At 34.9% G+C, this 72,089-nt stretch overlaps 1 protein-coding gene across 1 annotated transcript; it reads right to left on the bottom strand.

Annotated features, from left to right (window-relative positions):
- Positions 1-23,057: 23,057 nt before the first annotated feature.
- On the bottom strand, positions 23,058-59,136 carry GPM6A (glycoprotein M6A; the record flags this gene model as incomplete). The annotated part of the gene is made up of 6 exons (XM_035557916.1): positions 23,058-23,615; positions 30,064-30,129; positions 31,365-31,441; positions 32,912-33,065; positions 43,548-43,704; positions 58,934-59,136. Coding segments are annotated over 6 exons (810 nt in total), but the record flags the coding sequence as incomplete, so codon positions are not given.
- Positions 59,137-72,089: the final 12,953 nt, after the last annotated feature.

Raw genomic sequence — 72,089 nt, 5'->3', positions numbered from 1 at the left:
TCCTTGTACAATACATCTAACATTCCCAGGCACTGTTCCTTGGAATTTTTCCAACTGATAAAATGGCTAATAATTGAATTTAAATATTGCATCACCTAACTTATATTATGACCTATTCAATATCCATCAAACTGCCTAAGCTTCTCTGTAAGTCTTCTAGCTCATAATTATCTTGATCTTGGGAATTCAACTAGGCCAGGTCTGAAAATTTTAGCTTATAGTACCAGAAAATAATTTTGGTAATATACAGTAAATTCCTAATCTTCATATATTGGAGAATAAATAAATAAATATAAAAAAAAATCATGTACCAGTCATAAAAAAATGTCTTTATTACATCCTCATATTCATGAGGGATGTAAATGTCTGTTTTCAAGAACTGTGTACAATATAAAAAAAAAAAAAATCTTATTTTTCTAAGTGCAGGATTCCTTCTGGAAGGGATAATTAAGACTCAAGACCATATTGAAAGAATGATTTAACACTCCTAAGCATTTGTAGAATTTCATTAATCTCCTTAGTCTTTTCTTTGAATGTTTTTTTTTTAGTTGTTGGTTTTCCTCATATAAACATTTGTTTCATCTCATCCAAAACTTTTTACTCTAGCCATGGATGCCTTACAGAAGGCTAACAGTCTTGAAATGCTGATATTCAGCACTTGTGTACTTAGATTTTCTGTATTCCAAAGTGGTTAGAAAAAAAATAAATATATTAAAGTGTTCCAAAGTATGTTTTTAAATACATGATAACATAAGTCTTTATACATATATACATATATATATTATTTTAGATGAGTTTATGGAAGAGCAAACTAGCTTTGTTTTCTAACTTTTGTTAAGATATATGATTTTTACAGCCCTAACAGTGGTTATCTCAGCAGAACCACAATGACATCTTGTGGCTACTTTGAGCCAATCTTTCAGTGATTTATATGGTGAAAATTTCTACTGAATTTCCTAGAAATCTTTCTTGCATAAAAAAAAAAAAAAAAAAAAAAAAAAACACTTGGCAAAGGGTCTGTACAAACCATCTGCCTATGACAGCAGGTCCTGGTCCTTCTAACTCATGAGCAACCATTCCAGCTCTCCAATTTTTCTAACAGTGGAAGACTAATTAAGTTTTCACATAAGCCACCTTCTATGAAAGTGGCCCTACACTGAGTGAGTGATGGCTGACTGCGATAGCTGATAGATGAGTTTAAACCTGCAACATTTTTAAAAGAACTGTAGATAAATGGAAACTGAACATAAGATAGTGAATTACAAACTTGGGACCAAAATAACCCCTTGCACAATTTTTGGAAAGTTCCTCCATTTTATTCTTTCTGTGTTTTGAGATGTACGGCTGCTATGCTCTTCAGCTGGTTGCACTTTTTTGTTTTCTGTCAGTCCTCAGATATTTGATCAGGTATCCATTCTCATTCACTTTCCTTTCTGCACATATGAATTGCAATAAATATGTTGGGTTATGATTTAACCTAGAGATATAGACTGAATGTTGACATTTGTATGACTATGTTTTCTAATGAGAAGTTTATCTGACTCCTCATACATATTTCACTCAATTTCTATATCTTCAGTGGCTTCTAACTTTCAAGTGAACAATTTCAGTGACAGTTGCATTTTTTTTTCCTTAAAATTCACTTGCTAATAATTTGAGAAAAGCATAGTGGCCATTCCCTTGCAGTTAACTTAGTTTTCTCAATTTACTCTATTTCTGCTAAAATATGGTAGCCCATAAGTCAAGAAATGAGAAGGCACACACAGATCTTTTTACAGCAGATTACAATTACAGTATTGCTTGTTCATTTATGTAAACTAACATCCAAAACAGAATGAGGGTAGAGCAATTTTGTCTAACTCTACATTGGGAGATGCCTTAGACATCCACTGGCACCCTTCACCAAGGTACCTGAAATTCTGCTACTGTATATACCAGAAGGTCCCACTTCCTTGGCAGAGGTAGGAATCCAGTTGCCTCAGGCACTTTGAAATTCAGGAAATGAACAGTGTCACACCTCAGTTCCCTAAGGAAACTGATCCAATATGCATGCTTGGTACACTGACATATAGCAAGAAATTCATTTCAAATTGCCTGATTAGGCAGAAAAAGGCCACCTTTTGCAGAAGAGCCTAATGCAAATTTTGCAAACTAGCCATATGCAACCAGCCTCTAGACATACTCTAACAATCACAGGCAGGTCTTGACAATAATTGTACATATGTTGTTTTGGTTTGCTGCACAATAGATTGTTACCGGCTGTAGACTGTCAGGTAACATCAATCAACTCATCAGAAGCTCCTGTCTCTCCCAGACATGCTACTCACAAGGTCTGGCCAAAAAACTCAGACAGTCCTGCACTTAGGTCCCCCCTCAGGACACCAGAACAGGACCAAGGGAGCCAGTACTGTGATGGTGAGGTGGTAAAAGTTAGAAGAGATATTTAGATGAAGGCATGGTTTGGGATCCAGTGCAGTCAAGAATAACAGGAGTGAGGAGCCAGGAAAGAGCATGGAATTGGATTATTGTCACTGTGAGAGAGGGTGACTAGCATCATGTACACAAACCGCAAGACAAATTGCGTTTCACTATGCCTTATCAACCTTTTCCTCACTAAGAAGTGAGTAAAAGGTTCAGGCTCAATCCCACACCTAAGAATTAAAAAAAAAAAAAAAAAAGAGGGAGAGAAAAAAAGAAAAGGAAAAAAAGATTAAAAAAAAAAAAAAGATAAAGCAATGGGATTTTCCTAGCCACCAAGTCATTTCTTCAGTGGAAAGCATTCTTTCTGTGCTTACTGTTGAATCTAGACAGAAGTGCGGTCAGGAATATGAGAGTCATAGGCCTAAGCATGATGACCTTAGACACCTCTACAGCACTTACCTGAGAAGACAGAAAGACAGAGCCCATTTCTGCATTTCTAACATTTGTTCACATTGGATTTTTTGTTTTGTTTTTAATTTTAGTTAGATAGAATCAGGTATAATCCTAAAATCATATACAGAACACAGCTTCAACCCACCTCTGTTTCTTCCCCAACCCTTGAGAAGATTTGTTACAAAACACAAATTTCTGTTTTTTTCAAAATCATTACATCCTCCCCAGGAGGCCTCCCTGTGTTCTAGAATTCAGGTCCTCCCTCCAGCCTTAAAACAGGCAAGTCCTTTTAAAGCAGTCTTGTATCTATTCATTGTAATGGATGTCCTATTCAAGTCCTACCAACTCATTTCAATATTTCATTGATGGGACAATCTAGGCTTCTGCAGAGGTTCAAAATATCACCACCACAGAACCACATCTACATCACCTATGGGAAACTGTTTATTTTCTATATGTTCCTTCTAATCTTTTGAGAGCAAACTATAAATGCCATACTAGGACAGAATGACCCCTCTCTTACCTGCTTCACTACCCAGATGTTTGATATCATAATCTAAAGTGAACCTTTAAAAGAAAAAATGAATAACAGAATTCATTAAACTTTATTGCTTTTGTAAATTGTCCTGTGGTGCACAAACTATCCCTTTATTACTTTCTTGTTTACAACTAAATTGCACTTTTCTGTTGTATCAAAGTTAATGAACCAATAGAGTTAATGGAACTGCTACGAGCTAATAAAAGTTTTATTAAGTTATGTGTGCAATTAAATAGCTTTAATTAATGTGTTTGTCTTACTGGCAATAAAAGTACTCTGCCATCTACACTGAAGGGTACGAATTGCTGAGATTGTATAATAATGCATCTTTTTAGTAATAGAAATTGTCCAATCTAGACTATGGTTCAGAGGATCAAGAGCAACACTTTCAAAAGTAAGCATGTAAGCTAAAAGAAGGCCTGAAAACTGTGTGTACTAGTTACTGGAGCCATGTTATTGATTCAGTCTTGAATATGTAATTTATAAACAGCTTCAGATAACACTAATTAGAAGGATATTTATTGGCCTCAAAACTTACAAAAGTATGCAATGGACACATGTAGTGTTACATGGAAAAGTATATAAAAACAAATGTAATATGTGTATCTATATGGCCTTAATTAAACATGGTGCTGGTTTTGACTGGAATTTGAGTATGTTCTTAGCATCCAGACAAGAAGCATAAAACCAGTAGAAATGGCACGATAGAGACATGATAATGCAGGATCATAATTAATAGATGTAGGAATAATAGATAAAATGTCATTGATTTAGGATCCATAGCTCAGATCCAGGATGCTGGGTGGCTGCTTAATTGGTCACCGGTACGCACACCAGTCAGTACACTTCTTACCTATTCTGTTATCCTACTGCAAAGTAGTGGATGGCAACAGTCAGGCAGAGTTTAGCTGTCAAAACACTCTGACCTTCTGAGAAGTCAAAATTAGAGCCAACTCAGGAGCAAATAAATTTAGCCAATGGGTTTATATTCTTCCCAAGGTAGTCCTCAACTTGAAGACTCTGAGTCTGAAGTCAAACTCGCATCTTATTTAAATTACTTTATTCCATTAATCAAGGTTTGGAAGCCTTAAGAATCCAGGTCTGCTTCAGTCGCCTTTTCTCTGTTAATTTCTTGCCCCCTCCATTACTTGGCTAAGTTACCACCATGTAGCAAGACAGGAAGAATTTTTTTTTATTTATTTTTTTTAGATTTTAGCTAGGTAGCTGAGATCTGTGAACAGAAACACAGCAGGTTAATAGCATCAAGAGCTGAAATAATGAACTCAGAACTGGGTTTAACAAATAGAAGAAGCCTCGAGTAAGTTGGCACCGGTGATGTGCTCATGAAGCTCATGGAAGAACACAGGGAGTGACCACAATTAGCAACCCTTAGCAAAAAGAGGACTAGTGTGTAGCCTTTGTTTTAGACAAACATCTGTACCAGTTGAATGGATCGACTGGGTGTGTAAATGGCCTTCCCTGAGATTAAAAAAAAAAAAAAAGAAAAAAAAAAAGAGGTGTGCGTGTCTTCATGAGCTAGACAGGCCAGCAAGGGGAAACATATAAGTGTCTCAGCCCAACAAAGTGAATAAGAACTGAGCAACCAAAAAAATTAACTTAGAAGAAGGCTAGGGGCTTGAGCTGTCTTCAACCTGTGTATTCCTCCCAGCTACTCAGGATGCCCAGTGTTGTGACAGTGAGCAAAGAGACTGGTAATAGAAAACAAGCTTTTATTGTGATACTATTTCCATATTGTGTTTGTACTGTGTTTTCAATACATTGCTGTATTCTGCTAAATCAAAATCCTTTGTGGAGTCAAACATCTTTGATTAAGTAAATTGAGTATTAAAGCATTAATCCCTCCATGTGTTGAAAATCTAACAGAATCCCAGCAGAGGGTATTGGGCCCTAATATAACCTGGCACGGTTATGTAGAAATAATTGAAATTGGATATTTGTGTGTTTAGCTTGCAAGCAGGCAAATGTATGCAAGCCTCTTCTTTACTTGATTGAGGCATATGCCTCTTCTTGATATGAGTCATATCCAGTATTTCTTCCATTTCTAGATGGTGTGTAAATACAGCGCATAGTTAAATTAACAAGATTTATTAGGGCTCTTGTCCTAATACCATGCATTTTCTACTTCCTGTATAATTACATCTCTCTCTTTATCAAGCCAATGCTTATCTTACTCTCTAATAAACAAAAGCTTTTAAAGTGTCTTTCAAACATGCAAGTGGACCTGCTCTGAAATCTTTTGTGTCCCTTTTGAAATAAGATTACTACACAAATATAAGAACTATGCACAACATTCTAGTAAGAGAATTCATTAAACCATGAATATGTAAAACCTTTCATTCCTATTACACTGAGTTCATAATTTCCTTAGTTCTGATTAACATGTATTATTCTTTTTTTTTTGCATTTAATTTTCTCTCATATTATTCTGTAACAGCCATTCTTATTTGGATTCAGCATTACAAGATGAATTTTTGCATTTATAAGGCAACATGTTCTTCCATAACTAGAAAACTAGGAAGTTAGAATTTACATCTAGGGTAATACAACATTAGACAAACAAAGTATAGGATCAGTTTTAAGTCTAACAAAGTAAAAAATACTGAACCATGCTTACTACCCTTAGGATTAAGCTATTCAAGTTATTAAAAGAAGTCTGTCCTATATCATACATCACTTTGAAAGGATAGTGTTTTCATGAATATTTTATTTGAATCCCTGATTTGTAAGTTGAAGTTGAAATATCTATTCCATAAATTTTTCAGAGTACAAACTATAATCTAAATCCTGTAAAAAGCAAACCTTGATATGAAACATCACTTCATCCCCATCTTGTGGGATGTTCTGCATACACTATTTTTTAGTATAAAAATGAATTTCTTGACATGATCTAGACCATTCCAGTAATGTATCTGTAATATTTAGTATATTCAGAGAAATTTGTCCTGTTATGGACTTTACAGTTCCAAAAGTGAATTCTCAGTTAGATGAGCCTAAGCTCATCACCAAAATCACCAAAAGAGGTGATAAGAGGTGAGGAGAGGAGATGACAGTACTGGAGCAGATCAAAATTCAGACTCAGGTTATTGAATGGAAAGCTGAATCTGAAAAACAGCTACTAAGAGTTGAAATGTAGTGAATAGATATTGTTGCAAAATACCACTATATTTCTGAGCATTAATCCTATCCATCCTCAAAACAATTCAGTGAAGCACTGAGTATCTCATTTAAGTGGAAAGAGACATGGATAAATTTTTAAAAAATAAAAAATAAAAATAAAAACCACCACCACCAACAAAAAAACTTACCTTGATCTCTGAAGATAAGAGAACAGTTGTGTAAAACTTGTTTAACTGACAGTTCCCCTCTGAAACCCTCTTCTCGTGCTTCTCTTCTGGCACTGAAAATATATTTTTCCTCTGGTATTTAATGGTTTGGAAATGAAGGCAGAAAAGCAGACCTAGAGAGATCCCTGCATCCCTAAACGGATCACTGCATTTGCTTCTTTGCTATCATTAAAAAACAAAAACAAACAAAGCAACCAGACTTTCAATGTGTAAATTCACCTTTCACCTCAATCAGAATGCAATCTTAAGTGCAAAACATATAAACTGGCTTCCTGCAAGATGTTGTAATTAATATTTTTGAATAAGGAAATTAAATTTTTCATTGATGTGTTTCAATGTGTCTCCAAGCTTCACAAATTGAGAGTGTTAGGTGCAGGCCTGATGACAAAAAGGACTTTAAGCTTGGGGCAGCAGTAATCCTGCATTGCATCAGAATGTCAGTAATCGACCTTGTTTGCTTTTTTGGTTTTTGTACTAAAACTCTTATGGATGTTTGTTTGTTTGTTTGTTTGTTTGTTTGTTGTAATAGATCTCTAAAAACATATCTGATAGTCTGCCTAAATCTACAGAAAATATGAGAGAAACTTTAAGAGGACTTCTTCAAACCATGTGTAACCCCCAGGACCAGTGATTTGGATCCACATTCCAGTCACCAAACAAATGCATCTTGGCAGACAGGGAAGTGTTGCTGCCATTCTTCTGTCTTACAGAAGCCTCTTGATACAGAAGACTCTTGTTCTCATTCCCCAGTTAGTAACTTTTCTTTCACACTGTGAGATATTTGCTGCCTTCTAAGACACTGCTAGAAAGAGGGAGTCATTCCTCTCTTTATTTTTTTTATCATTTTATTTTTATTTATTTTATTTTGTTTTGTTTTGTTTTATTATTTTATTTTATTTTATTTTATTTTTATTTTATTTTTATTTTTATTTAATTTTATTTATTATTTTATTTTATTTTTAATTTCACAGCTGTATGCATGCTTTTATGTGGATACGTAAGCAAGAAATTTGATGAGTGACAGATACGCAAGCATATTTAGGGCAGAGACCTGAATGGACCTCCAGCTGACATTCTGGCTTAGCATCTAACCCCATAAATTATTTCTCATGTAACTGTTTGCACAAGTAAAAGGTCAGAACAGTTAGCATATCATTGCCATTTTTATATCACTATCAAATAAATCAGAACATACGGTATGAAATACTCTTTTAATCCTGAAAACAAAATCTCCTGTACTTGTTTGAAAACTGTATACTTTCTCCCTGTTTAAAGACTGCTTAGAAAGTACATTACAACACAAATACAGCCCTGTAACTATTTGAGCCACTCGATGTGACAACACCAGATGGCAGCATGAGATCTGTTTGTAGCCTTCAATAAAAAACAGTGGTTATAAAGCATTAATACAGTTGGTAACCAGTTATTTTCCAATGGAGTGACACCTCTCATGAAACCAGTTTCCTTCAAGCGAAAATATTATTTGAGAAAATGTTCCCCAAACATTTTTGGTTGAAACTAAAATAAAATGTTTTGTTTTGGATTAGTCCACCCAACCCAAAGCTACCTGATGTTTTATTTCAGAATGATTTAAAACAAACAAACAAACAAAAAAACCAAACAAAACAAAAAAAAAACCTACAATGCTATACCATTTCCTTAGAGTTGCATTTTGGGGAGGAGGTAATGTGAGCCTTTGCAGTCTCCTCAGCTAAGCTTCCTAATACTCTGAAAGCTGTCTGAACCTCCCTGTTATGGTCCAAGCAGCTCTGCCAGCCAGGGTGGAATTGTACCATGGTTGTCCTGCAAAGAGATACCATCAGCCTGAATTCTCATTCATGTGAGGCACAGCAAAATAATTTTTTGAATAAACAAAACATTTCAGTTTCAGAAATAGAAGGTAATAAAAATACAAAAGGATGTGTTCACACAATAACAGAAGTCAATGCATTTTTAGAGTTTTTTCCTCTTTCTCAACCTATTCATTTCATTTACACACAACAAAACAGTAATATTTCTGCATTTTACTAAGTTCTGACTACCACTTCCCTCCACCTGTTTTAGTATCCTCCAACTAATTTGAGCAAACCATTAAAGGATAGGCCAGAAAAACCTGTATGACACTAAGCAATCTTTCATAACTTTGCTGTCGTACCATTCTCAGGCCAGCTTATTTTTGTGCTTATTGCTAGACAAATATAGGATAAGAAAAAGACATTCCTGAGAGCTGGAAACTTGTGTAAAAGAAGACGCAGCAAAAAGAAGGAAACTAGGAGATAAGACTAGCCAACAAGAAAAGCTGTTGACACATTACCACCTACATGTAGTCAGAGAACCCCACCCTTTGAATGAAATACTCCACAGACAGGGAACATACGATTCTTATCACCCCAAAATAATTATAAAAACATGAAATAGAGGGTCAGATTAGGACAACTAGAATGATTAGATAACAAAACAAGCAGATATTAGAACAAACATATTTGTGCTGCATTGTCTTTCACCTCTTATCAAAGAGATTTCTCAAGTGAATTTAGAAGGTTTTGACAATAGCGAAAAAATAATAATAATAATAATAATAATAAATAGACAAGCTTTTTGAAAGCTGGACAAGCTGTGTGTTTCCTGGGAGATCAGATTGTCCTGGCTGGGCAGCACTGTATACAAATTCATTTGCCATAAAGGATATATCTTGCTGGTAATATGAAAATATAACACTCTCTGAAACTGAAAGCAGGCATTTGCACTATATTTAATTTCCTTGGTATTGTTGGGCTTATTTTTTCCATTATGACCACTATTTTTATAAAGAAAAGTTATCAGCAAGTGGTACCAGCCTAATCAGACAGTCTGTATAGCCTTTAGTGTTCAGTGGTACATCAGTAGGTTTTGGAAATGTGAATACTCAGTCTCTATAAAGTAAGACTTTGTCCTTTTCTGAACTCTGTGGGGTAGAAATGCAAACTACAGGAGACTGAGTAAACAATAGTATCAAGTAAATTTACATTCTTATGGAAAGAAATTACCCAGATGACCTTTGGGAATGCTTGTTTTATTTACTGTAATTATAAGCTGTAAAAATTCTTAATACTCTTCTCAGCTTTTCTAGAACACAACAAAGAAATTTCACATATAAAACTTTTTTGCTGCTTGTTATAATTCTGGTCTTATAAATAAATTTGAAATTCTTATTTCATTCCATTCACCATTTCTATGTGATCCTCTTACATGGTGTCAATGACTGAGTCACTTTGCAGTGACTCACAGACTCATAGATCTTTCAGCTTTCTTTTAGCTTTGTATTTCTTTTAGATATTCCCAGACGTCGTATAGTCAAGGGATACTTATTATCACTAAAAATGAACTCTTTATTTCTTACTTGTAAATTGTCCACAGCTTTTTTCTCTCTGGACTTGTATCTGGGATCTACAAACACTGCTAAACAGTTTTACATCTCATCTAAACTTCTCCTTCCATGTGTTGTTGTGTTTTTTTTGTTTGTTTGTTTGTTTGTTTTGTTTCCCCTAATTTCCCACTCATTCAGCTCTGCCCTCCAGCCTCCCATCAGAATGCGATTATCACCCCCTTGGGTGGGTTATCACTCCGTCCCTTCTTCCAGCTATGACCTGTCCCTGCTCTGTGTTTATTCTCAAGGCTCCCTGCTACACTGCAACAATTTCTGATTCATTTTCATTCCTTCAAGGCTTTTAGTTTTTTTCACCCTGCGGTCTTTCATTTTGTCTTGTCTTTCCTGTTTTTTTTTTTTTTTAATCGCATCCTCTTTATCCTAGTAGCAATACCCATCTGCCATTTGCCTATTTTTCCCTCAATTAATTTGCACATCAATTCATCTACACTAATTCATCAGAATAGTTTGCTTTCCACCAGCTCCTGTCTCTCTCTGACAGGCCTACACAAATCAGCAAAACATCAACATCACATGTGGAAGCACTGGTGGTTATGTGGCAGCTAAGAAGAGACACTGTCACTATCAGCATAAGTATTAACATGTGGAAAATGCAATGAACCAAAAAAAAAAAAAAAAAAAAAGCTCAGATAAGTATATTTTAAAATTAAGTGCTGACAGTCCCTTTACCTGCATTTAAGCTCAGTTCCAGGTCTCTTTCCAGACTACAGAGATTGACAGAAGTAACATTGAGAGGAGGGCAGGAAGATATTTCACACATTTTTTATAACAGCAATATCAGGCTTTCACAGCTAGCATGCTTTAAACTCTGCCAACATTTCCACTTTAACTAGAAATCCAACTGGAGATATTTTGCCATTTAAGTTTATGTAGTCCTTTATTCTGGTGCCTTATCCTGGACATAGAAGGATGACTTTCTTTGCAGCCAGTTTTTAATTACTTTTAAGATAAAATGTTTGCCAAGAAGCCTATGTCTCAAAAAACTTCAGAAAGGAAATCCAGGGTTCGGGAACCCAGTGAGGATCCTTTCTTATCTCACATTCACTGATTTCTTTCCCTAGGCACCTTCTCTGCTTAAACTATACAGATCCAAATTCTGTACTGCAGTCCTACTGCTCTGCTTCATATGCTCGTGTTCCAATAACTTCTTTTCTCTAATATAAGGTACCTAAGCTTCAGCCTTTTTTCCTCTTTCTTTTTGCTTGTATGAATTGCCGCTTTGTCATGTGCTGCTCTCAGGAAACCTCCTCTTCCCTGTGCGCTGTGCTTGAAAATTATGTCATGGAGTTTATCTTTGGACTTTTGTTTATTTCATAGTGTAACCTTTCCTTTCAGTTCTGGCCTTTAGGCTTCGTTAGAAAATAAAAAAAATACAGCCCCATCATATTTGCTGGAAGAATGTATGCCTGAGTCTGCAGGAAGGTGAAATAAGACTTCTGAGAGGGAAAACAGCTCCAGGCGCATCGCTAAGATATTACCTCTGATATTTAGGATTTGTGTGCAAAAGGAAGCAAACAGTATAGCAGACCTGGTTCTGACATGCAGGCAGATGATGGGATAATGTGCTGTATATCAAACTCCGTCTAGATGGAGAGAGGAGACCTATATCTCAAGTTTTCTTGGTTACTGGGCTTGTGTTCTAGTTAAACTAGCTTGAATACATAAGGTTGTGTGCTTCTTGGCTTAGGCTGGGCTTATTATAAGAAAATACCTAACATCAGAGAAAAAAAAAAAAAGAAAAAAAAAGAAAAAAAAATTATTACTCCTGGCTCTCTAGTTTTTGATCAAGCATTTAGTTTCCAAATAATGCTCCTACCTCTGGAAAATTCTGAAGCATTAGAATGCTTAAACACCTAAATTTAAGTGTTTGTATATAAGCAAAATTTTAAGATCTCATTATAGCCAGTTAGATCTTAGGCTCGACTCAGCATCTAAACATATATACATGAGATGATGCCTTAGGATATGCATAGGACTGGCAGTTGTCTCAATAGGTTTGGCACAAGACCTGCAGAAAGCTTATGCCTTTCTGCACTGGCAACTGGAGGCCAAGTGGGATATCCTAGAACTCCTCAATAAATACCTATGGTTAGGCTACTGACTGGAGTAATATCAATAGCTGATGGAACTTGCAGTGTTACAGCTGGCAAACTCCTGGGCATTATCTTTCACTGTTCTGAACTGTTTAATAGACTCCACATGATAGATGGGAACTTAGGAACTAAATAGAGCACATCCAGACTCCCATGCTTAAGGATGCATGTAGTTGTCATATCGTGGATCTGAATCCCACTCTTATCTCACTTAATAGCAATATATTTGAATAATTTCAAACAATATTTTTGTTCCAGCCTAGAAGTTTCTTCTTGGAAGTAACTATTCACTGTTAAACTGAACTAAGGGAAAGCTAAGAAAATTGCATGTTTGGCAAAACATTCAGCTAAATTATTTTATTTCCAAAGGTTTTGCTCCTCTTTCCAAAATGTTATTCTGATAATGACTTAATTTCTGAATAGCTTCCCATTACTTGAAAATAACATAGCTTAACTGAATTCATGTTTTCTGTTGTGTTTTTTTTTTAATATTTTTATTGATATTAAATTTAATTAAAATTTTCCATTTCAGTCACTAAGTATGCCTTTACAAAGGTACCAGACCATGAAGGGTTAAGGTTCTCATCTGCCCTAAAGAGCAACCCTTTATTAATAACCCTTAATTATTATTTTAGTAATTTTGTCCATATTTGTAATATTCATAACCACTAATTAAAATTGTATTACTTTATATCTGTACTTTAATCATCTGTTAAGGGGAAATGTTCTATCAAGAGTAGTGTTATATGTGCAATGTATGTACACGCTGTTCCTCTGGCTGGGATCCTGTGAGAGCTGGAAGAGCCACAAATGGGTTTGCCTTTGTTGTCTTGCCAAGGAGCCCAGACTGGAGGGCTGAGCCAGAGACAGCAGCAGCAAGGCTGGCTCTACAGGCTTTCCTGTGCTGAGAAGCCAGAGCCAAAACACTGGGGATCAAAAGATGTAAGAGTCAATTACCTAAATCTAGTAACTTAGTGTCATTGCGCATGTTTTAGCATATCTGATACCCTTCACAGGGCTAGCAGATGGAAGACATAGCCTGTCTGAAACCCTATCTAGAGTGGCAGCTGAAGACCAGGAGAGAGAGCCTAAGGCATCCAAAATGACCATAGGCATCATCTGGTCTAGTCCCCTTAATGTTTAAGGTTCTAGTTATAACACAACTTGTTTTTGAACAACCAATTGACTAGCTAGCTGTCAAGGTAACATGTAATTAACTTCCATGTCTATGAAGGTAACACCACTTACTGCAACTCTTATGAAGCAGAGTTTTCTCACGGGATCTCACAATCCCATCACTTGTGAACCAACTACACCCACCACTGCTTCAAGTGAATCTAGATTTGTGATTGTTGTTTAATGCCAAATAGGGTTAGATAAAATAGTGGATTGTGCCACACATTAATTTAAATTAAATGTATGTTTATTCCAGAAAGTAATAAAAGATTTTTTCAAAAGCTAGCATCCTTGTTTCCCATCAGGTAATGTAAGTAATCATCATAAATATTATTTTTTTATAAATTTTACCTGAAATATTTAGAAAAAAAACAACATATAAATTAATATATTTTTTGATTCAGATAATTCCCCTGCAACAATAATTATTAACAATTGTTATTTTTCAAGTAGGTGGCGAAAACTGCTAAAAATTAAAAAATGCTTTCAGAATAATAAGAAATGACAAGAAGTGAAGTTCACCGGTGAAATTCTTTTATTATTCATTTCCTGAAAATTTACCAATTATGACTAAGATTTAAGGATAATTCTACCTATATACTTATAGAAAGAAAGAGTGTTTTGACACTTTTAAGGTGTGTTACAGAATATTTTCCAAATATACAGAACTAGAAAAGGAATAGACTAGAATAATCTAGTGAAAGTCATTATTTCAAGTCATACTCTGAAAGTGATTTCAACCAAACACAGCTTTCTGATTTAGGTGTTTTCTTCCACCAGATGTCAGTATTTTACAAATTTTATTGAGATTTAAGTCTCCCATTCAGCCTCCTCATTATCATTAAAAGTTGCAAAATAATACCTTGCATGGATAATCTCCTTGTGCTGCACTTTTTGTTTGTTTGTTTGTTTGTTTTTTCTGTAAATCATATGTAAATTTAGTAAGGAATAAGCATGAAGACCAAAGACTTTACCTACAATAGTGTCTTTTATTGCTTTTACTGGAACACTTATCTGTCATAAGGACAAAAAAAAAAAGAATTCCATCATATTTTTACTGCTTTTAGGGAATTAATTGATGGCTATTTAACTTACATCAAACAGAGTGGTCATCAAGAGAGAAACTGCCTGAATTTTATAGGAAGGTTGTTTAAACAGCATATTGTTCCACAGACCAGCTGCACCAAACACTGACATGTAGCTCAGAACTGACTTGTCTAGAATTGTCTGTCTAAAATATGTCTAGAATTTCTGTACCACCAATGTACTTTTACTTGATTGCATCCGCTTTTGTCTAAATCAAATCATTTAGGTGAAAGATTCACTTTGAACTTCAGACACCTTCTGAAAATTGTAATGCTTTAAAAGGAAATGGTAAACACATTTAGTTAGATTTCTCAGTCAGAACAAATTCCTTGAAAGAAATAGACCTGAGACTCTTGATTTTTCAAAAATTCATGTAGAAAAAAAATCTATTTCAAAAATAATCAAAAATTTTTTTAAATGATCAGAAACTTCAGTATCAAACAAGTGGAATCCCACTGAAAAAGTCTCCCTACAACCCAGAATAAATTAAATCAGGTCAGTTTATGAAATCAGAACTGCAGATGTCAAAATGAAGAAAAGCATGAAATAAGGGAAGATACCTTCTTGCAGGAAAATGAGATTTCTGACACCAGATTTTCAAGGCAATGTTGTCTTTTATTCTGGTTGACCATGGTCTTTGCTTCATAATGGAGAAGAATAATCTCCAAAACATTTAAACATACAAAATGAATTGTAACATGAGGTTATGTATTTTTTGTGGGTTTAAACAGATTTGTTTTCACTCAGAAGACCCTCTATAATTTATTTATTTATTTCTTATTTTTTAAGAAAGGGCATGACTACAAAGAGTGGAAGATTGTGGAGTTAACCTCCTGGGAAAATCTGTACTGCTGAGTTTAAAAATAATTTTACTGCAACTTTTTTATTTGCACACAGTCTCAAGTTCTGGACCATAAACAATCAAATTGTCTGCATGTCTATTCATAAATACATGTTCCACAGATCTGGCCCATATCCTAGTCCAGGAGCTGAGTGGATTTTTTTTTATCAAGAACTAAACCCAGTAGAGAGATTAATACAGATAATAACCTCTCCATGAAACACAAAGAAACCTTAGGTAAGAGGAGATGACTTTCACAAAATTTGATGGCTCCTTCAATGAACATGGTTCTCTAATCTATTTTAATGAAAGGAAACACAAATGGATGTATGAATCTGTGTATTTATTGTTAAAATGCAAAAATATCACTTCCTACACAATTTATCAAAACATTAAAATGTGTGTCATTTCTGAATACTATTATCCAGTTCTGTATTTTAAACAAGGAGATTTTCTTCCTTTTTTTTTTCTTTTTAGATAAACATTTTTTTGAGATAAAACAATGAATATCTACTACTATTCACTTAATTGTATCATATATTTATATATCATATATATATATCATATATACACATCACATATATCATATATTCACTTAATTGTATCATATATCACTATATTGTATCTTATATCTTGTGGTATAAACTCACATTGTTACTTTCAACTAGTTTTTTTTTTCATGAAAAAAAGTTTTGTTGTTTTGATTATCAGTTTTTTGTCCCAGTGTAACTCCCCACCCAGTTTTGTGAAAATATTCTATTTTCAAATCAAACAAAATCATGCCTAATAATGACCTAATAATGTTAGAAAGAAAAGCAACAATAAATCTTCAGTATTGTTTGAAAATTATTGCATAGCACAGATTAACGTAGTATCTAAGGTTTCCCTATTTCCCCCCTTCCTGACTTTCCCATGTTTTTACCTTAAGAATACTGAAGGACAATAGAAATTGCTTTAAGAGGCTCAGCTTTTTCTCCTTAGTTAACAGCTTCTCCATAGCATTCACAGGGTAACAACCTTACCATACTGAGCATATTCCCCAAATCTAAACAGTCAGGATGAGAATATTCAAGAAGAAATATGATGAATGATTATGGCAGGGTCTTAACTGGGCACAGCTTCACATTTGCTCAGTCAGGTAACATCAGTCCTGATACCATTCTCAGGCACCTGGAGCAGACCTTACTTGCACAAATGAAGGTGGCAGACAGGCACAGCAATGGTTTGCCTGGGGACAGTGATGGGTTGGTGAAGGCGCTACCAGGAAAAGGATTGGACGCAAGTAAGCATGAAGTTCCAGCACCCAGGGTTACCCCCCAGAGACTGTAAGGGAAGGGGAAGAACAGCATTTAGCTGGTTAAATTAAGACAGAAAAAAAATCTGCTCATACACATACACACATTAAATGCTGGGAGAAATCCTAAGTACTCTTATGCTTAACATAACTGTCAGGTAGTTTGGAAGAGCTAAAGGGAAAAAAAATAATAAAAAAAAACATGAAGGATGAAGGTCTAGAGGTCTGCTAGTAGCAGAAATCAAATCGAGCTGAATAGACCCATAAAGAGCCAAAGCTGCTATTATTTTTATAGATAATCATACCATTTGCACAAATATCTGGTGATTATAATAGAGTAAATGCTATTTTTAACAAGAAAAAAGTTCACCTTATCAGTGAATTTCCTATGGCAATAGAAACGGTGGGTCTTCAGTGATGAAACTGGTTGCTGCTCATCACCCATAACACAAAGAGATCAAGAATGATAAAGATAAGACAAATTCAAACTAGGAACTAGGAAAAGAGAACCACATTACCCAAAAGACTAAGAAGTACAAAACCACCATCCTTGTAAAACAGAAATGAACAAATACTCCTTCTGAGAGGGATGGATGTGTCCATGCAGCTGCAGCATTAACCATCCTCAATGATGAATCTAGAAACTGAAGTCCAAAAATGACCTTTCTCCCATTTAAGAACTGTCTTATTTATTACCTGTTAACTTTCTCTTTTTTTTTTTTTTTTAACATGTATGAGAACTTTCCTATGGCTAATTAATCTTAAAATACTTTTGACAAGAAACCATGTGAAAATGATGTTTAAATAAATTGGAAATTAATCAGACTGCTGATATCCACATGGTTGCTGACACCTTCAAGGAACTCCAATAGGTTTGTTAATAGACTTCAATTTATAAAAAACCATGCTGTGTTTCCTCAGGTGCATTTGATTTATTCAGGTACCCATTAATTGTACCCATTTTTGCTGTAATTTCAAAAAAAAAAAAAATCTGATAACTGACCACTGGTTAATTGCACATTAAAAAAAAAAAAAAAAGTTTTATCAGACCATGCACTGTGTGTCTATGTAAATGATATGAAAATGTAATCACTTAACTTTTAACTATTACATTGCAAAAATCCTAATATTTGTTTTTCAGCAAATGATATAAAAAACAGACTTCCCAGAGTGCTGACCCTGAAATTCTGACTTTATTCATTTCTGTTCATAAAATGGACCCTTGCCACAGTGGGACCAGGATTGTGTCTGTGCAGTAGTAGCCCTCTTCTGCATCATCCACTGATCTGCTTTAAATGACATAAGCTCTACCTGCTTGTTTCATGCTGCTGCACATGTAACACATCTGCTATGCCATCACATTATTCATGCTGGGAAGGGAAACCAAGAGCACACGGCCACACCACCAGCTACTTGGTCCTACTGTGACAATTAAAGGCAACTTGCAGATACAGGTTTCTCTCAGCCATCTGTTCTTTTAAGGATAAATATGTCTTGGAACTGCCCAAAATTAAGATTTTCCAGACATTATATGCCTTTTTTTTTTTTTTGTAGTATGATTGGGACCTAGTGGCAAAATTTCAGTTGTTGCTCTGTTATTGCTGAAGCTGTGGCAGCTGCTGCAAAAAGAGCTTTTCTTTGTCATCACCTCACCACTTCTAGAGGAGATACACCTACTCCCAGGTCATCCCTTCCAACCAGGGAAATTTCAGCAACACTGATTCAGATCAGAATCGCCAATTCAAACACCAACCAAGATTGTCTTTCCTGGGCCTCACATATATCTGGCCTGATATCTTGACATGAGAGGAAGGAGTCCACAACAGCTTGTACAATGTGGGCAGAACAATTTTCTCAGAACAAATTTCTCCTTGCAGAGTAGCTTCAGCATTCCTGGCTAATGGTCAAACTATTGCAAGCCAAAGATGATCCACTTCTCTACCAATCACCAACCAATCACCATACCAGCAGGTATCACTTACCTGTTGCCATCATTACTAATAACTGTTAAATCCAGGAATAACCCTCTGAAGCTTTGGAATCCTCTGCAGATATCTGAAACAATAAGAAACTATAGTTGATAACCTCAGAATTCAGAAACTGTTGGAGTTCCTCCCTTCTAAAGAATAAAAGTCAGAAAAAGTCAGAAAGAGCTGATAAATATATTAAGTGCTGACCTCTTCAATTGATAATCTATCTACCCAGAATGTTGGAAGTGCCAAAAGGGGATATCACCTGGAGACATAAATCAGATTGCCACCTAAATAGTGTTTATTTGCAGCATTTCTGTGCAACCCATTAGAAATAAAATGCTGCTTATAGCTAAGAGTGAGCTTGCATAAACAACACCACTCCTCTCCTGGGATGGAATGTATCATAGTCTGCTCTTTTATGGCTTAGTTGAATTGTGATGTGGTCTCTTCAGAAAACCAGCTATATTAATAGTTGTGGTAATTCAGAAATTAATTTGACAAATGCGTTGGAACTTAACAATGAACAGAACTATATAAACATTTGTCATTGATTATTATAGCAGGTACATTACAGAAATGTTCTGTCCTAAAATCTACCATACCAACTGTAGATGAATGCCACCATGAGTAGGTTCAACAAATACTTTTGATCAATGTCTGAAGTCAAATTATTTTCCCTTAAGACCTATCTAAATGAAGTTATTAATTTAACCCTATTACATTTTTAATTTATTAATTAATCCATTTTAGTAGTTTAAGAAATTATCTGGAACATGGTCAGCTGTGTTACATTGAAATCTATGGGATAAGACTAGAGTTGGTTTTTTGTTTGTTTGTTTCTTTTCGCTTTTTTTTTAGACGGGGTGGGGAGTCATTCACCATTTCTACTTTTGCTAACATGAAATTGGCAAATTTCAGTGTCTCTTGTTTTTAACTATATAGACAAACTACGTGATACATTGACTTCAGGTGTAAGGCTGGCTTAAAAATCACCCTTCTCTCCATGCCTGTTGTGGACATTCATCCCCACATCTGCGGTGTATTTCACCATTGCCAAAATCATGCTGATGTAGATTTCTGTGGCTTTGCTGAAAACAGAAACACTGATATGATCCTGTTGATATATAAAATACTTTGGGAAGGGAAGGGAAGGGAAGGGAAGTTGATAGGGATAGAGATAAACAGTTGGGAAGGTTTTGTAACTCAAGCACTTTTTGCATCTATTTTGTAACATGCTATTAGCACTATTGGTTACCCATCAGTAGTGCTAATAATCAATAGTGCTAGTATGCTAATAATTGATTAGCAATGGTGCTAATAACACTAATGGCAAACTATGAAGAAAATAAGAAACTGAGGGCCTAGGGTTGGGAAATTCTTAAACTGGAGTCTTCATTGAAGTACATCCTTTTCTGCAGCAAATAAAAATAAAATAAATCAAATAAAATAATACTGTACCAAACATTTATCTACAATTGATTTTCTCATTTCTGAAAAGCACAATAGTCACAGTTTGACTAAGCACAGAAGTGTCTATAGAAATCAAGATCCATGAAATCTACCTCAAGATAAGTTAGCCTTGGCTGCCAGGAAGCAGAACATTTGGAATGTACCAAATATGTGTATACTTTGAAGTGAACCAGTTATGACTGATGTGTTGTGTTATGGGAAGCTCTGCTGCTCCCTTGGCCTGTGCTACTGATGAAAAATTGCTATTGTGGAACACGCTCTCATCAAGAGCACAAAAAGAGCTAAATAACAGCTAGTTAAATGAGAAATAAACACATCTGGGATTTATATCATGATTATTTTTCCTTGTTATCATGTTAATTGGCACAGACACAGACAACATTTTCTTAACCATTTAAATTATGTTACATGCACGCAAGTAATGCAGAATTGTTGTCAAGGTTTTAAAGCATTAGTTACTGTAACTTCCAGGTACCAATATCTTCAGTAGTCTTCACGTTGATGCCAGACCAGCTTCTTGTAAGCTGTTCCAAATGAGACCTCAGTAATGCCAATCTTGTGCAGTTGTTCTCATGACTGACAGGTTAAAATTATAACAAGTATGTCCAGGCAAACTTGCTCTTCCTAGACTCTGGCATTCTGATCTTATATATATATATATATATATATGTTACTCTCTTATTCTTAGTATATATCATTTCTGATCCTAAATGTTCTCTAAGACATTTGAAGAAATCTACACATTAGGAATGGTCAGGAATTTTAATGAAGTACCCATATTACCTATAACTGAATTTCATATCATGGGAAAGCTGCATATTTTATTTTTACCTGTATGTGATTAGACAGAGGTACAGTCCAGAGAGAATTTAGAGTCATGAAAGGTATGAAAATATCACTCTTGGTTTTGGATTTTCTTTTACATCTTCCATTGAAATGATTTTTTTTTTTTTATCATAAATTTGACAGAGACATGTTCTATAATACATGCAACATCTCCAGATTATTTTTTCTAATTTTATTTTTTGCTCTCATAATTTCTGCCAGAGGATCTATATCCTACAACATCTGAAAGTGGACTGTACAAAAAAATATACGCAACTGAGAACACTGTTCCAGTAGCAAGGGCAACAGAAGGAACTAGCTTCTTCCACTTCTGGTTACAATGATTCGGTAAGTATAGGCAAAGAAAAAAATTACACAACACAAACAATTAATAAGTACACAAAGTACACAAGTGTCTTTATTACATTTTTGCAAGCACTTTGTTCTACATTTCAAAAACGCCACCATCAAGCTGTTGGCACATTTATGTACAAAACAGATTAATTGTAATGCCTGCTACAAAGCATTCTTTGTGAAAATACAAACTCTAATACCAGAGAAGAGCCAAAAGCATTAACATCATTACATGAGTTTAAAAGACATAGTTTTAAAAATCAGCACAAACGTTTTAAGACACAAAACAGAAACACTACAATATAGAATCCAAAAGAGAGGTTCCTAATACTTTTTGCAGAACTGTAATACTGGTACTGCACATTATCAGAAAACTGTTGACCCCATAGGACAGCCTAAGTGTTAAAAAAAATAATAATAAAAATAAAATAAAAATAAAAAAGAAAAAAAAAAGATAAAATCAAAAACACAATCAAAAAACAAAACAAAACAACCAAAAGAAAAAAAAATCAGTCAGCTAATACTATTTATTGCATTATCATGCCACAAATAACTATAGTATTACCCTCTACTTACTACAAGAATTGTTAAAAATTACTGATGATGCATGACTAATAATAGTACAAAGAAGAGTTTTACTCAAGATATTTTATTAGAAATGCACTTACACTGAGAGAGAATTCACAATGGTCCAATAAGTGCACAAAACTACCTAAGATTTTTAACACTGACAAAAATGTCTTGTCAGGCTACTTCACTTTAAAAGACATTTTACAGCATTCTTGTAGCATTAGAAATAGGCAAAAAAAAAAAAAATCCACCAAATTTGGTCCAATAATACAGATTTTGTTTAAATAGGGGTTTTTGTTTCATTTTTGATACAGGTAATTCTTTCAAATTAAGATGACCTATCTTTCTGATACCATTTTCCTATCAAAATAAATGTTCAAATATATTACTACACTTTCAAATAATAAGCTCTGTAGTGGTCTTTCACCTTACTTTAACATAATACAGGTAAACAAATATGTGTAGGAAAGCTAGAAGCCAAGCTATAACATTTATGGAAGTATTCTTTAATATATCTTGTACAGTTCAGACAGGTGCAATCCATTTAAATTTTTAAAGCAGGTAAAAAGACTTCTGACTCCTATGGTCACTGTATTTTTGATATATTACTTTCATAAATGTAGCTAAGCAGTAATTTCTCACATCATCACATGAACAGCTCCAATTTAGCATAACCATCATTGAATTAATTAAAGAGAGATCATTCTGTAAAAAACTATGGATAACTATATCACTTAATTAACAACTGTCTATATACCATAACTCTTTAACAGGTAACCGTGGTATTGAATTCCTTCAAAAGGCAAGTGGCCATGCATTGTTAGCACCACGGTCTGCATGCTCACAATACAAACAGGAATTATCACCCATGGAACTTGGAACAAGAGAATATTCTTTAAAAACATCAATAATAATACAATGTTAACAAAGATAAGAAGCACTTTTTTTCTTTTTTTTTCTTTTTCCTTTTTTTTTTTTCCATTTTTTACCCACTATTACAAATTTAGAAATTGCACCTTTGATTGTTTAAAACTTTCTTAGGACCTTCATTCAAGTTGATCAGGGTCCATCTGGCAAGATTTCCAAATATAAAGGAAAGTCATCAGTGTTTTCTTTATATATTGTACATCATGTACAATGGTCCCTTTGAAGTATACCTGTAGTTAAAGTAGTTATTGAACTCAAAACTAAAAAGTATAAAAAGCTATCTTTTTTTTCCAAAAACATATAAGAAACAATGCAAAAGGTGTTATGCATAACACATACAAAGTGATTAAAAAAATCAAACACATATTTGTATTTGACAGTAGTTTAGTATCCTTCATCTAGCAGAACTAATTAGCTTAACAGGATTCAGGAAAGGCTATTTAGGAGCTCTGTGGTAGAGAATGGTCACACAAAGTAAGAACTAATTAAAAAACCAAGTGCTAGACAACCAAGAATTGTATATGAGTGATATGTAAGTCACCCAAACTATCTTTTGTGAGAAGCACTTTCAATTGTTTTTAAAATGATTGGATGACCTTTAGTTAAACAACAAAGCATTCACATGTTAGAAAGTAAGAGAAGGATTCTTTTATGTGTAAGCATTGAGCCTCTCTTTAGAGCGAGTAGAATGAATATCATGAAGCTCTTGCTCTTCCTTTGACTTAATATCCTCATATTTTTGCATTCTGCAAGCATCTTTCACATAGGCCCAGTTGGCAGACAAGACCATGAGATAATGGACCTGTAAGAAAGGTAACATGGAGTTAGGCACCAACAGACCTAGTCAGAATACAGCATGTTCACGCTTCAAAAACTACAGGATCGAGTTTGGGATTTTATCAGAAGGGAGGCATTGCTAAGTCAAGAAGTAGTAGTACAGCAATATGACACAAAGTTCAACCCTGAGGTTTGTTAATCCTCAAATTACTTAGCTCATAGCTGAGTTACTGTTAGTGTGACTAGCAGTTGGTAGCAATGAGTGTAAAAAATTAAAAGAATTGAAATTCAACAAATTTCACCAATTAAGTAAGTCTGTAAATCTATGTGGAGAAATGCCTTCTGGTAATTTCTTTCAGAGTTTTACCTACTGAATCACTATTTATTAAAGCAGTTGCTTAAGACTGAAACTTGCCATAGATACTCTGCAGCCTTACGACTACGTATCCAATATAATTATGGAGAGATTTGCATTTTTCTTAAAGTTAGCATTGGCTTTCCATTTAGCCACAATTTCTTTCTTCTACCTACAGCTGTAGTTATTTCATCAACCTTTATTTATTTATTTATTTATTTTTAAAGGGAAAGAGAATTGAGAGTTTTCCAAGTGTTCCATCCAAAAACAAAATACAAAAAGATCTGAAAAGAAATGGAAAACGTCCCCTTCTTCTGGTGGGTATTGGAGATTGGATCTGACTTGCTTGCAGCCATCACAAATCACTAGATGAGCTACAATGATATATTCACAAAAAGCTTGGTTTATTTATACTAGCAAACAGGGAGGACAGGATGTCTATGAATACATTTCAGGATTAAACACCAGTTAAAGGATATTGGCAATTATGTCACATCAATAAATGTTTTCACTCAGCTTTGAGTAAATTTAATCTGAAAGTTAGTGAGAGGTATTTTAGCAGTAGAAAAACTACATTGTGCACTTGTTTTCCATTACAAATAGAGGATGTAAAATAGCCAATTCCTTTTGAGATGGAGCTTAGTTGTTTTAAAAATCACACAGTATGGATGTCAGAGCTTAATGACCTGATGATGTCCAGTCTTCTGAACGGTGGCAATTAATAAACAAATGAGTGAAAAATTCTAACACAAAGTCAGTAAAAAGGCTGAAGCTGTGGTCTCCAAGGAACTGCTTCCAAAAATACTTTTTTCAAAGTTTCTCCTTCAGAGGCTATCTGCATTCAGTCCCTTTTGTAGTTTGCTTAGTCTTCATAGCTGTGGCTGTCTACAGTTTAAATCTACAGTTTAAATCTATTCCAGCTATCTGTTTGAGCAGCAAGCTGCTCTCCTGTTCTTCATTTGACATGTGTCTGAGGAAAATGGTCTGAGTTGCAGAGTCATAAAATAGAAACAACTGTTCAGAGAAAAATTCCAAAATTCAAAGAAACAGGCTGGTAATCCTAATCATTTTGTCATCTCAGAGAATTACAATTTACAACCAATGAAAACACTGATGATATTTTTTTGAGGGCAAGATTTCAATTGAAAATAAAATATGAACCTCTCAAAAATAACATCTAAGTACACAGATGAGAATCCTAGAAGTGGAAGGTATCTGAGCAGTGTACTTACATCTTCCTGACATTTTAAAATATATAAACCAGAAAACTTTGCAGCTGAAGATTATGATGAAAATGGGATATAGGCCCCATGTGGGGAAAAATTCTTATAGACTCAAAATATTTGGTAATATTCCAGTATGAGTCAAATTTAAAACTAATGTCTTGTATTTTCATTTGGCATTTTTCTTGACTTTTCAAAAACTATAAAAAAGAAAAACTACTGTGAAAGTACATTGACCATTGATCAAAACTTCCATTTTGTTGGAGTTGTTGGAAACAACTATTTTAGCTTGTATAATGATTATAATCTCAAATACATATTTATGATATAATTACCTATATATTAAAGAACCCCACCACTTAAAAAAAAAAACAAACAAGTTCCTAGATAACATTATCACACAAAGGAGGTCATCTCTAAGTGGCTGTCTAATTGCATTTCACACTTCCCTGACCTGAGTAGCCTGAAGCCAGTGGGGCCCTGTCAACTCTTATTCAAATTGAAGCAGGGCAGCTTCCACAGTCTGCCTCAGGACGTTTCAATTACAGACATACAAAAGACAACGCAAGGTCCTTCCATACTCTGTGAAATGTTCCTGCCTGGATTTCTTCCAAAAGATAAAGTATGCTTCAACTTTTCAAATCTGTAGAATTTGTACCCAGTCTAGGAAGGGTTTGTTTGTTTGTTTCTTTCTTTCTTTCTTTGTTTTTTAGGGTTGCATTGGGTTGGGTTGGGTTTTTGTTTTGCTTTGTTTCTTTCATTTCCTCAGCTGGGCTAAAGTCTGAAGAACTTATTTTCCTCTTACCTGCATCTTATATCCTTCAAAAGAATACAGTTACACCTGGGGGAGAGGAACTAGCCCACTTATACATTTCCCTGCTTCTTTTTTCAGGATAATTGATCACCTCTTCAGAGAACCTCTAGAGGACATAACTAAACTCAGTTTATGTGGAATTTCAGGCAGAAGAATACTGCTCAGATAATACATTTCCCTTCCTTGAGAAGGGAAAAATGTATATATTATAATTCAGTTTTGGTGTAGTGGTGTAGTATATCACAGGTGGGATACTTAATAGCCAATCAACCCTTTGGGATGGCAGTGTTTACATTTAAACAACTTCATGTCATCTGGTTTCTATCTGGCACAACACTGAAAACAATAAAACTAATATGCATTACTTCAATGATCATTTGTGTATTCAGTTATTTCTATTCAGACACAAGTAAAAATATTAATGTTCAGAATCGTACATAACACAAATTTAGTATAGTTCAAAATCCTGGCTAACTTTTCTGTGCTCAAGACTCACATACAGTACCTACAACATAAAGAACACTTTTCAGGCTTTTTTTCATGTTCTGCTGAAGTCTAAGAATGATAATTTTTCAAAATAAACTATTTGACATTTTCCTTCTCTGCAAAATCAAGTTTCCCCTGCCATATAATCTTGAAAGTATGAGTTTTTCTATACTTCAACTAATTTATAGACCAATTCTCTTTTTGAACACAAAATAGCATTCTCTCTTGGAGACTAAACAGATATTTAATTAACTGTTTAAAAAAAAAAATCAACATTCCTATACAAACCTGAGACCAAAAGGGTATAAAGTAATAGCTATGGGAAAATTATTACTTATAACTAAATGTCTTTGCAAATTCTAACAATTTTTGGCTGGTTTTGCAAAAAACTTTTTCTAACATGTTGTATTTTAAAAATACGGACTAATGAAAAGTATCTTGCTGACAGATGGTCTTAATGTGTATGAGCAAACTGATTTCTTTGGTAAATTTGTCCATATCTCCAGAACTGATGATACAGTGAAGTATATCAATGTAATGACCAAATGTCATCTAAAAGACATAAAATGGTGATTTTACCATTTCAGTTATTCAGCAGTTTCATAGATGTTGCAGTATTACTCCTGGTTGGTAACAGATACAAAATGCTTACTATTTCAGTCAGATGGACTGTTCTTGTTTAAAGAAAATGTTTGTAAGAAATATTATCAAGTTGCAATAAATTCATGTGCTTTCCTTTTGTAAAGGACAGGTATTTTAATCTCATTTTTCTGTTAAGAAATCTCATTAAAATTCACAGACATGGAGACTTGCTACTCTTGTGAATATATACAAAGACACTAAACTAACTTCATCAACTTAATATATTTGTGTTTATTTTTGCAATAGCACATACAGGGAAGGACTTTGTTTCTCCAGTGACTTAAATGGCCTCTGCACACTTTGTTCTTTACCCTAGCCAACTGTTGACACCTTCTGCTGATTTGAGCACAGGATCTTTCTTCTTGCTATATGAGGCATTTAGGACACAAAATACATTCAACTGCTTGTGGTTTAGACTGGTGAGCAGCCATTTGCTCACTCCCCTCCAGATAGAGGGGGGAGAGAATTGGGTGGTGGTGGGGGATAATAACCATGGGTTGAGGTAAGAATAGCTTAAAGAAAAAGAAATAAAAGAAAGCAAACAAAAAACACAAGCAATTAATAATAAAATAATAATAATTTTAAAAAAGAAAGAAAATGATGCACAGTGCAATTTCTCACCACCTGCTGACCAATGCTCAGCCAGTCCACAAGCAAGAGCAGCCCCCCTGCTAACATCTCCAGCTGTTATTGCTGAGCATGCCACCACATGGTGCAGGACATCCCTTTGGGCAGCCTGGGCCAGCTGCCCTGGCTGCATCTCCTTCCAGCTCCTGGTGCACCCCCAACCCCCTCGCTGGCAGGGCAGCATGATGAGCTGGAAAGGCCTTGGCTCTGTGCAAGCACTGCTGTGCAATAACTAAAAACATTGGTGTGTCATCACCACTATTTTAATCAAAAATCCAAAACACAGCATCATATAAGCTACTAGGAAGGAAATTAATTCTGTCCCAGCTGAAACCAGGACACTCCCCTAAATTACTTCTCTCTTGAGAAATTAAACTTCCCTTAAAGAAAGGGAACCTGCTAATATCTGCTTGTCCAACTAAATTCTGAGCTTTCCCTCTTGTCTTGTCCCCAGTCTTTGGGCTACCATAGAGTGTGAAGCACACTGCCCAATCTATAGAAGTCGTCTTGTATGTCAGTTTTAAAATTATGACCATTGAAAAGTAGAATGTGCTAGTCTTTGCCTTGAGATAACCACAGTGTCAAAAACAAGTTAACAAATTCATGAACAAATAAAAATACAGACAACAGAGCTTCAAACATAACAAAGGGTAAAAAGACACATAAATCTTGCTAAGCAAACATTTACCAGCATTTGGACTTTACTAGCATTTGAACTTTACTAGCACTTATGTCCTTAACTTATATTTCTTCTTCTTAACATATATTTCTGTTGAAATCATCAGTGTTATCATGCCTGCTCTGTGCAGTCACAGAATCCAATAAAAAGCACATTTGGATAGGGGTAACCCTTAAAAAATATGATAATAGATGGGAGCCATCAAAATTCCTAGTGGATCAGTGCTTAGTGTAGCACATCTAAGGTATTTTTGATATGGTACTGTGAGCTTTGAAGGGTTTTTTAAAGCTTTACTGGAAGTATCATGTATTTGAACTTACATGGCTCAATGTACCTACTTAACTTGTTTCTACTGAAGGAAGGTATATTCAGTTTGTTTTCACTGAAAATCTTTTGGTAGCTGTACTGATTCAAAACTCTTATTTGAAATGCAAAATTGTTATCTGAACAAATTAGCATTTGATAATTACTAGTGAATATATTTCAAAACAATAATGCAGCACCAGAGAAATAATGTTTTCTTGGACATATTTTCATAATACTAATACATATATTACAATCATTACTATTTAGTCTTCATTTTTTTCAGCTGGAAGCAGAAAAAAACTGATTTTGGAAACTTGGCGAAATTATGAGTATAAAACACTACTACACTATTGTACATATTATTTGTGATTTGAAACAACAACAACAACAAAAAATTAAAATATGTATTCTTCTTTCAGCTCTCTCTGCTTTGTTGTCAGGGTGTTGTGTAATACTGAAAACACGGCAGGGAAGACCAAAAAAAATCAGTAATGCAACAGGAATATAGCTTCATTGAACATAGCTTCATTGAATATTGTTTGGTTGTCTCTTTTTATACATGTAATTCTAGGGTGAACAAAAATTCTAGGGAGAACAAAAAATGTATGGCTTTAGTATTCAATGAAAAAATATTAATAGCAATAGTAACAGCAATCACCACCACTAACAGTTCTCTTACAAAATGCATCAGTACAGAGTAACAGTACTTTTTCCTTCCATGTACCAACATGTACCACAGCAACCTACACCATACAGTACCCACTCTAAAAATATCTTGATGTTTGGGCAGACAAAGCAGACAAAGACAGAAGAGCAGGGCACTAGCTCACACACTTTTTTCTCATTGTAATATTCTCATTGGCAAGAATGTTGTCAAACCCAAGGCAATCTTTGTTATAAAATGGCAGAAATTAGTCCTGAAAGAAAAGATGACACATTCACATGCATGTACAGAACAGATAAAAAGACCCTGCTCTTAAAATAACAGCATGGTAATCCTATGAATACCCAGAAAGTATAGATCATATAAGGATATTATTATGGTCATGAGAGAGACACAGGGTTTCAGACACTTGTCTCAATACAGCAACAGAAAGGTAAAAATTCTTAGCAGGTACTTGACAGTGTTTTATATTCAAAGAGGTAGTCATGGTATTCTACTTCAAAGGGAATCCAACAATATAAATTAAAAAAAATAAAAATAAAAGGTAAGAGGTAGTATTGAATTACAGAAATATATTATACTAATAGCAAGCAAATTGAATAACTGATACTAAGCAACAATCAGAATGTATTAGTGATTCAGATGACAAAGGAAATAAGGGGTTTTGGGAAGCTTACCATAGCAATGACTGCTGCTCCAGCTCCAGCAAGTGCCACAATGAACAAGTGGAATGTCATGTTTAGCTGCAGAGGGGGACAAATAAAGGAACTTTTATGGTGGTAACATTAAATGAAAACTGAACAAAAAGTCTGAGTAACGTAGAGCAAATGACTACCTTCCTGCTACTACAAAAATAATGATTGCTAATACTTTTTCCAAATGATTGACATTACTACATGACATTGTACATGTGCCTGTGTTGTTACAATACTCACATCAAGGAAAAAAAGTCATAAAACATTTTTAAAAATTATTATTTAAAAATAAACAGACCCACTTTAAAAAAAATATTTTTACAGTACTATAGTTTCTTTAGTGGCAGTGACAGCCTAAGAAGAAACTGTTTCTGTTCAGTCACTGTAGCTTTCTAGCCTCATATACTGATTTAATTTCCTCCCAATTTTTCCAGTAAAATTTGTGTATAGTGCTTTAATAGAAACCAATTTACTTAAGTAATCCAAGTTGACCACCTTCCCCATCCCATCTCAAACTAAATAATTACATCTGTTTTTCATTTCAGTGATCTGGTTTACTCAGAAGTCAACATAGTGAGTGCTGACTGACCAGCCAGGGTTGCATTTTCTTAGATGCTTTTGGTATAAAAGAAGGCTTATTGTGTAACTTCATGCTAGGAATATTTATTCAGAGTAAGACCCAGCAAAACATTTAGTGAAGCACCTTCTGACTTCAGAGGGATCGAGATTTTAGTTTCTCCTTTTGTTTTATATAGGCATAATTTTGTCTGTCCTATCTTCATCCTGACCATATAAAAACAAAACCAAAAACCTCTGCTGCAATGAAATGGGAGGCCTTTGCCTAAAGGATAAACTACAAAGAAAAATGTACAAGGAGTTATTATCCTAACACACTGCAAAATTTGGTCAAATCCATTTGAAAACATTATTCTCTTGTCACAACAGTAATCAAGATCTTCAAATAGAGATTCCATATATAGACCTCTCCATTGTGCAGCAAGCGCATTAGCTTTCAAAAACATCACAGTAAATATATATATGACTTAATGGAATTCTTAAAAAAAAAATAAAATACAAATGTATTTAGAAAACTAACGGCTGGAGAAACAACACTGAATAGATCCAGTACGTGGTAAAAGAGCAGAAGTACTTGATGACTGTATTTTCCACTGGGCTTTTTTTTATCATTCTAGCAAGAACTGGAATATAAAAAGTGAGAAGAAGACATACCTATCAGTTATTTCCTATACAGGTTTGACAAAAGCATCATCACATTTACTCACCTCATTAGAGTCACACATCTTGATAAAACTTTCTGATGTGGTGCAAACCTTCTTTTCCTCTCCAATTGTGACAATACCTGGAGCAGAATAGATATTCACAGTATTTAGTGTCCCTAGCACATAGCTTTCTTGGCTTTGAAGAAGGCTGCTAAGAAATACAAATTCCTGGCTCCTACACAGAAATTTATTTAACAACAAAATAAAATCTTCCTAATTTCAGTCATCAGAAAATTAACACATCATCTATTCAGTAAAAGCCTATTAGGAAACATGTAGGCAATAATTTCTTGGCCAATTTAAAAAACAACAACAACAAAAAAAGTCTTTATTCCTTTATTCTATATTTTAATCAGCACAATAATCAAAACACCAGAAAATAATTTGCAGCCAGTGTAAACACTTACCATGCCAATATATTCATAAATATTCTCTACCCTCATGTTGGGAAATGTTCTGTATATTGTATTCAGATGTGTTGATCTGGTACAAAGCTTCATTCAAAAGTTATAAAAAAAACAGCACTACCCAAACACATACTTTATTTTAATAATAGTTTCTATCAGATAGAATAAACAGAATTTATACTGCTTACTTCAGCTAATGTCCATGTACAAAATCAAAGCATGAAAAAAATTGCTGTAACTGGTTAATCATGAAATATGGTATTTTTCTTTCTTGTTAGGAATGAGCAGATTTTACACTGAATTTATAGGAAACAGATATATTCACAGAACATACATTTTACATGTTTGTACCATATGCTCATTTTAAATAAAATTAATTAAAAAAAATAGCAAAACAAAAGCTCAGAGAGAAGTACAAATACTTTTGATGAGATCTGTACAGACAGTTGCTTTTTCAAGTCACCTGTCATATGGAGGCAGGAGGGGGCAGGCAAGTATAAATAAATAAAAAAAGATCCCTCAAGAAAACATCAAGAAAACAATAATTTTGAACTATTTTCTTTCAGGGTAAGTGAAATATTCAGCATTAACCAAACCCCTTCATTCTTAAGTAATACAGCAGTTTTATATCTTGAGAGCAATTAAAAACATACCACACATTTATATTAGGTGAAGGAAACAAACGAACGAGACTCACAGGAGTGTCCAACAAGAATAAGATTCAACAAAACTTTGTGGGCTGAGAAACCATCAAGATCAAAGTATCTAGACTTAAGTCAGTCTTGTGGCGGAACGGAAACGAGTTATCACCACTCCAAGAATTCTCAAGACTTTTTAGGATTCCAAACCCCCTTTTGTCCAAATTCCCCATCCTCCACAAACACACAGATGTCTATATTGCAATTTTTTTTTAAACTCCATAGCTCATCCTGTAGCCCCACTTTCTTCCTCCAGTAGCCTCATAGAGAGTTACTATATGTATTCTTCATCTTCATCAGGCCTGGAAATGCAGTGACTGATATACTGCTTTGACTTGTGGGTAAAATGGTAGAAACAGGCATTTTGGAAACACTGAAGCAGATCATCACAGATACTTGGAAATAAAGTAACGTGACATTTTCTATTGTGAAATCTTGCACGTACCATACTGGCGAAGATCCAAGCAGAGATTAGCTCCATCCACTAAAGTGGCATTTCGGCAAATGGTCCACAGATTGAAGTACATGTAAACAGGCAGAGAAGTGAAAGCCGTTACGCCAAGCCAGGCCAACATAAAGATGTATGTCAGCATAATAAACTATAGAAAAAGAGGGAAAAACAAAACTAGTGGTAAGTCAGAATTTAACTGACACAATCAAAAAAAAAAAAAAACCACAAAAGAAAAAAAAAGCATTTCTGATTGTTTTCATCTTTTTCTTTGTTTACGTTATGGTTTGGGTCTGATAATCAAATCATGATTTGATCAAAGTGAATGACAGAGCACTAACATGATGTTTCTGAAGAACAAAGCAGTGATACTTCCAGAAATGCAAGCTTACTCCACATTCCTGTCACTCTTGGGTCTATGATTGATGCAAAGCACCACACCTAAAGTACTGACAGTACTGCATGCTTTCTGAAGCATAACTCTACGTCTCTCCCATCATTACTTCTTTAAGACAAGAGACTACTGTGTTTGGTTTTACTGCAATCTTTCATGATACAAAATAATGAAATAATGAAATACTATACACTATGCTTGTTTTTGCTGTTAAAATCTGAGTCTTAACAAAAATGAGTCATTATCCATGGCTATCACAGAATCTCACTAGCACTGAATCAGTGAGACCATCTATTTGTCACTTTGTTACTATATTTAGACTTATTTCAGATAGAAAGAAATACAAGGGAATTAATCACAGTGAACAAACTAGGGTGCTTACTGCTGTTAGTAAGGAATACATTAAATTATATGCTTTGTAATACGTATTCTCCAAAGGCTACACATTTTCTTTTTTTAGCCATGATCCTCCAGATTATAGCAATCTGCGTGTATAGCAATCTGCGTGTAGGAAGCATTGAACTCTCCTTGCCTTCTGGGCTGGTAGTTGCTGGCACACCCTGCCTCTGTAAATATGTAAGCATGCTACGTTACTACTCTGCTGCTAACCTGAGACAACTACCAGACACATTCATCAGTAACAAATTACCTTCTCATTTTATACTGTGGAAAGCATATGAAGATGCTACATGGTTAAACGTGGAAGATAAGTCAACTTCTAAATGTTGAATCCAAATAGCACCAAGATTTGATGGCTTCAGAAATGCTGATGAATCTAATCAGACTGCTGAAACAAAAAAAATTTCAGCACACTGACTTTTTTGTTACTGCTTGCCACAGAAAAACATTGAATCTGAGAATAGGAAATAAGGTCTATTTTTGAAAGCAGAATAAGCCAGTCCTCAATCTGCTTAAAATTAAACCTTAAAGAGTAAATAAAGGGAAAATGGAAAACACTTTGTATTTCTGTCTAAGGCAAGATCCCTCACATTAGGTGAGAAAGGAACAAGCCTAATATAAATGTGGGTTTTAGTTATTGAAACCAAATAATTTCAGATGTGAAGTATTGTAAACAGTAGTGAAAATCATTAGAAGCATAGCTTGTCCATCTGGACCTGTTCAGCCAAAAAAATGCAAAGCAACAAAAGGTTTGAATTTTAGGTGAGGAAGTTTTATTACTTTGATGATATGGGATGGGCATTGTCAAGCATTATTAAAAAGACCTTAATTTGATTTACCTTAACTCACTTCCAAAGAATATTAACTAAAATCCATTTTAATTCTGAGTAAGTGTATTTACATAGGGATTTAATGTAGTTTAATTAATCCAGTTTCAAATTCGATTCAGATTAATTTTCCTGATTGACCCTAGAGACTTGTCCCTAGAGACTTTCAGCAGTACTTTGAAAATCTAGAGAATTTACAGCACTAAAAATAACTATCAGAAGGATGCAAGAAAGTAAATGATATAGGTGAATAAAGAAGAGAAGCATTTTTTCTTCTCTCCGTGTTAGAGTGTTAAAGCTGATGAGCCAACATCTGGTTCAACCCCAGGCACTCATTTACAAATAATTACTTGGAAAAATACTTGGAAATGTTGATTCACTTAAGGGCTATGAATTCTCAACTGAAATGTTATGTCTGATCTTACTTTTTTATTATCGAGCTAAAGAGTTGCATATAGCTTTTCTAAAGTAGAAGCAACAGATAAGAAAGAATGTTCTCCATGTGTTCTCAGAACAAACTATAAATTCTCAGTTTATTATTTTATGTTCTCAGTTTACTGTTTTCTAGCAGTATTTTAAAGGTAAAGACAGCTTCCTTAGTTTATATGCTATGAGTTTGTCAAAAGCAGCTAAATCTGAGGCCTTATTTTTGAGCCTTTTTCTGAAATTTCTGAATAACATTTAAGAAATTTAGTACAGTACTCAGTGTAGAACTTGTATGATGATTTAACAGGCAGAAATAAATCCTTTATATTAGTTATATAACTAAATTGTTATTACTGTTTATAAGACTAGGATCCACACAGGTTCAGGAATCTTCCCAGTCTGTGATTACCACCAAAAGGAATAAAAAGATCAAGCTTAATATGAAGGTAACAATTCCAGTTTAATATTTGTGGTTGTCTCTATCTCTCCGTACTCTAGAACAGGAAGCTTGCTTAAAAATCTGTACTGACATAATGCAAAGCATTGGTACAACAAAGGGGAAAACCAGGGCTCATTATCCTAAAAATAAATAAATAAATAAATAAAATAACAAATGCCTGGGGCATAGAATAAGAACAGCAGAAATCTGTCAGATGATCACTGTTGGGAGTCACAGGAGCTGCCTGCTTAGAATTGCATGCTTGTTTATTTTCCTTTAAAAATATGAATCTTCGGTTTAGTGGCTCAGAAAAAGGGGATCAAATGTTGGTTTTATTTAAAAAAATATTTTACAAAAATAAGAACTTCATTTACTTCATTTTTCCCTCCTTTAGCCACTTCTTACTAATGGGCTGGTGGCCAATTATGCACTCAAATCCATGTCATAATAAAATAGAGAAATTTCCTTCTTTTCACATAAGAATATCTAAAGTGCAAAACTTCATGTTAAATCTATTGGAAGTTAATATCTGTCCCTGGAAGCTGCTACTACTGCTATCAGTGAAGGAATAATTATTGAAGCAATGCTATCAGTGATCTGGGCAATAACACATTTTCTGTTCTAGAACATTTTCTGCTGTAGGAGCAGTAAAATACAAAAGGTTTGCCTTGCACAAGTTATTATTTTCTAGCAACAGTAGAAGTTAGCTTATAAATTCTCATTATAGTTGAATGAAATTGTGAATATTTTTGTTTAAAAATCACAGGTGAAGGACAAAAACATATATATTTTTTAATAATTTCCTTTTTAATCTACTCTTTTTGCTCCAGAAGGCATATGAGAAATGCTTAAGGAGCCTGTTCACTCCAGGAATTAAATTCAGAACTCAGTCTCTGAGATTCAAAGGGATCATTCTCCTTTGAAGTAGCATTCTACCATGTGACAAACCAAAGACTCATGAAATAGCAGTACGGTATCTTTAAGAGGTACCACAATTTGTTCTTTACTACTCTGTGTATTTTATTTGTAGGGAAAATGACTTTTTCTGGTCAGCTCAGTTTTCACTGTAAGAAGCCAAACACACAAAATAAAGTGGAAACAATAGAGAAATTCATTTTACAAACAAGAATAACTGAAGTAGATAATCATGCTAGTGAAACAAATCTTTACCCTTTGAAGTAGTTAAATTCTTGTATCACCTTCATGGCTGGTAAAACCCTCCCACCAGGTTTTACAAGCTTTCCATTGCTAATAACAGATGTCATGAATTATCAAAGCAAGCAAGTCGTCAACCCTTTAGGAAATATTTTACTATAAAATCTCCACAGATGAGTGTCAGTAAGTGGAGATTTCATAGTACATTCTGAAATGATATGTATACAGCACAACAACTTTCATGGCAGTCACAGCTGGGTGGAATGCTGTTTCCACTGAAAACATTAACAAAACTGTCTGTTTTAATAACCTGATTTCAGGTACTCCTTTCTTTTTAAAATCTATGGATACTGGTCCCATGAAAAGCATACTGATTGACTTTCTAATACTGTTCTTATTTTAGTTTTGTTTAAAATATTTTAATACCCCCTAAAGAAATATTTTATGACTGCTTCAGTCACTATGGAGACAGAGATTACAAAATGTTTAAAAATTCTGTTACTACAAAGAGATGGATTGAAATGCAAACAAAGTAAACTTGAGTTGTTACTCTAGTCATTTTACTGTATGAAGACATTGCTGCTCATTACAAAATAAATAAATTGATCTATATATACAGAAATACAGCAACAAATTCAGAAGTGCCTGAAAAATTGCTCAACTCTAAAAACCTGTTGCTATGTAATTTTATCTGTTGCAAACCACTCAGTACTAACATCTATACTTGTTCTTAATTTAGTCATACACTTATTTTATATGAACTCCCTGACATGAGCTCTAAACCCAAAGAGTTACAAAAAGATGGATGCCTTGCTGTGTTTATATCTCATTTAGATTTATTATCTACTGTGATACACCCATAAAATGTTCTTGTTTATTTTCAGCTTGATGATCTAAGATGTTCCTTCCAAACCTCTTCACAGGTTTAGAAACTCTCTTCTGCAGTTTGCAGATGGCAAATCATAAGCATGAACAGGAATATCTTTTCAATTTCTTTCTAAATTGCTCTGTCTCTCTAATGTCACACTTGTATTCAATCATCTATAGATTTGATTTCAATGCTAATAAAAACCTAATTATACAGATATCTTTAAACTCACTGATATATCAATGTTTAAGATGTTACAGATCATTGTTTGTCATCCTAGCTATCCTCCCTTAGCATTCAAATGCTTTCTTCTTACACCCGGTAGGAAATCTAAATACGTTTAAGGACTGTTAAGGAGCTTACAACCAAATGGACTCCCCAGTATTCTCCATTCTGTGCTAACTAGCATTTCCTACATTCATGCCTCATGCCTCATTCCTGAATAGAAATAAAAGATGAAACATGAATATTTCCACTTATCTCATTTTACATATAATGCTGCTGGAATAAAGAGACTGATGTTTTGATAGTACTGCTAAATGTGCTATGAATCACAGAAAATACACACTTGCAAAGTATTTTCTGCTTGTTCTAGAATATCACACTCACTACTCCTAACACTCACTTGTTGGTCTTTTATTATTGCCTCTACAAAACATGTTCATCCTCTCTATCTCTGACATGTTATATTCCTAGGCAAAGCTCCAAGATTCTTGTTGAAACATGGTTACATTTCATGCTATGTTATTACTGTTGCGTAGTTGATTCTTCTTGGCTGGCATTCAAGTCAACTGTTTCAAGAGGGGAAAAAGAAAAAAAAAAAAAAAAGCCAGTAATATTGCAATATTAGTCCAAATTTCTTTTAATAGTGGTGCAGACTGTAACAGCCAAAATAACTTCTCAGGTTTGCTTAATTGCAGTTCATTTACATAGTAAATAGTTGCCAATGTGACATTCTCTAGATTGTTAAAATCTGTTACCAGAAAATAATCAAATCCTTGAAATTTAAACTTTTTAAGCATGCATTTAATGGGACTGGTTTTTAAACACTTATATTTCATAAATATTTTAAATGGAAGAAAAACTGATCATGATAAAATTAAAGTCAATTATCACCATTACTTTCCTCTTTTCGGCTGCATGCATTTTTTTCTACAATACCTTTAAATTCCTTCACTTAAAGGTTAAAATATTCCAAACATGATGTCTGATGCTTTGAAATGAGTTAGTAGCCTATAAAAAAATGTTTAAATTTCTGATGTACTGTGAATTGATTTACTGGTAGAAGTGGGGGAGAAAAATTCCACAGCTGCATCACAAATACAAAAAGAAGATTTTCTAACAATTTCTTTCATGTTATTGAAATTTTGCTTTGTAAATAAATCTACTACATAACCACGAGAATGCACTCAGTTTGAAAAAGATGGATCTGCAATGATGGATGACTAGGTTTTCCCTGAAGATTTTATAATTTATCTCTGTGGTACTTTCTTGTAAACAATATATTTGATTTTATTATTTCTGAAATGTCTTTATTATGTTGATGGTTTTGTAGCATTATGCTGCTTAAAATTTTTAGCATTAGGTATTCTGTGTGTCATTTTTTGTAGTCTGATAGGTTTCTGAAGTCCTACATAGAGCATTGGACCTTATCTGCTGTTTAACAGCAGCAGAATTTCCTGTCTAGTTTTGCAGTCTTCCAGACAGGATTTTTTTTTCTAACACAGTGATGGTTTCAAAACACTTCTTTCTCATAGTTAGTTTGACATTTGGAATTACTTTTTCTCAAAATGTGTATGCTTACATTTTCACATTCTCAAAGTTTCCCTCGTCTTTTTCTTCTTTTTAGTGATGTTTGCAGTAGATCAGCTTGAGACTGGAGAAGCCTATGAGAGAATCAAGTGCTATGGACCTTCCCTTTTCTTGTTTGCTGGCTTCCCAAGCAATGAAAGTCAGTGACTGAGCTTTTAATCAGCCAGAAGATTCTAAAAGTGTGACCATTCACACTTCTGAGAAGTATTACCTTCCTGAGACTGCAGGATCTTTGTATTGCTGCTCAAGCTACTGAGATTTTCTTCATAACCACAGTATGATGGAACTTATTATTTGATGTTTAGAAATTGTTAAAGCTCTTCAGCTGAAAGAAGTATATTGTTAAAAATACTTTGCGTTGCTGACTAAGCCTAACCAGCTTAACCTGAATGCTAATCATTACATATGACTAAAAGGGTACAAGCAGTGAGGGAATAAATTTAGTCCACAAAATACTACAGGTTACCCCCTTCTTCCTGGGCAAGCAGGCCCAGAAAACATTTCTCAGTTATTACCAAGAAAATACACCTATAAATATATGAGACATCAATAGCAAGATGCAGTTCATATGAAGAACAAAAAGCTGAATATGGTTTTGGCAGATTTTGGTGATAGCAGTTTTCTGTGGGAGAACTGAGAAACAAACAGGCTAGAAAACACAGAGAGTGGATAAAGAATGCACCTTTGACCATTAAAGTGTGAATTTATGATAATGCCACTGACATTCACATGTTTAAAGAACTATAAAAAGAGTAAGATGTCTACATGGAGTGAAAAAGACAAAGGCAGCCAGGTGAGAACAAGGTTCAGGGATGATCATCTGATGAAGTATTCAAGTTAAAACTGAGAAGGATAATCTAAACCTGGGGGAAATAAAACTAACAGCTTGACTAGTTTTTGATGTCTCATAATAGAAAGACAAAGCCTGTGCAGAAAGGTTAACAGGTACCACAGTCAAGCACACTTTGGCAACATATGACAGCACTTTTTCAGGAAACAGTTCCATCAACAAAAATTGCTTATTGTCTGGGCTTACATGCCAAGGAAAAATGCTGTCCTCAAAGTGAAAGATGTACTTAGAGCACAAGTTAATGCTAAAACAATTTTGTCCAGTTTATCACTGACAATAAAAATCCTGTCAGCGAGCAACAAGCACAAGAGAATCGGACAAGCTGCTAGCAAGGCATGTTATGATGCCTCAGACACTCCTCTATTGAAGGAAGCAATGAAGTCTACAAACAATAAATGATCTCTGTATAAAACACGCAGTAAGTTATGTGACAAAAGGAATGATCAGACAAAATTATGATTTTATGTGTGATATCCCTGAGCGTGAAAAGCTGGAAATGTAAAAATAAAGAAAAAATAATCATAAAAAAAACAAGTCAGATTACAGAAATAAAACAGACTGAAGCCATCTATAAATATATAACAATTTTTGGAGCTCATTGCAGAAGATTTCTACAAAGTATGTCAGACAGAAATAAAAAGAAAAAACTTACATTCACCGTTCTTTTTAAGAAACCATATCTGTATTAACAAAGAAGTTGGAAAAGTAATGGCATAAAAATGAGAGAGACACTTAATAACCACTCAGACATGTCCTGAATTATTGTTAGGGCTTTTCCTTCCTATTTCAAGAATAAGCACAGAAGATTACAAGGAAGCCAGTCTTCTAAAGAAATTCCAACACTGGTCTAGTGTCCAGAACTAACAAGGCTTCCAGAAGGCATAAAACCATCAATACATTTTATTTTTACTAATTCTAGAAGCATTTAGATAGCAAGTATTATTTACCTAAACTTAAATTAGGGGGGTAAAGTGGGATATATCCTACCTAAACTTAGACAGTAGACTGAAGTGCTTAATTTAAAAGAACTAACTTATAAGACTTAAAGCCTATTATCTTTGCTGGAAAAAAAAAAAAAAAAAAAAAAGATAGTCATTTGCAAAAAAAACCTCAGCTTATCTGGGAAAATTTCTGTAACCTTCTCTCCTTTGAGCCCCTAAAGGGGGCCTACAGGAGAGCTGGACAGGGACTCTTTATCAGGGAGTACAGTGGTAGGACAAGGGGGTCTTTTAGCTTTAAACTAAAACAGGATAGATTTAGATAAGACATTAGGAAAAAAAATTATTTGCTGTAAAGGTGGTGAGGCACTGGTACAGGTTGCACAGAGAAGTTGTAGATGCCCCATTCTGGAAGGTTCCCTGGCCTTCAAGGCCAGGTTGTATGGGGCTTTCAGCAACTTGGTCTAGTGGAAGGTGTCTCTGCTCATGGCAGGGGGGTCTTTAAGGTCCCTTCCAACCCAAATCATTCTATGATTCTATAACTACTGAAGAAGCATAGGCCCTTATCTTTGCAACCTCAGAGGCATTCCAAGTGAGGGGGGGATACATCTGTGTCATAACATATTCCCTCTGAAAATGACTTTTCTGCTAGCTTCTGGATCATTTGTGACAATAATTTGTGATTTTGGTTTTGAACTATGCAATTTGAAAGGTCAGATCAACATATGAAGCTCACCTTACCCATTTCTTGTCAGTGGCTGAGCCATTTAAAGCATTCACTATTTAGCATCTATGTGGATAGGAGTTTTTTTTGTTGTTGTTGTTAAATGCTTTCCATAATGAAGATTGGATTAAGGGAGTTAGACCCATAAATATATCTGCTTTATTGGAGAGAGATTTTCTGTTGTTCATAAATGAAGGAGCATTCTGTATGAAGCATTCTGCATCAGATACAGTAGTATTCAATCAGAAAGAAGATGCATCTGTCTGACAAGTCGGTATTTTACCACGAGAATACCCAGATATGGTATCTGATTTTGAGAAATGAGCTTCGTTTCTAGCATTCAGAAATGATGCAACTGCTCTGGGTGGGAAAGCCAGCTGAGCCTGCACTGAAATGTGTTCCTTCTGTTACACAAAGAATCAAATGTCAATATGGTGCAGTTTCACTGCCTCTAGAATAACTTGTCTGGTTAGGACAAGATGAAATGACACATTCACATCCCTCAGAGTTGTTTTTTCAAAACATTTGTGAATCTCTCACGGTTTTCCTTGCAAAGCAAAAATCTGTAAAGGTTTCAGAAATTTCAAATTTCATTTTTTAGTTTTTTTTTCGAAAAACATGGACAAAAAAAGCACACAGACATTCAGGTAGCCAATATAATTTTAAATAGCAGAAAAATCCCTTTCACACATTTAAATACAAGGTTCCTAAACACTAATATACAGAAGATAATACTAGTGAGTGCAACTCACAAGATTAAACATCTTTATGTAGAGACTTAACGTACATCTTTTAAAAGCTAAGATACCAAAAAAAAAAGTAGAAATACAACTGCCAGGACGAAACCTTAACCCAACATTTTTGACAAGATAAAAAGAAGTGCTTTCCCATTTCAAAACATTACATTTTCATAACATAAATTATGACAATTGTGGGAGGGCACGATAAGAAACTCTATTATTTTATGTATTGTTTATTGTCGTTATAGCATGCTATCCAGTGTACCTTAACACCCAGAGCTATCTGGCTACATTTAACCATTTGTTTTTCATCAGAACATACGATGTGCTGATACTCATGGTCTTTGCAGAAATATCCAGCTCCAACAGCTACCAAGTGTCCAGGCCTCTCACCTGAGATGCAGAATACTCAAAAAAAAAAAAAAAAAAAAAAAAAAAAGTAATGACTTACCTGATATTCTACAGGCCCACCTGGAGATCTTAAAATAATCCCAGGCCCAAACAGTCAGCCATTTCACTTCGAGAAACCTTTGTTTAAGTTCAAATTAGAATTTTTTGAATGAAGTTTTCCAGGGACATAAGTGAATGGCATCTTCAAGCCAGAGATAATATAGGAAGAAATAATAGGCTGTTTCTCACTTAAAAACAAAATGGAACTTGATGACAGGACTCAACTTGTCCCAAAGAGGAATGGGCAAGATTTCTAAACTAACAGGGAAAATATTAGTAAGAAAAATATTTCTTGCCTACTACAGGTGAAGGTATTATAAACTTTTGGTTGTGGCCCAACAAGCTTATATTGCTGAGAGAATACATTTTCCTAATCAGATGTTAGAATTAATTTATTCCTAAGTAACTATAGTTACTTTCTGATTAACCAGTATAGAGAGTACTTCTAATACTCTATTATCCATTGCTATGATTCTTCATAGCAATGTGATGCTACCACTGAAGTATCAGAAAATATTAAAGAAATAAAAATGAATAACATCACAATGCACTACAAACATATAAATCATGTTGAAATTCTCATAAGTACAAAAGTTGTCTTATCCACTTACCCAGGCACTGACACATCTGCCACAAGTGGTGATTTTGAAATCCCCATAGAGATCCTTGATGGCACCAGTTGTAAAGAATCCCTCCACCATCAGCAAAATGCCATATACAAAGAATGCAGCTGCTACACCATATATCACATACTTGAAGATGTCAATCCTGTATAGGAACAGCAAAAGTTATTTATCTGCATAACTATTTAAAGCTGACTCTGAAATTTCAGGGTGAAATAATCAGATTCTAAGCAGCAAAGTTTCTACTCTGGAGTCAGCCTAAGTGCTGATTTGCTATAATAACAGCTGAAGCTGAGGGCAGGAGTGAGCTTTGGAATAAAATAGCATTGATAGAAAAAACACTGGGACATTTAATTTAAAAAGTAAAAAAATGATTTGTGTAGGTTAGAGACCAATTTGTCAGAATAATTTGAAAGTCATTTTATTTTTCATTTAGATAAAGTGGCAAAGTTAAAACAAAAGAAAAAGGAAACAAGTACCTGGCACATCCCCTGAGTCACACAGTGCACCTAGCACTGAGGTTTGACTTCATTATAGACAAGGTATTTTGTCACAGTCTTCAATAAATCTTACTACGTGTACAGGTAGTTCTCAAGTTGCAATGCCAATCACTGCTATCTTCTCCTCATTATTCTTTTTCTGCTTATTACCTAATAGACAAAATGTCTGACACATAATAATGAAGTCTTTAAAAGAGATCCCTAACTTCAAACCAGAAACATATGTTTCTCAAAAACAGTAAGGTCAGATCATCTGACATTCTTGTATAACGAGGCTTTAAAAACATTATTTCACAGACCCAAAGGTCAAGAAATGGAAGGATGGCTCAGAGTATACCATTCAGAGCCCAGAAGGCTGAAGATATTAAAAAGAATAATTAATTGGGCTGTGCTGTGATTGTCCTGCCTAGCACTGTCCAGAAGCTCATGACTCCTACAAGGAGATGCTGCCTACTAAATGTTCTCTCATGACAAAGATTTGTGAAGAGATACTTGAAAGGACCTCTGCTCTAAGTGTATTGTCTAAGCTTGGAAAAACTCTGTGACCTTCACCTTGGATCACCAGTTTTCAGTATTTCATGCTTGGATTTCTCTAAAAAACTACCCACAGTAAGTTTTCGGTTTATTCACATGATATGGCAGGAGTTGTGTAACTCTTGGTAATGTGCAGGCTTAAGGTGTTAGTAATTCCAGTCATATGGTCCAGGTCAAGATAAAACCACTTATTTGAAAGTATGATGGAAAAAAAGCCAGAGACCCATTAGGATCTGCAAGATGAATTTTGACATGCTTCAAACAACTACCCAAACTGAAAGTTTCTCAAGACATAAAGATCAGTACCTTTGTTGTTATGAAAGGAATTATTTAATATCAGTTCTTTAGAATCACACTTTTAATTGTCACCCAAAAGATACAGAGTCACAGAGTGGTTGAGGTTGACAGGATCTATCTAGTCCAAACCCCCTGCCAAACAGGGTCTCCTAGAGCACATTGCACAAGATCATGTCCAGACAGGTTTTGAATATCTTCAGAGAAAAAGACTCCACAATCTCTCTCTAGGCTGTTCCAGCACTCTCTCCCCCTCACAGTGAAGATATTTTTCCTCATATCAGATGGAACTTCCTCTGTTTCAGTTTGTGTCCTTTGTCTGTTATCTTGTTGCTGAGCACCCCTGAAAAAATCTGGCCCCATACTCTTGACGCCCTCCCATAGCATATTGGTATACATTGATAAGAACCATTCTCAGTCTTATCTTCTCCAGGCTAAACAGACCCAGCTCTCTCAGCCTTTTCTCATAAGAGAGATGCTCCAGTCCCCCCACTCATCTTTGTAGTCCTCTGCTGGACCTTCTCTAGTCTCTATATCTCTCTTGTACTGGAGAGCCCAAAATTGGATGCAGTACTCCAGATGTGGCCTCACTGGGGCTGAGGAGAGGGGCGGGATCACCTCTCTCAACCTGCTGACAACACTCTTCCTAAAGCACCCTGGGATACCAATGGCCATGGCCACAAGGGCACAATGCTGGCTCATGGTTAACCCACTGTCCACCAGAACTCCCAGGTCATTCTCCACAGAGTTGCTTTCCAGAGCAGCTTTCAGCCCCCAACCTGTACTGGTTCATGGGGTTATTCCTCCCTAGGTGTTGGACCCTGTATTTGCCTTTGTTGAACTTCATGAGGCTGCTCTCTGACCAACTCCCCAGCCTGTCCAGGTCCCTCTGAGTGGCAGCACAGCCCTCTGGGATATCAGCCACTCCTCCCAGTTTCGTATCATCAGCAAACTTGCTGATAGTGCACTCTGACTCTTCATCCAGGTAATTGATGAATAGATGGAACAAGACTGGACCAAGTACTGACCGCTGGGGGACACCACTAGCTACAGGCATTCCAACTAGATTAGACTAGATCACAACCCTCTGAGCTCTGCCATCCAGCCAGTTCTCAATCTTCCTCACTGTCCACTCATCTAACCCATACTTCCTGAGCTTACATATGAGAATGTTGTGGGATACAGCAGTGAAAGCCTTGCTGAAGTCAAGGTAGAAAACATCCACTGCTCTCCCCTCATCTACCCAGCCAGTCATTCCATCATAGAGGCTATCAGGTTGGTTAAACATGATTTTCCCTTGATGAATCCATGCTGACTAGTCCTTCCTTTCCTCCACATGCTTAGAGGTGACATCCAGGATGAGCTGTCCCTTCCAGGGATGGCTGACTGGGTCCTCTTCCTTGCCCTTTTTGAAGACTGGAGTGGCACTGTTTTTTGTTGTTGTTGTTGTTGTTGTTTTTACAGTTCTCAGGCACCTCTCTTGTACTCCATGACCTTTCAAAGATGATGAAGAGTGGTCTAGCAATAACATCTGCCAGCTCCCTCAGCACTCATGGGTACATCCCATCAGTGACCATGGATTTGTGCATGTCAGGTTTGCCTAAATAATCTCTAATCCAGTCCTCCTCAACTAAGGCAAAGTCGTCCTTTCTCCAGACTTGTCTGGGATTCCTGAGGGCTGACCTTAGCAGCAAAGAGGGCATTCAGTATCTCTGCCTTCTCTGTATCCTCCATCACTAGTGCAAGCCTCCCCCCTCCCCAACATTCAGCAGTGGGCTCACATTTTCCCTAGTATTCCTTTTACTACTGTATTGAGAGAAATAGCTCTCAACACACAATTTACAGTAACAAGGCTGGACAGCCCATTAACATATCTTTGAATTTGAATGGTTTTCAAGAGATTCAAAGTCAGATTCAAGTTTACAGTTGATATTTCAGATGTACAAGTGTGACAACAGTTTCACTGAATGCATCTTAAGCTTGCTTTATTCTCATAAAAACTCAGTTAAACTTATGACCTAGCTGGTGAGGGGTGGGATGGAATGTATAATAAATGAATGCTGTTAACATCTGTTATAGCATTTTTCACAGGGCAATAACAGAAGGGTTCTGGGAATGAGAAAGAATATGTTTTTTTCCTTTATTTCCCAATAACAAAGTCCTCTCAGCTTCTTTCCACATCACTTTTCATTTTATAGACAAGTGAAAACCAGGGTAAGTTGATATTTGTATGGAATAGATACAGAAATTATTCAAGATGGTGGAATAAATTTAGCACTGTTGACAGTATTAGATGATGAAAAGATGATAGTAATTCAGCTGGTGTAACACTGTTTTAACAGGGAAATTATGTTTTGAGCCTATCTTCCCATTACTGACAAAAGTTAAGTTACCGTAGGAAACAGACAGCAACTTTGTGACTATGCCATAGGATCTCTTCCAACTCCTACATTATACTCCTTATAAAGCGTGACCTCCATCAGAGGCTGAAGTATGGGAGTTATGCCACCAACAGCTCCTCACAGACCTCAGTGTGCCCAGTGCTGTAGAAATTACAAGGCAGCATTGCCTTAACAGGATTAAGGCTTTGGAGAAGTCTCCAGAGACTATTTCACAGTCCTTGCAACAGCTCTTTAAACCATCTGTGCTGAGCCTCCCACTGAGCTGCTCATAACAAAAAGGGTACCAAAAGATCTCTGCTTTTTCCTCAGCCTTATGTGCAACTAAAGGAATAACTTTCATTTAAGCCTTCTACAAGGAAAATATAAATAGCTACACACTAACCAAATATAGAAATCAATTTCTTCCTGATATACTCTCTACAGAGACAAGTAGGAAAATCTCCACTGATCAGGCTACATGAGATGAAGCAGCCAGACTTACTGCAAGGAGAAAGGATCTCATAAGATGCAAAGAGAAAGAAAGAAACAACAGAAGTGAAATATTCACTCCACTACCTTTTAAGAAGTCAGATAGAATTGCATTGCAATATAACTATTAAGAATGCTATATTTAAAGAAAATATATTAAAACAGTAACAAGTTAATCACATATTCGTTTTGAAGACAGTGTTGGTATTAAAGTATTCTGCAGCATCTATATTAATGCTGCACATAAATTCACATAAACTTTGATCTTCCAATGAAATTATAATAGTTACTAAAATATAGACCCTGTAAAATGGAGACTGCCATTCTTTAAAAATAAAATGTAATTCTTTGTGAATGAACTCAGGGAGATTAATTGCCATCTATGTTTTAGTAAAGTCTCAAATGCTGGAGACGCAGCACCAGAGCAACCAGGGAGGTAAAGGGCAGAATGAACGATGAACAGAAGCCAGTGGGTGAGATGGACAAGGGCAAAGCAGAAGGACAAGCACAGCTCACAATTGTGCAGGCTGGAGTGGAAGGAAAGAGGTAGATAACAAGCAAAGAAAGCAGAGACAAAATTATAGAGGTAAATTCTGTGCTTCAGATGGTATTGGAAAGACATACATGTGAATACTAAGGATACTCTGAGAAGAACAAGAAGAAATCTTGCATACTTATTCACTAAATGCAGGACTCCTGTGGTTATTACATAATGATATATTTACAGCCATGAAACATTTCTATAAAACAGTGAATTAAGATTGCAAAGATAATTCTGATTTTCACAAATTCAAGTTGATTCTGCTGTTGCTGGGTAGAATAAGCTGAACGATTATCTAAACATTAATAGTGAAAAGCATAGTGTAAGTATTGAAAGCTTTTTTTTTCTTTTTTCTTTTTTCCTTTTCTTCTTTTCTTTTTTTTTTAAGAATAAGCTAAAAAGTACTTTGCATATTGTCTTAATCACGAGGAGAATCTATGGGTTCCAGGCCTGATTTACACCACTGCTTTCAATTTGTGACAAGTCATTCTTTCAGTTTTTAACAATTTGCCTACTGCTGTGTCATTAATTACTCCATATTAAGCAGACTTCCTAATTTATTAATCTGAATCTGGATTCCATCCAACAAGACGAATATTAAAATAGTTGTAGAGAAAACGCTTAATTTCCCCAACTGAAGTCACTGATGGCAGCCATAAGTTCTAATATCTTAATGAACAGGTTGTCGCTGAGTACATAGTAGACTATCCCAGCAGAGACAAGTCAGAGGTGAGTGAAAACATTCTCAGAGAGATGAATGTGACAGATTTCCTACTGAGTATTTTTGTGGTGCTTTGACAAATACAAGATTGAAAAAGATATCAGCAAGCAATAAGATTAATTGATGAATGATCTTGTCTATGAGTAGAAGAAACTTTTGTGAAGAGTGCTAAAGAAAAATATTTTGTTGTTGAGACTCCTTCAATCAAATGAACACAAGTAATTATTCCATCTTGTTATAAGTGCATTTCAATATTCAAAACTAGCTCCTGTTAACTATGTCTAGAAGTAATATTTTGAGCTTGAGAAACTTGTTGCTTCACTGGAGTAAATCAGTACTGCTCCACTATAATAAATGTGTTTACTACCCCAACAGATAAACCAAGAAGAACAGTTAACATTGACTTTTAATATATTCCAAAAGGAATTACAATTGTAAGAACCCTGAAGCCTTTATACTATTCAGTCTAATCATGGTACATTTTCCACCCTCAGTTCTAAAGATTGGCACTTAACTACTGCACACCACTATATACTTTTGTATCAAAATAACTTAATATTGTTTTGGAACAATCAACATATTATCTAGGGATACTTTTCTCTAATTTAGTTAAAATATGAACACATTCCAAACACTTATTTTCAGTTAAGAGCAACAACAACCACCAAAATTGCTCTATGACACGTGATTCTCATGCTGCCCAGAAAACCTTTTTATTTGAACAATGTATGTGTACATTTCAGCTGGAATGTATCAGAGGTTTTAAATGGTCTAGTCCACCAGTATACCAGGTATTACTGTGGAAGCAGATTTTTAGCATTTAGAATTCTGCTTCATATTTCTCTTCCTGAATCTATAACAAATTGTCCAAATACAGATAATGTCATTCAGTTTCCACAGGTGCATGTAATTGACACCAAACTGTATATTCAGTGAATACAAGTAAATTCAGACAATTATACATATTTTCAATATAATAATTATAAAATAAGAAAAGTACAATACCAAAGCTATCAAAGACACTAAAAAACTAGTTAAATTATCACAATAAAATTTCTAATTTAAAATTGCAGCTTTTTTTTATAGCTGGAATAGACAGTTTAGAAAGATGAGTACTGATTGTAATCATCACTACTAGTGTCAGTCAGTTTTGCTATTTTATTTTTTCCCATCACAAGGAACTTTAATCTTCACACCTAGAATGCACACTAATCTCTGTTACTCTGTAAGAAAGCAACACTGGCCTTTGTGATGATTCTTTTGCCCCCAGACATACTGGTCCTAAAAGGTTGAGAGACTGAGATAGCAACCTGTTTCCTCAGGCTATCTCCAGCTTTTAGAAACAGTTTTGCAAATGTGTTTTTTGAAAATAGACAAGATACAAGGTTTGTACAGGATCTACAGAAGTCATGGCTCATAGAAGTTTTTAATTTCTTAACATAAATTCAAGATACTATTCACTTAAACAGTTTAAGCAAACAAGATAGTACGATGAAGCACAGGGGAACTGTTAGCAAAGGGAGGAGACAAGCAGACATTTTTTCCTTTTTTGAAGAAAAATATACAGTCAGCAGGGAGAAAGGAGGATTAATAGTCATGTACTACCTGCAGAGTAAGACTAAAAAACTCACTATAAATGAAGTAAGAGACTAAAATATCCTCAGTATGGAGAAGAGAAAAATGAAACTGGTAAGAAAATGTCAGCACAGCTCCTTAAGGGATTTTTCAGAGATTAGGTTAATAAAAAATCTAAACTTCTAAAATACAGGTGGAAAGAGAACAAAATTGGAATATAGGATGTTCAATTAGAGTTCATAGGAAAATGATAGAGGTAGAAAGAATTAAAAGCAGACAAAAGGCAAGAGCAATGAAGGCCTAAGAGTATTTATTTTTATTTAAGGAAGAAATAAAATTCACTAAAAAGAAAACAGGTTGAGTAATACGTCTTCTAGTTCTGTATTTCTGGAATAACTTCTGTATAAAATCATATGCAAATTTGCTCAAAGATAAAGCACATTGTTAGGACTTTTCATTGTTAATGAAAAGACCATCATTTTAGAATATGCAAGACACACTTCCATTCTGCAAATGCCAAATTTTGTTATTTTACTCTGAAGAGCAGCCATGTGCCACTGTTTTTAACAGATTAATTTGTGAATATATGTTGTGTGTGTACAACTCAGGGTAGAATTCTGCATTCCTATACAAAGTCATTCTCCTCTAAAATTTTGATGGTTGCTTCCTTCATAGGAAATGGACAGTTGAGCTGAGATTTCAAGGAACACTTCCAAAAGCAGCGGAATTCACAGCCTAATGGAAGAGGAGTAATAGCAGCACAAACCACATTTCCACCCTTTGAATACTGTAATGTTCTTGGAACAGGAAAGGATCTTTAAATGTTTATTTAAAAATTTAAATGAACACTAACTGTTTGAGACCAAAACACAAAGTTTTGACTATAATGTGGATTAGAATGGGTGTCAAAGTTGTTTCTGATAATCTAGGTCTGTTCTGTCTTCTCACCTCTAGCAAAACTACTTTCCTGGAAAGAATTTTAAAGATGATTACTACAGAGGAAATCTGGAACTCTCTTTGCCTGAAGAAGGACAAAAATAGATTGGAATCAGTGCACAGCAACATGCAGACTTCCAGCAGAATTATATGATTCTATGATTATATGGTGTTATACTCTGTAGATATTGAATTCCTATTCAACTTTCCATAGGAACATAGCACAAAAAGACGTAGCAAATCCTACCACAGGATTTCTGTTTCATTATTACAAATGTAAACTTGGAGTCATGCACAGTAAACAGTAATAGGATAAAACCAATAACTTGATACTAAAAGTTTAGATTGGGATGGTAATGGTTAATTCTTCTCTTTTAAGATCTTTTGCACAAAGACCAGTTGTCTTGGTTTTTCATGGCACATAAAGAAGGATATAGCAATATGCACATTACATAGGTATATACATTTTCCATTTTATGTCTGTAAGATTAATTGTATAAAGTAAATTAGGATTAAATGGAAATAAAATTGCTTTAAAAAGTCATATGAAGATGAACTGCCTGCTCAGAAAGGCCTACTGCAAATGCTTCAAATCACAGGCACACAATGATAATAGTGAATCTAAATTCCAGACAACCAAGTAAAAAAATCTGCTTAACACAAATTAAATAATACATCTGACTGCTTAAAGCAGTGGACTGTGTTGGCACCGATGAAGACTAAAAAATTCTGTATGTATTCTCTGCTGCTATTAACATGTGCTGCTAAGAATTCCATTATTCAACTGTTTCATAAAACGAGAAGCACATTTTTTCAGGTACCTTCCAAATACCACACTTTACTTACATAGCTACTGATTTTGCTTTTAACAGAACATTAGGCTATAGATGCATATGCAGCAAATGTTACTTTTAATCACTGTATAGTCTTGAGAAGGTCATATTCTCAAGTGCTGGCGTGTTTTGTCATATTGGGCACATCTACTAAATGATACCAGATCTGGACTGCTATGTTTTGCATCTAACCCTTAATATGCTGTTTTACTTTCTACATGTGACTGAACTATTCCAGGGAAATAGTGTCCTCCTTAAGTAAACTGCACTCTTTTGAATGGAAAATGCAACCTTCAATGATATTGTGCTCTCAGTGATGGTTCGAAATTATAATAAACTAACAAGGTACATAGGTCAAAGATAGGCTTTCCTTGTAGAAACAATTTCATTCTCCTACACACAGTCAGAATCCAGACACAAGACCTCACACAGTGCTGTTAGTGGGAAATCTTATCAGCCTCATTAGCATTTTTACTGCTGACCTGAGTGAAGGTCAACCTTCAGCCTTTCAGCAGGAGGGATTATGAGCTCATCCCCACTAATGTTTTGGCTCAGGAATGGATTTTTTTTTTCTTTTTATTGTGAGTCCCTCAGACGTCCCCACTTATTGGGATATGATTTGCATTGTGTTTCAGAGTGTACAATATGAATTCCTTTGCAATGAAACTAAATAGGATGTATGCTCCAGGAGTGCTCCTTCTGAACTCCAGGTGCTAATGGATGTTCAGTGCATTGTATCAGACATAACTTCATCCAAAATAAATCTCTGAAATGAATATTGTACAAACAACAAGACATTAGCACCAAGCATTTAGGTCTACCCATCAGTTTCTATAGGGCTGATACTACCTACAACTCCATTATGTAGATATAATATACATATATAAAAATAAATACTATATATGCATAAATATAATATAAATATATAATATATGCATATATTATATATAACATAAGTTCAAATTTAAGCACTGGACTTTTGTAACAGAACAAACACATATAGGGAAAAACAGTATTATTGCATGTTAAATATATGACTAAAACAGAAATATCACATGATCTAATGCAAATATTTATAAACATATTTCATATCAGTTACTCTTTACTGCAGATCTCTCTGTAATACTTTTCACAGTATTCCATTAATATTAAGGCAATATTAATGATAAAAAGACTACTTTTAGTGGTACCAATATTTACGTTGCGATAACTGCAAAACCAACAAAAACAAAGAGAGGATAAGAATAGCATTCCTTCATCTACCTGAGAAAACAGTGTTTTCAAACAGTAAGGGGTAGATATAAAAGCTTCCATGAGTGCTCTTATTCTTCCTCAAATCAAAACAGCTGCATACACTATTTTACTAAGTAATATCCTTTTAACAAACCATGACTATACACCAACTAGTTACTAACAACCATCAAACCTGGACACTTATACAACCAAATCTGGGGCTTCTGCATTTTGAAAAGAAGGAAATTTTTAGCTGTAAGAAGATGGCTCCTGTGAATTATCCATAGCAGTTCCAATAGTGAGAATAGTGAATACAGATTTACATATAGTAACTTCATTTAGTATACTATTTGGTATTGCACCTTTAAAAGGAAGTGAATTTACAATGACCTGAATTAGTTCTACCTGTAGTAGGAAAATGTTGCTAATGATACTGTCAGGAAGGTTTCTTCATATTCTACTCTAAGAGCATGATTCCCTTGTTTCACAGCCTATATATCACAAACGTGACAGATGGCACCAACTGGCCCTGCACACTAAAAAGAAAGAGCTGTGAAAATTACTATTGGGATATACAACAAACATACCTTGTGCTGCTGATTGCCTAAAACTATCTTCTGAAATTTGCTCCAAACACCAGAAAAACATGACAATTGAATTCACACAATATAGTTTTGGACAATTGTCCATCAATTTCTCCTGCCTTTGGAATCTTATCTAAGTCAGCTATTAAGTGAACCTAGCATCCATTACTTCACAGATATATTGTTCAATGCAGTTTATTAAGCCAGCAGAGAAATGGCTGAACACCACATCTGCCTGAAGCAGATTTTCCAGTTTCAGTGAAGCCTACAGAGTTGTTAAATTGCCAAAGCGGGCAACATAAACCATTGACCTTAGAGTTAAAATATCATAAAGGCAGTTTTAAGCGTAAATTAAACCACCATATTTATGTTTTTAGAATCCTCCTGAATTACAAGGAGCTAAAATATCCACTCTACTTTCACTTGGAGGAATTTGCGTCCCAAACACAGCTTATGATTTCTGTATATTAATTCCCTGAACTTCTTCACTTGGAGGGAAAAAAAAAAAAAGAGGAAAAAAATAACAAAAACAAAATAATGTATCCCCTAAAAAAGTGATAAAGTTGATAGTGAAGAAGTCTGGGAATGAAGTTTCACAAAAGTGATTTAGAAAGCAATGAAGCGATGTAGTAGAAGGTAGTCCTTATCAAAAGTCCACTCATTGACAATTCAAAGTGTTTTGATGGTTTTAGTTTTCAGTAAACATCCAATTTATTAAAGGTCCACACATTTAGAAATGACTGTAAAGAGAGAAGATCTTCCCTCAGCTCTGCGATTTTTGAATATATTCTCTCTCTGTAAGGACTACCTGTTTGTACAACATGTACATGTGTTCTCGTGTATTTTAATACTTTTGATTTCTTTTAATTTTCAAGAGTTTAGAATATCTGATTTACCCACACCACTTTGAAGACTTTCAAATCAGGCTGTAATCTAGTACTCTGAGACAAAATTGCTTTTACAACATCCTTGTTACTTTTTACAACCTATTGGTTTTAGAACCATATTATAGACCAAGACTGGTTTTTTTGTTTGTTTTCCAAACAAGTAATCAAAAGAGCATTCATTACTGTAACCCATTGCTATAAAAGCACTATTTCTACCCTACCCAGCATCTCTGCAGGATGTTTCCAGTATCTTAAAGTATTAACAATGATTACTGCATATTTTAACTTGGGAAATCATCAATTTGAGGAAATTGGTTTAACTGTCTGGTATTTAAGGAATTTTAAAACCAGCTGGAAAACCCACTCTTAATCTTTCAAAATTATGAATATTTAATACTCATTAATATTTTCAAAGCAAATATGAACTGCAGCTAGTATGTACAACCTGACCAAGGGTTCATGAATCTGGAAGGAAAAAACACGTATGCTCTGCTGAGCTAATGCTCACACTGCCTCTTTTGCCTCACAGGGCTGCTGCTTTTGGCTGAAGCCTCAAGGGGAGGTCCCTCCAAGGGGACTTGAAGGCCTCATTATAGGTTTTTAGTTAATTAAACCCCACCCAAGCATCAGAACGATGTGTGGGATGTGGGCCATGAGCTGCTTCTCATGGGGCTGGTAGGGCAGGATTGTGGCCAAGGCCCATCCCAGCACCCCAGCAGGGGACAGCCCTAACCCCATCACCAAGTGTCCCTGTGAGGGACCAAGGGCTGCGTTGAAACGGGCAGGGTACAGGGAGGCTGGGCAGGGGCAGTAAGGGTGGGTAGATCCCTCATGGCCCTGACACCGAGTTTTTGCTGCTGTTACTGTGACACTGACCTTTCTGAATGGCTTTGTTGTGCTTTGGCTTTTCTTTCCAGGCACATAAAGTGTGCTTCAGACCTCCTTTGTTTATTCTCTAGAAAGAAGCTCCATTCGCTATAGGGGTCTGCTCCTTCTTTTAAATTGCAATGAGAAACTATATTGACAAAGATAAAGGATGTTTTGTGAGCTGTTATTTGAGCTCAGAACAAACACAGTTGTGGTCACAGCTAAAAAAGCCCTTCTCTCTTACCACCTGCACAAGTAGTTCTCAGATATGGATTGATTTTTATACTGAATGACATTTGAAATCCACCATGCTAATAAATATATATAGACAGCAACCATAAGCATGATGAAACAGAATCTAACACATTCCACTCCACTGCAGCATTTCTCTCACACATTTATCACTGAGGGATAGGCTTCAGGTCAGCCTGACACAGTTCAGAGCAGCAGAAACATTAAGAGACAAAATGTCTTACATAAGCTAAGTGTAATTTAGTAGAACAACCTGCTAGATCTTTTTATTCTTATTATTTGTAAACAGAAAAAAAAAAAAAAAAGTTGTATTTCCATTTAAGTATGCATAGTTATAATAATGTAGAAACCGCACTGCTTGTTTCTACTTACACATTGTTTTCTTTTTTGTTTGTTGGTTGGTTGGTTTTTTTTTTGGCCTTTTGAAAGAATAGAGTTACTGCAGGGCTTTTGCATTCCCAACTGTTAATCAATAGTTATGACAAAATACCAAGCACTGCTTCACCCTATGATATTATTTATAAAGCAGAGTACTATCTGTTTAAGCCAGTAAAAATTTGACAATTGCAAATTTCCTAGAAAATCAGTTTATCCAGTTACCAACAATGGCTCATCTGCTTTTAAAAATATTACCTTCTCCTCCCTTTAAGACATAATTTTAGAGATATCTTTCACAAATGAATAAACTGATTTTTTGATCCTAGTCTGTCTTTCAAATAAATATTTGGTTTTAGTAAGTCTTTAAGTAAACCAATGAACAAGCCAGAAAGCTCCTGGCAAAGCCAAGAAACTAAATGACAAGAAAAAAAAAATCACCTTTACACTCTCTTAATCATTTCCAATGAAATTTGAACAATATCTCCAGTTTGATATTTTCAATTATTTGATAGAGGAAAGCTAGAAAACTTGCTGTAAAGAGAAAGCATTGATTTGTGGCTGTTCTGCACTAATGGCTTCCTAGGGACTAATAAAATGAGTTAGAGCCTAATAAAAAGACTGATCTTTCATTCAGGATAACAATGAACCTTAGCTGCCAAGTCAAGTCAGACCCATTATTCTAAATGACAAGTCAAAAAGCTCAAAGCAGAAGTAACATACTTCCCATCAACCTGATATATTATCATACAAGAACATTTAAATTCCTCAGTCCTAGACAGAAGAAATTTGGATGCGGTGAAGCAGTCATGTACTTATTTAGTAAATTCCTCCTTCTGGCTACTAATTCCACAAATATTGGTAGTGTTCACAAAGAAGCTTTGGGAAGGATGTTGACATAGCACTGCACAAGTCAAGAGATTTCAGATTCAGACTGTACACCTCTCTTGTTCAGTTTCCTATCTCAAACAATGGATATAAAAGAGTAAGAACTGGCAAGACAATAGGATAATTCCCCATTGCTCTTTCAGCATCTGGGACTTCCTGAGCTGGATAAGTCTATATGCCATTAGAAACTGTCAATGGATTTGTTTTCCAAGATTATCCATTATTTCCAAGATTTCCCTTGAAACCATATAAGATTTTGGCATCCACAGTATCCGATTAGTTTCACAGGTCTGCTATACAATTGAAAAAACATCACTTCTTGTGCCTTTTGAACCTGACACCTGCTAGTTTCCTCTGATACCTCCTACTTCTTGTACTGGAAGAGAGACAATATATCCTTACTTTCTTCAGAACATTTACAGACCTCTTACTCACCTTTTCTCTAGCTCTAGGGTAATTAATGTTTAACCATATAGCCTCTACTACAGAACTCTAATCATTCTTTTTTGCCTTCTTTGGTGTATCAAAGTTGGGAGGACAAGAACTGTGCACAGTATTCAGGATATGGATGAAAGATGGATTTATACCATACATTTACCATTATAAAATTCTCTGTTTCTCTATGACTTTCACAGTAATCCTTGTATTTGATTTGGCTTTTGAAAACAGCTAAGCACTGAGTTTACATGGAAGTATCCATTGTAAGATATCAATGTTTTGATGGATGATCAAATCATTTCTCCAAAAAAACGTATAAAGAAAATGTTTACAGAAGTGTGGGTAGGATTCTTCAGCTTTAGTTAGGAATACTAGCAGCCAGATACGAAATTGGATTTCAAATACCCAGGAAAATCATGTTTTAGTGAGACAATAAGATTATAATGTTTAGAGTAAACTTCTTTATTAAATGTTATTAATCTACTTAAGTGAAGGAGACTCCCAACAAAAGTAACATTGAAAATTTTTCACAAAGGCTTTCCAGAAATAAGTTTCAAGAGTAGCAAAGCATGAAAGCTTCAGAATAGATTAATTCTAGGTAAACCAGAGGCAACAAAAGTTTGACACTACAAGCAGTAAGGTTCTGCACAACACTTCAGTTACTTCCCTATTGCATTCATTCCCAGAACTAATCTGTTACTTGTTATACACTCCTGCTTCATTTGCTTGGACTGCAGAGTAGAAAATTTTACACATTTCAGCAAATAAATTATCACAGGATAAAAACAAACATGTTGTGTGGAACAGGCCTGTCAATATATGAAGTACTTTTAGTATTAAATGATAGTAAATTGCATTAAAAATTGCTTGTAATTAGTAAAATATATCAGCTCTATCAAAACTTCATCTGAGCTTATCCAACATTAGATAATTCTTTCTATGATTTTTATTGCAACAAAATTTCTTGAGTTAAATTTATATGACACATGGAATTTTTCAGCAGTTTTCACAGAAAAGGGAAAAATTAAAATAAAGTATTAACTTACATGGTAAAGACATCAATAACATCTCCTGCAACTCTTGTCATCTCAAAGTAGGTTTGCAGAATGTTGACAGTTCCTGAAAGTGCTTCATGTCCACAACCACAGAACAGCGCGACGCCAGCATACAGCAAGATGGTAGCAATTAAAGATGCATAGGGAATACCTCCCAGGCATTTGATGCAACACTCAAAGCACCCTACATGAAAAGAAAGTTGTGTGTTAACATATTATATCAATGAAGGAAAAAAAAAAAAAAAAAAAAAAAAACAACTTTTTCTCGTGAGAAATGCTTCTGAAAAGTGAAGAGATATTTGATCAGGTATAATAACCCATAATTTCAGAAAAATCTGTGAGAGGACAAATGTTAATTGAACTTCTGAGTTTTCTCAGTTGATACTTGACCTATTAAATGTAGAAGGCCATCTGATTAACATGAAATTTTAAACAGCTAGTTCCTTGTACAGTTTCATGTTTTTACTCAGAGCAGATTATTGTCAGTTCTAGGTTATTCCAATATTCACAATTCAGCTATTGGATTACTGAGGAGGATCCTCAATAATAGGGAACCACAGAGAGTATCCTATTCAATTCCTTCCATCACCATAGGTTTACTCCATTTCTTTCATTTGCACATACCAACAACAGAATTTCTCTACCCCATAGCACCATTTTGAGGGTGTAACCAAGTGTTCACTTGCCGAAATACCTCACAATAATAGATGAAGATATGCACTCAAAAGGCACAGATTAACAAACAGTTGTAGAAGCTGAATTTTCTTGCCGCTTATTTGACCTTCCTAAGTGAGGGCAATTGCTCTTGATTTATACCAGGACAACCTTTTCTCCAGCCATCGATCTCTAAATTGATGCTTAGTTCCACAACAAACCCTCTCCCCAGCATGCCTGCTCAAGTTTCTGGCACTACTTTGCCTAGTTTGACAAGCAGCTTCACAAATGCAAAATCTCTACCAAATCTCCCCAGTTCCATAGCAACTTTTACATCCTGTAGAGCCCTGCCTATTACCTTCTGGAAGGACAGAAAAGGCAGGAACCTGTGGCAGAGGTAGAGCAGACAGCATTGTAAATGAGTAAATACTCATTTATCATTTATCTAGCTCTTCCACAGGCCTACTACCTTTCTCAATACTTACTTAATGAGTAATTCTAGGGTTTTCAGTGTTGTCAAACCAACACAAAACTAAAGAAAAGCAATGAATCTTACGAATAAGATTTTAAAATGGATATCACGTATCATTCATAAACCACAAAAGGTAATGAGCTGTAGGTAACATTTGCTCCAATTCTTTTCTTTAAGCTGTTCAGAATGTGAAAATAGCTGTTTAATAACAGAACAATAGAAATGCTATTTTAACTAGCAAAATGCTATTGAACCACCAGTACAGAATCTGACTCAGCTGTACCATGTATGTATACGTCTGTATGACTGACAGCCATTCAGAGCTCTGAGCACCATATTCACAAGGTAGCTACAACACACAGACACAGAAATAATTACTAGAAAAGATTTTTAAAAGTGTACAGGGTTTTGATGTTTGTTTTCCTCTGGAAATAGAGGCACCAGTACTTTCAAACTGTTTACTCTGCAAAATGAGCCTATTTAACCTCATACAGTTCAGCATTTACACTTACTACTCTTAAATTTAGCCATATTTTCCCTCAGGCAAAAATCTAGATCTGCTGGGACTATGTATTTCTACACAAATGATAGGAAGTAATCCAAAGTACCATTCTTCTTTAGTACTTGAAACATGAAGCACTGCATTGATCATTTTTTTTGTCATTCCACAGAGAAAATGTAATAGTAAAATACATAGTTTTTGACAAGACAAGGAATTTTATTTTATGTGGATAATGTTGAACTCCAAATACTGGCTATATTTAGCTACCAAAATTAATGTTTCATCTCATACATCCATTATCCAGTCAGAGAAGATCTCATAGGCAGCTACCCCAGCTCCTCTTAGTAGAATCTTTACCGTCTATTATTAGTAATACTCCTGGTATAGGTATACAAACTTCTGTTTTAAAAGGCTTGTAAAGTGTTCTTTACACAGGCTTTGTCTAGACAAATCTGTGCACTACGCTTCTAGTTTACACTTTTTGTGTGTATGTGTGCAAGTGTTCTAACATACCTCCAAGTGCACCAGCCAACTTAATTTGACCTCATCTGTTTATGTGATCTCTTTTCTACATTAAGGAAAGAAATGATTCAGACCTTGAGCAGAAGCAGAAGCTGTGACTGTGATTTGCTAATTATCCACACAAATCGCATCATCACAATCACTTCCTTTTTTGTGCTTCAGTGATATGTGAACTCTTTCTCCTCAGTGCAGGATATATAACTGACAAATAAAACAAAATACATTTCTGGACAGTTCATTTAAAAATAAATAAATAAAAGAGATTCAGGACCTACATCTCTTGCCACATCAATCTGTGGAAGTGAAGTATAAAACAGTGATATAATAACAGAATGAAATTATGATACTGTCTTCCAAGCAAGCTGTTAAGAAAACATATCTTGCCCAGAATTCTATGGAAAAATAAACACAGAAGAAAAAATAAACAGAGAGTACAGAGGTATATTTTGGGTTTGCGTTGTTCTGCCTTCAGAAGGCATTTCCAGATAGAATTTCTAAGAGAGTCCAGTATTGATTAATCACAGATTAATCACAGATACAAGTGAGCAAGTACCTCTGAAGATCACATAACATTCTAATGACATTTGTTCTTAACTTTTTTTTTTAATTTTTCTTAAAGACTTTTCTATCTAATGTTAGTTGACAGAACAGTAGAGCCCAAGTAACATGAACTACAGAAACTTGAAATGTAAAACAGAGTAAGAAATTCTTCCTTGCCTTCTATGCCTGGCTAAGCATGCACTTTTTCATATCTAGATTTGTACCAGCTGACACACAGTTTTCATGACAAATCAACTCAAATACAGTTTCCCAGATAACCATGAAACATACAGATTTAGTTCTGAATTTTGCTAAGCCAGCCTTAACCTCATGAAGTAGAGCTACTCTTATGTAATATTTGACTTGATAAATACATCCATCAAAACATGCAATTCTGGAAAAAAAAAAAATTAAAAAGGCAACACATTTTTTCTCAGATCTAATACAAAAAAAAAAAAAAAAACAACACTAAACTTATTATTCAACACGTGGCATGACTTCTTGATCTGAAACTGTTCTCCATAACATTTTACAGGTCTGTCCCCAAGAAATATTCAGCAAAGCAAATGGACATCAGATAAAATAGATTCCTACCTCTTTCTTTCTTTTTTTTTTTTTAATATTCTGCTTATAAATCAGTACAATATTTCAAATAGCACCATATTCCCCAAAGATTTTTTAAACATCATTTCAATTTCCAGAAGTTATTTTGTGCTTAGAAATTCCTGACTCAGAACTAAAACTTTACTTGAACAAATATACTAAGGCCAATACTGTATTTGCAATCTATGAATCAAGTCCATTATGATTTCCTTTCAATTTTAAAAATGTGCATGGAGTAGAAATTCCTCTAATATAACCTGGAGTATGACCAGTCTTTGTCTCAATGAAGTAAATTAAATTACATGTTCATCAAGCATGTTCATGTGTACATGTTCAGACTCAGGATCTGAAATCAGTTTTACAGCTTAGTCACATCTGCAAAAATACCAGACATTATTTACACATTCAGGGTTTATCACTGTAAGGAATAAAAAAAATTCTGCTGAATAATGAGGAACATGAGTATCACTCAGTAATGACAAAAATAAATACAGATTGTCATATGATGAAAATTGTATCTTCACTTCCTCATCTTCAAGTTGTGTGATCAAAATATTTGCTTGAATTAGCACATGGTATTTGGAGGTTTCAGTTGTATATTTATATTTTGTCATGGAATTTTCCTTTGGCCTTCATACAAATTGTGTTTTAATTTTACCTAAGAAAAAAGAGCCTGCTGACCTGGAAGCTCTAACTACTTCACAGCAGAGTAACAGGCAGAAGCACTCCAACTCTCTTGATATTGTCCCAAGTACAGAAGACAAGGCATTTGAGATATAGCTTACTTAGCAAAGCTGTAAATATGAGGAAGCACCATTTCAGAATCAATCAGCAAAGACCGTCCTTGTATTGTGATTTGGAAAACGTGTGTTGCAGACATATCTTGCATGATTGCCCTCTAGCTGTGAACCAGGGTCATTCACAGAATATGTCTTCACTTTGCTCCCACCCTCCACCATTATACCAGACCTACTAGAAACAAGAAGAAAACTTGTTATATCAAATACTAACAACTAAAGTACCTTTCTTTATCTGAATCCAGAGATGTTACTCCTTTAAATTTGGTTTCTATGAAAATGTTTACTGTTAAAGAATTACCTATCCAGCAATAAAAATGACTTTTACCACATAGTTAATTCTGAGAAGAAGAGTAAGAATGTAGAAGAGTACTCTGTGTAGAAGAGTAAGAATAATGCACATAGAAAAAATCTCAAGAGGATTTTCAGGAAAAAGACAATTAATTGCAAGAAAATACTAAAATATGCAGGTATCCTCTTGCACATTAAGTTCTGTAATTTTACTGGACCTACTTTGACTTGTTATCTTCTTAGAGTGACTGGATGATAGATAATCAGAAATTATCTAGTATGGAAATTCAAAATGTTACAGTTTAGGCCTTTGTAGTCATCCTACAGTGAACAGTTGCATCAGTTGCTGCACTCAACATGGGATGAAGGCTAAGAGGAACTGTGAAAAGACTTTTGTTTATTGAGATGTAGAATTTCTGGAAACAGATTAAAATATCTAAGATTGTACCTTCTCACAACTACTGCAATGCATGTTTGCTAGCACATATCCCACTGGCCAAAAAGACAACTTCAAGCAGTGTGGGTGTAGTCTGATCATGCTGGATATTGAGGACAACTCATTTCTTCAAATGTCTCGCTTTATATTAACTGGCATTAAAAATATTCTGGAAATCACCATTGTGCACTGGTTAGGATAACGTGATTATCCAGAAAACTGCAGGAAGGATCAACGTCTCAGCAACTTACCACCAGAAGCCACTTGTTAAGGTCTCAGACCTCCACAATTGTCCCTCCCTAGAAATATAATTTCACACAACTCATCCAATAATAAAAAGAAACAAAAGTTTTTCTTTCTTTACTGACTGTGCTCTGGTTCTCTAACTTATTGAAAGCTTCAGTCATCAAAGGAATATGACAAATTATTTAAATGATATTGTGATTATCTCAGCATGGATCTGGAAAGTACCCACACACAGGCCACAATAACAACAATAATATTGCAGTGTAAAAAAACAGAATTTTGCATCATATTTACTGCCAGATTTTGTCTTCAGGTTACAAACAGAACTTTCAGCAACATGAATAGATTATAAAACCCTTTAAAGCCTGTTTCAAATGAAAAATGACAAGAAAAATGATCTAAATACAATCAAATAGTCTAAAAATGAAGTGTTAAGGGACTGCATAAACTGAATATATATGTGAGGAATCTTCTAGTGACAAAAGGCACATAGTTTTATTGCCATCTTTAAGAATTGATGTTTTCTTAAGGGGCTAAATGCTGAAATAGTTGAAACTAAAGCAGTAAAGGTGAACCGTTTGGTACTTCAGCGTACCTTAAATTCCAGAAAATGTTTGGAAACTTGCCTGCAGTCATTACAATAAAAGGAATAAAGGGGTCAAAAGCTAAGGAACCTAGCTTAGTTCTTAGTTCAGCTCCATTCTAGCATTATTTTATTTTATCCTCAGTAGGCTCAAAGAAATAAAACTGAAATAGTCAACTAATTATTTACTCTATCCTATGCCAATGTAAGATTTTTCTGCACTTGTACTTGAAAAGTAAAGACTTACAGGTACTTTGATATATATATGTATACACACACACACACATATATCTAAATATGATAAAATACATTTTATTTTTATATGAATTCATCTTAAATTGGTCGGACTTACAGTGGTTTTAATTAAATCAAATTTTGAGATATTTTAGTTGGAAATTTTGGAATTAAGACCAACTTAGGTCAGTAGTCCAATGTGAACCCAAATGTCCCATAAAATGGAAGATTTTTTTCTTTTACGTTTGCAAAACCTCCTTGTGAAAGTGCCAACAAAAGTTAAAAGGGAAAAATGCATTGGAAAGCAATTTTTTTTCTATGGGAAAACAGTAGCACAGTCACCACCATGACTTTCAAAGAATTGCTTTACAAACCAATTTAAGACTACCTTTTTAATTCTAAGTGCATGTACAGATTGTGACATTATTTCTGTTCACAATTATTTTCATTGAAAAGTGTGGGGAACTGTAGGTTGTAGAGCATTTTAATAATACTATTAGTACAAAACAAAACAAACAAACAAACAAACAAACCAAAACACTCCCTCACTCATATTGATAGCCTCTTGTTCTGAGTCTTGGATAACAATGGCAACTAAAACCTAACAAGGGCAACAGAATTTGTAATTTTTTTACACTACTTAAAATTAGCTATAATTTCATCCAGAACTGTCCCTTGTTTTTATTAACTACTCAAAATTCCAATTGCAATTACAGATTGAAAAAAAAAAAAAGTATTTGCTAGAGAAAAAAACTCAGATCAGTAAGATCATTAATAATCCATCACAGTACATTCTATATCAGATGTATAAATTAGATTTGTATTTTCATCAGATGCCTTCAACATATTTGTTCAATTATATTCAAGGTAATTAAATCTCAAATGGATTGCTTAAACGGGTTCCAAATAATTCAGTTTTAACGCAAAGTGGTACTAATATGAAATATGCTTCCCAGTCAAAAAGAAGAAATATTATTTCAAGAAGCCCACAATAGAATAACTGTACTGTTCAAACAACTATAAACCCACCTGTCAGAGATCTATAATTTCTATGTTACCACCATCTGATATAATAAACTTCCGAAGACAAATTAAAGATGTATATTTGGGCTAAAAGATATTTAAAAAACAGTTTCAACTAAGTTTAAAGACACATCTAAATTTAGTAAACATGGTTTTAATTCCTACCAAGCACACAGCATGGCAATTTACACAGCAAGCAAGAAAAGGTACTTTCTTTCTCCTAGATTAGGAGTCACATATATGCCATTACTTATCCCAGAGATAACAAACATGTTTCTGTTGTGTTCCATCCTCCTGAACTACACTGAAATCTGAAAAAAATGGCTGCCTCTTTTCCTGGGAAACTGATACAGATTCGGATATGGGTAATATATATACATAGTTCTATCATAATTTTCAGCATGGAATAGAAATAAATTAATATATATGTATCTACACTGAATTGAATATATCTACAAAAGTAAATAGGGATTAACCAGCACATACTGAGCCCCCCACCCCTCAACCCCCTCCCAGAGTACTGTGTTCAGCTCTGGGGCCCCCGACACAAGAAGGACATGGAAGTATTAGAATAAGTCCAGAGGAGAGCCACAAAGATGGTCAAGGGGCTAGAGAACCTCTCCTGCAAAGACAGGCTGACAGAGTTGGGGTTATACAGCCTGGAGAAGAGAAGGCTCCAGGCAGACCTTAGAGCAGCCTTCCAGTACCTAAAGGGGGCCTACAGGAAGGCTGGGGAGGGACTCTTTGTCAAGGAGTGTAGTGGTGGGACAAAGGGTAATGGATTTAAGCTGAAAGAAGGTAGATATAGATTAGGTATAAGGAAGAAAATCTTTATTATGAGGGCGGTGAGGCACTGGAACAGGTTGCCTAGAGAAGTTGTGGATGACCCATCCCTGGAGGTGTTCAAGGCCAGGTTGGATGGGACTTTGGGCAACCTGATCTAGTGGGAGGTGTCTCTGCCCATGGCAGGGTGTTGGAACTGGATGACCTTTAAGGTCCTTTCCAACCCAAGCCATTCTATGATACAACAATTTCACTGGATCTTTCATCTTGGCCATATTCCAGCAATAATCAATGTTGGGAATATAAAAATTCATATTCAGTCACACTAGCCTGTACTCCTTCATCAGGCCAGATTTTTTATGAATAAATAGCTTGTTGGCTTCCTCTGTGGCACCAAAGTACTCTGATAAAATATGTTTTGTACTTGGACATCTTCCTAACAAATGATGAGAATTACTAGATACCAAAATGTCAACAAAAGAGCAGGCTACATGATTTGCCCTTCTTAGCAGAACACAGATCTAAGCTATTATGATAGCAGAGAATCAATGGTTTGGCAGTAGAGGTTCATAATGAATCATGACCAAAGGCCTAGATTTCATGTAGTGAAGATGCATTTAAAGCTTTGGCTGGGTAACATCACAAAGAGCCACTCTCCGCACCTCTTCTACTACACAAGTCTTGGCAACATGGGAAAACTATCTTGAATTGACTGGAACTACATGTCTAAAGCAAAATGCCTTATCAACCTTGCTAGTCAAACTGGAATTTAGCCTTTCTTTTCATCACTTTTTTTATTATTATTATTATTATTTGACAGGTAAATGGTCATCCTACATGCTGTATGCTTCCTTTAAGGTACCAGTGCCACCTTTCCCAACCCTGTCATTTGTAATTGTGACAAAGAACTTAAATAAGTGAAAGCTCCTGGCTGCACATCTCACAGCTTGTCAAGGAAATTGGCTCAGTTACCATTTAGGTGCCTACACAAGCCTCCATTTAGTAAGGTATGGAGCATGTGCTTGACTGTAAACATGAGGCCTGTCTCATCAACTTAAAATCAAATTAACACTATAACTTCAATAAAATAGACAGAAAAGGAGACAGATATCTGACAGATATCAGAACAGGAGACAGATAGATAGATATCACAACTATGTCCAAATAGTATGGCCTCATCCTGTACTTGAATAAATTGTTCTTTTTAGCAATCACCTATGAAAACAAAGTCCACAAATATAAGTGACAATAAACAGTACTAGTTTGTGAGTGTTTTTATGCCAATAACTTTTTTTTTTTCTTTCTTTTTAAACTTCTTGGAGTGACAAGCCCCTATAAAACACTTTCCATCTCCTTGCCCTTTTACCCAACTGCCATCATCTTTGCTGCTTTTCCTTAAGCCTATTTATATTGTTTGACAGTTGTATTGTACAAGTAGCTGCAAAATCTAATAAGAATGAGAACCTGGCTGTTCTATATAAAGAATAATTATAAAAGTGGACACAATCTGGACTTTTCCTAACATATTTAACATACTAGGACACTTCCATTATTACCAGGTACGTACCAGCTAATGAAAACTGTTGTGCAGCTCAGAGCTCGCCTATGCTCTGAACTGTGCTTTGAAATTGTCTTGTTTCTATTTTTCAGAGAAGGAACAGGAGTGACTCCCATTCTTTCCTCAGTGCCTGGAGTTGTAATGGAAAAAATCGAGGCCTAAAAAAACCTGTAACCCTAATTTTGCTTTTCCAAAATATCAAAATCAAGTCTCTGCCTCTGTTTCCTTCCAGCTTTTTCATGCAGTCAGCTCCAGTTTTAATAATGCCTTGCAGACTACAGGCAGTTTCAGTGGTGGCTCTGTGGTAGACTTTGTGCTTGAGGGACAATATGTATTTGAATGATGGAATGGTTCTAAAATGATACTGTTTTATAGTGACAATATTAATGATATTGAACTCACAGCTCAACAGAAGTTATTCTCAATGTTGACTGCTGAAGGTTTAGCAGAATGGCGTGGGGATCTGTACATGCTTCAGATTTTTTTTTTCTTTTTTTCATTTTTTTTTATACATGGACCATTACATTTTGCAGTGTAAACTAATGCAACATTTCCAGAGAAAATATTAATTCAAATCTTTGATGTAAATACATACAAAAACATATTCATTCACACCTTTGAATTAAACTATGAACAAAAATGAAGACTCATATTTATGGGACGCTGACAATTGTGACAATATACAGAAAACTGGGTTGTGATTAGCTGTTATATACTCTTCAGTACATTAGGTTTATTTCTGTTTAATGAGTCAAATCTTAATCTAACAGTTCATAAACATTCAAGTTATGGACACAGAGCAGCCCCCTCCTGAAATACAAGCCCATAGGGTATAACATGCTCAATCTTTGTTGTCTTTAAAAAATACTACTGGTTGAGTTAACACAGACAACAATTGTCAGCTTCAAAATCACTCTAAAGCTAAAGGGAATGAAGGAAAGTAATTCCTCTAAATATGATACAAACAATTTGGTCCAATTTTCACACTAACGAAGTTTCACACTAACAAAATATAACAATTAAAATGGTTTGCCCATTACATTTACTTTTTATATCATGTAATTTAGATTTGTGTGGTGAATAAATTAGCAATTTGTTATTAATAAATAAGTTAAAAACTTGTTCTATGTATCAATAATGCATAGATGATGACTGAAACTATTATAGATGCCTATAACCATATTTTTGATCTGCTGGAAACAATAACGGTTTGTAAGAGAACTAATTCTATACAACATTAAGAATTGTATTCTCATTATAAAGTGAATGGCAATGTTATGGAACACGAAACTAGAAAATAAGTATTCTTTTCATCCCTCTCACTTAGAGTTCATAGAACTAATTCCACCTCCTCATTCCTGAACAAAGCTATTTCTCCCAAATGGAAAACTACTATGTAGCATGTACTGAAATGTGTGATTCTGCACTATTTTTTCCTCTTTCACAAATAGGATGAGTTCCACTGGACTTTAAGCCACTTTTTTTTTTTTTTTTTAGCTCATTATCCAAATCTTGCAACCCAGAGAACATTCCTCCATGAATTTTCTGTGCATTCATCTGTTTAAGTAGAACGTTCTACAGACTTTCAGTGGTATTCATAAATTACAACTTTCTCATTTTAGAGAAGGTAACATCCCCTTTCTTTCAGGTGGTGGAATAGATGAACAAATAGGTTATTTGCCAAATGACCTTTCATGGTGGTCCTCATGATAGTATCATAGAATGGCTCTGAGTTGGAAGAGACCTTAAAGATCATCAAACTCCAACCCCGCTGCCATAGGAAGGGATGCCACCCACTAGATCAGGTTGGCCAAGGCCCTTGAACACCTTCAAGGATGGGGATAGCATGAATATGATTTTTCAGAGTACTTACATTTATATAAGACTTTTATGTGATCAAAGCACACTTCACTGATGTCATTTGCAGTTGTACGTGCTTAACATTCAGAAATAATGAAAATGCAATTAGGGGATTTGTGAATACTTTGTTCTCAGCAGCTGTTCAGAACACAGAGGAAATAAGTATATAAGGACAATACCAAATATTCAGTTGCTTTAAATGATCTCTATTTCTTTATAAACTTTTCCACTACTAAAGCCGATAGTGCGCGTAGGTTTTGCAGTTGTTAGCTGATAGCAGTGAAATGCTGGATCTCAAAAATACTGAGCTCTTGGATGTGGTAGTGAGTGAAAATTTCTTTCATCTGGCATCACATAGCCCTTGCTTTTTATTCCACATCATGTGCAATTTCTGATCCTATATCCTCCTATTTTCCATTGTTCTTATCTCAAAATCGTCTCTTTGACTTTATCTGTTCCCTTTACCTGCAGACTACCTCTACCCTACTTTCATCCCCTTGAACACATATTTGCCTGAGAAACAACCGTAACAGATAATCGTGCTCATTCTCTGCAAAGCTGGGAGAGAGCAGGATCATCTGCTTCGTGGGATGAGTGGTGGCAATGCAGCTTCATCTCCCTCTTCTACCTACCTAATTCCATCACTCCTCTCCAAGGCATTGAGATACTCCTCAATGAAACATGCATACACAGTTTGTATTTATTATCCAAAAGGAGAGAATAATGTCAACTAAAACAGAAAGAAAAAAAAAAAAAAAAGAAAAAAAAAAGGTAGTAGCATAGAAAGCTCCTGTCTGAAATTTTGAATATTCTGAACATTTAGGTCTGGCAATAAAACTGTAGTCTTTTAATGGAAGCATTAGGTAACTTTATATATGACTGTCATTTCAACACCTCAAGAAAAAAAAAAAAGATAAAAAAAAAAGATGAAGGAATAGACAATGATGGGGCAGACAACTGTCAACCTTCAGTGTTATCTGAATAATCCAGTCATGCCTTGACCAGTTTTAAGGACAACAGTTCCATAAAACTAATGAATGCCATCTTGTCTAATTTTCAGAATAAGTATGTGAAAATGTGTGAAACTTTTAATATAGTGTTACATTTCTCTATATGGCAAATAATCTTTTAATCCCATTTAAGAACACAAACTTTTGAATTTATCAATAAACAGTTTTGCAGACAAATAAAACACAGAAATCAAAGTGCAATGAATTTAGAATAAACAATTTAAAGGTATGATTTACTCAGTACAAATTTATCCATTCACTTTTTTTCAGTGATACCAACTATAACCGTACAGGTCATAACCAAAGTCTCTATGGAACAGTACTTTACATACTTTCTCAAGCTTACAATTAATGATGATATTAACCTCAAAAAAAAATCACTTGATTTGAGTAATTATTGGCCAATGCCTCTTTCAAGATCTTGAAATAAGTTATGTATTTCTTTTGAAAAAAAACATCTGTAGTAGCCAGACTTCCATTGGCTTCAAAACAGACCATACACATAAAACCTAAGCCAGATCTCACTAGATTTAAACAGCATCTATTACTGACTCCAGCAGGAACAGTAATTTCAGCAAGTACTCAGTGAAGGGACAATTTTTAAAGAGTAAGGGTATGAAAATCTGTATCAAGGAAAATGACCCTAGGTGATGACTAGATGCATAAGCTCTCATTTACCATGTATCTCCTGTTCCACTGATGTGCTATACAGCATAAGTACTCTGTAGATCTTCACAGTTGCTCCACTGCTATGGGACGCTCTCTGATCTCACTTTTCACAGCCAAACATATCCGCCTTCCTGTAAATTATTTCACTGAAGTAGTTCCAGAAAAAGAAATGAAGCAAAAATCAAGACAGTGTAACATATGCAAAATAAAACCAGGGATATAATGAAGTAAATATTAGGACTTGAGCAGTGACAGTCTTAAATTCTGTTAATAATGTGTAGTATCTGTATTAGATTTCCCTTATTTAAAACATTTTCAGTCATTTTAAGTTTTTATTTATTTATTTTTAAACCAAATAAAATTT

This window comes from Cygnus atratus, chromosome 4, assembly GCF_013377495.2.
Source record: "Cygnus atratus isolate AKBS03 ecotype Queensland, Australia chromosome 4, CAtr_DNAZoo_HiC_assembly, whole genome shotgun sequence".
In the NCBI taxonomy this organism is placed as follows: domain Eukaryota; kingdom Metazoa; phylum Chordata; class Aves; order Anseriformes; family Anatidae; genus Cygnus; species Cygnus atratus.
The sequence above is the reverse complement of the archived record's forward strand: the minus strand, read 5'-3'. Positions and strand labels throughout refer to the sequence as shown.